This window comes from Heterocephalus glaber, unplaced genomic scaffold (genome assembly GCF_053883595.1).
Source record: "Heterocephalus glaber isolate CG9 unplaced genomic scaffold, H.glaber_assembly_v1.0 deba00000936, whole genome shotgun sequence".
NCBI lineage: Eukaryota > Metazoa > Chordata > Mammalia > Rodentia > Bathyergidae > Heterocephalus > Heterocephalus glaber.
This window is the reverse complement of record NW_028258172.1, coordinates 3498782-3559729: the sequence shown is the minus strand read 5'-3', so window position 1 is coordinate 3559729 and position 60948 is coordinate 3498782. Positions and strand designations below refer to the sequence as shown.

The 60948-nt window shown below is 39.4% G+C and overlaps 1 pseudogene across 1 annotated transcript; it reads left to right on the top strand.

Moving 5' to 3' along the window:
• The first annotated feature begins 15987 nt into the window (after positions 1 to 15987).
• On the top strand, positions 15988 to 56950 carry LOC147828799 (zinc finger protein neuro-d4 pseudogene; annotated as a pseudogene). The gene has a single exon (XR_015450115.1). The product of XR_015450115.1 is annotated as a zinc finger protein neuro-d4 pseudogene (transcript).
• Positions 56951 to 60948: the final 3998 nt, after the last annotated feature.

The following is a 60948-nucleotide window of genomic DNA, read 5'->3' as shown; positions in this document are numbered from 1 at the left end:
GAGTGGAAGCTTTCCTGACCCCCACAACTGTTGCATCCTATGTGCATCTAAAACCAGCACCCTGTGGATGATGCCAATGTCTGCTGCCAGCTGCAGCAGTAGTAGTCAGGCTTCCTTCTGGGCTATGGGGTCAACTGCCTATGAACCAAATCCCAAGAAACAACTTCCCTAGGCTGCTTCCATTCTGAAACATGGTGCTCTGGGATTCTCTTCTTGAAGAGGAATTCATTCACTTCTGCAATTTTGAGGCTGCAAAGTGTGGAGTCCTGCTGGTTCTTGTGATGTTCTCAGGCCATCTTTCTATTGTTCTCTTCTGAAATATTTGACTTTTTCTTGCTAGTCTTTTCAACAACTAATTTCTCAGGCCATAACTTTACTAGAGCTTCCTTTCTGGCAAAATACAAAATATTTTTTAATTAAATTCTTTTATTGGTACATTGTAGGTATACAACACAATTACATTTCTCATTGGGAATTGTACCTTTACATAATGCATCTTGGTTCTTATTTTTTTCCCCATTCCTAGCCCTCCCTTCACCCCCTCCACCCTTCCCTATTTACAAAGACTTTATTTCCATTTTTTCCATTTCTCATCATTTTTTCCTTTCCCTTCTTTCCTTTCCCCTGCCCCTCCCACTACCCCTACCCCTTTGGACCTTTTCTTTCTATTTTACATTATCTATTATTCATTCTAATAATTAGTACATTTTAGGTATACAGTATAATGACATTCATCATTGGAAATTTGCACCTTTACATAGTCTCTCTTGGTTCTTATTTTTCACCCTTACCCAGCCCTCCCTTCAACCCCTCCAGTCCTCCCTATTTATAAAGATTTTGTTCCTATTTCTCCATTTTCTCATATTAATCCCATTCCCTTCTATCCTTTCCCCTAGCCCTACAACTTCCTTCCCCTTTGCCCCTTTGCTTCCTATTTCCCATTACCTATTATACATTTAGTCCTTATTTACACTTTCAGTTTCTCACACCAGAGAAATTATTCGATATTTACACATCTGTGTCCTACTTATTTCAGTTAAGAGTATTGCCTCAATGTGCATCCACTTAGCTATAAATGTCTCTAATTTCTCATTTTTTATGGCTGAGTACTACTCCATTTTATTAAAAAACCACATTTTCTTTATCCAGTCTCCAGTTGATGGGCATTTGGGCTGTTTCCAAGTTTTAGCTATTACAAACTGCACTGCTATGAACATAGGTGCACATATATCACTGTGGTATGATTCTTTTAATTCTTTGGGGAAGATCCCAAGCAGTGGAATAGCGGGGTCAAAAGGGACTTCCAGTCCTAGTTCTTTGAGGTATCTCCATACTGATTTCCACAGTGGTTGCACCAGTCTACACTCCCACCAGCAGTGGAGCAGGGTTCCTCTTTCCCCACAGCCCTGCCAGCATTTGTTATTGGTTGATTTCATGATAACAGCCATTCTTTCTGGAGTGAAGTGGAATCTCAGCGTTGTTTTCATTTGCATCTCTTGAATGACCAGTGATGTTGAACATTTTTTCATGTTTATTTGCTATTTGTACTTCTTTGTGTGAGAAATGTCTGTTCATTTCAGATGCCCATTTTCGGATTGGGTCTTTAAATTTGGGCGGTCTGATTTTCTTAAGTTCTTTATAGATTCGAGATAGTAGACCTTTGTCTGAGGAAGAGCAGGTGAAGATTTTTTCCTACATTGTGGGTTATCTCTTCACACTGCTGGTGGTTTCTCTTGCTGTGCAGAAGCCTTTTAATAAGAAGAGATCCCACTTGTTGATTGTTTGTGCTAGTTCACAGGCAACTGAGGTTTTGTTCATAAAATCTTTTCCTACACCAATGTCTTCAAGGGTTCTACCTAACCTCTGTTCCAACTGGTTCAGAGTTTCTATTTTAATATTTAGATCTTTAATCCATTTTGATTTTAGTTTAGTGCATGGTGAGAGATACAGGTCTAGTTTTAATCTTATACAAAATATTTTAAATCATTCTGCCGGGCTTTTTGCTCATGACTCTCAACATAAATTTGGCTAAAAGCCCCCAACAATAGCCATGCCACTGCCCCAACATTAGACTGCCTTGAAATTTCTTCTGCCAGATTCGTCTACTGCCCTTAGTCTCAGTCCCAGGCAAAGTCTCTGGACATGAGAAAAATCCAGACAAACTTTCTGCCAAGCCATAACACACATTGTCTCGAGTCTAACAGCCAATACAGTCCTTCCCAGCAGAAACTTCCTGAGCAGGGTCTTTACCAGTAGCATTTCTATCACCATTCTGATCTTCTGAGCTCTGACCAGAATCTCCCATCAAGTACAGCTTAAGGCATTCCAGGGCTCTTCAGCTGGCATCTCCAAACCTTTCTAAACTCTTCCCATAAGCCAGTTCCAGAGGTTCCTGAAGCACATGATCAGGTACAATCACAACAACAACCCCACTTCTCTGGTACTGAATTCTGTTTAGTTACTTTTTCACATTGCTGTGTCAGAAAAAACCCTCAACAACCAAATTGAAAAGAGGAAGTGTTTATTTGGGCTGACAATTTGTAGAAGTTTCAGTCCATAGTTGTCTGGCTCCAAGGCAGGGTGGCATGGCAGAGGGGCATCACAGAGGAGAAACAGATCCAGGCAGGCAGAAGGCAGCAAAAGCATCCATGCAGCAAGTGACAAGCAACAACCTTCTTTTGGTCTTTTATATCTTATCGAAGTTAACCACCCTTAGGGTGGGTAACACTCATATCTTTAATCCTAGCATCACATCTTCAATCCCCACATCACACACCCTAGAACCAGCCACCTCTGAAAAGCCCCACCTATTACTGCATGAAGCTTTGAAGGGGATATCTAGATACAAGGCATAACAGCAGAACTCACCACTTCCTGTTTTGCACATACAAACATCTACATGGGCAACCAACCACAAGAAGGTGATCATGCTCATAGTTTTGGTTTCTATAATCCAGACTCTTACCCTTGGCTCCTGGGATGTCACTTGAACCTACTAGCACTTGTTGTGGGGGCCTCCCCAAAATATCCCCTCCTACAATCTCCAAGCTAGCCAAAAGACTTGAAATAACAACTGCTTGAAAGTCCTGGAGGCAATGCTGCCATACATACAATGGGAGGGATCTCTAGGCTTCCTTCTCAGAACAGCCAAGAAGTTTGGTGGCCCCCAAGACCTCATGAATTAAGCAAAGCCAATTAAAAGAAAATTAGCAAAAAATGAGGGGGGGATTATCAAGAGAGAAACATCATGGGAGAGGCATTGATACTTAACAAAAATTGAATTGTCTGTACTGGGATGCCACAGGGCAAGGGGGGACAGATGGGGTTGCTAAAGGAGCTTTTGAGAAAGATGCTCTCAGAAGATTCATCAATTCGCTACATTCAGTGAAATGAAGGGGAATGTTGGAGTCACAGAGGACTGGATTTCTGCCCCTGCTTTTGCCTGTCATTAATCACTTGAGCCTTGGACAACTCCCTTCTTGTGTGCAAGTCAGAATATTATGCTACCTCAGAGTGACACATAGAACTTTTTCAGTTACCTAAGTCCAGTACTCCTCACCCTGATTCTGACTCAGTTGGCCTGGGGTGGAGTTCCATTAGTTGTTTTTGTGTGCCCACATGACTCTGGTTCATTCAAACTGCTGGACAAAACGGGAGGGAGGGAGGAATCCTTTTGTTTTGCACTGACAGATGGCTGCCTTTGTTGTGGCTGCCTAGGGAGTCCTTTGTAGTACTGGAGGGGCATGCTTGTGGAGGAGTTTCTGTGGAATGCCAGATATAGTCCAGGCACTTGTGTAAGGCAAACAATGAAATGTAAGCATACACCAGGTAGCAAGTGGCATGCAGCTGCATTTATTGAGGATCTCAGAAAGTTGTGCTCAGGGCATGTCCATGCCGACAAAAGATATGGCACAGACAGGAAAAAGTATGTGAGGGTGACAGAAAAGTAAAAGAACTGCACACAAATTAGAGCACACTGTAGTGGTAGCAGTGCATAAACAAGGCTTTCGGAATTTAAAGGATATGTACCTCATCCCACATGCATCACTGTGAATCTCTAGGTGTGATTGACAGGAATGATTGACAGGATGCTGTGTTATCTCAGGAGCTCTGAACGCATATGTTTGTCTCAGCATTCACTCTTAATTGCATACATGACATGTAGTACACATTTATGAACTCATAATGAAGTCTGAATAGGGTGAAGGTGACTGACGGTCCAGCTAGGAGATCCAGCATGCATATGTTCTTGCCAAGAGTATCAGAGATCTCCTGGGTTTTATTTATTTTCTACTTCTCTTTGGATAATGGAAAAAGGAATGTCCATGGCCATAGGGTGCTGTTTAAAATTAAATGGATGAAACTGAGTGACTCCCTCAGCTCCATTGTTTCTAACTGTATTAGAGGGAACCTTCTAGGATCTTCCCTTTATTGATGGATATCTTGATGTACTGCAAGATACCACTCAGTCAGTTCCATGCTGTTCTGTGGTACCTTTGAGTGCCAAGGTTGTTCTTGGGGAAAGAGTTGTTTCTGTTTAGTGCAGATGCACAGCTAACAGATAAGGGAGCTTTGTGCAAGCCCTTGGGAGACTGCTGTGGGCAAGCTGCTAACTCTGTCCTACCCCATTCACAAGGTGGGCTCTGAACCCTTCTGAGTATGTCCATTTCTGTCTTCATAATTCCTAGGATTTAGTTCAGTAGCATGGTTTCTAAGAGCCTGACCCAGCCATAAAAGTAAGGGATCTGAGGACAGCACTTTCTAGTGTGCAAACTTCTTTCATCTCCATTATCTTTTTGAAGGCCTTAAGCAACAGGTAGACATAATGTTGTGGCAGGGTGGGATATATGCATCTCTCCTCATCTGAAAAACACAACTACAGGGATTGTAACTCTCAGCACCAGTAATGAATTAAAGAGGCAGAGTTTAAAACAAAGGAAGTGAAAGCCAGGTGCAGTTGCACACCCCTGTGGTCCCAGCACTCGGAAGGCTGAGACAGGAGGATACTACAAGTTTAAGGCCATTCTTGGGCCAAATAGCAAGATCCTGTCTCAAAAAAAAAAAAACAGAAAAGAAAAAATAAAGGAAGAGAGAAGATTCAACCTGGCTGAATAGAGGAAGAGTCACGTTGTAAAATACTCAGAGAAAATCAACTAAAAACAGGTAATTGGAAGAAGGGGAAGAATATACATACTGATGCCAAAATCAATCTGAAATAAGAGATTTGTAGATCAAACAAAACATAGGCATAGGAGTTTATAAAAAGGAAAAGTAGTCCCCCAGGGCTGCCAGTGGAGACATCTGCCTGCATGCAACAAACTTCCATTCAGGATTTTCCCAGAAAAATGATTATGTTGTTACTTTTCTCACTGCTGAGACAAAATTCTCAACACCCAAGGCTAAAGAGAAAATGGTTTATTTAATTCACAGTTCACAGAGGTTTCAGTTCATAAACAGCTGGCTCCAAGGCAGGGTAGATGGCAAACAGGCATCACAGAGGAGAAACAACATGGCATGCACAAGGTAGAAAAGGCAATAAGAGAAATTAACAGTGTCTTTCTTCCCCTTTTATCTTCTTCAGACTACTGGGATTACAGTGGTGCCAACCAGTTAGTGTACTGGTTTAGTAATCACACACCCTCAATCTCAGCATCACACACTCTAGATTTAGCCACTGCATGAGGCTTTGGGGGTACATCTAGACCCAAATCATAACAGTGATGGAACCCTAATAGCATGGCAGAGTCAAACCACACAACATAGACTTGGGGTATATGACCCCTTGCCTCTTTCCCCTCCTCCAAATAGAGGATGTTGCAGCCTAGCAGTATATTTCACTGGCACATACCAGGGATAAGTGACCAGGAAGCCACTCCCTCCCTGATAGTTCACCAGTTTGTTCTCAGACTATGAGATGATAACAGGCAAATTCTGACTGAATTGGGAGTCAATATTGGACCGGCTTATGGCATGAGTGAGGAACATGGAACCTACTGGGACATATTGAGAGTGAATGAGCCCACAGCCTTCCAGGGAAAAACACACCAGTGAAGCAGAGTGGTAAATGCTGTGCACTGCAGCATCTAATTAGAACCTGCAGAAACAGCAAGCAGAGGGACCACAGTGAACTGCAGCACAAAAGTATCCTCCCAACTCCAAGCAGCATGAGAGAGGAGAGACATGTCAGTGGAGTGGAACAGTAGTATGTTCAAGGGCTAGGACTTGGAGCAGCTGTGGGTTGTCTTTGTCTCAAGGCTCCCAGTATTGAAATCCCACACTTGGGTGAACAACTGCTGTGGAGGCATACAAGATAAGAAGACATGGGTGGACCACTGAAGGACAGCCAGAGTGTTACTGGCCAAAGATGTGGCCCCAGCCACCACAGCCAAAAGCCAAGATCAGCCTGCTAGTCTGTGGTGCTAAACTTTAATGCAACTTTACCCCAACTTGACTGCAGGTTTACTGAGGTTACCTAGCACAGATTTGGGCTCTGACTTAGACAGTACTGCAGGATTGTGAACATCAGAGGATAGCCACAGGCTTCTGGTCAGAGAAATTTCTTTTTTTTTTCTTCTGGTTTTTTAAGTTTTTATTCTGGTTGTTTGTATTGTTCTGTTCATTATAGTTTTCTCTCTTTACTTGATTGTCTTTTTTAATTTTTTCATGTGAGTGAATATTGTCTTTAGTTTTTCTGGTTTGCTTTGATCTTCTTTTGCTTTCTCCTTCACTCTTTCTCTCCTGGCTTCTCCAGTTTCCAAAAGCTTTAGTGATCTTCCTTTGTCCTTCATTCTTGCTTCTAATATATTTATTTTCATTTATTTCTATTTTCCCCCCTTATCCCTCTTAAATTTCTCCCTCTCAGGATAAAAATCACTCTACTAAGGTGAAATTTACTATATACAACTCCCAGGTTCTGTTGGGTTTTGTTATATAACTATAGATCTTACTCCTATAGAAAAATAGAAAATAAAGAGAATCAGAAGCAAGATGCAACCTCAGACATCCAGACCACCCAGGGCAAGTCCAAGGGTCACTGAAGTAGAAGAAATTAGAAGCAACCCACCTCAATTTCTTAAATGGTAGCAGCAGAAGTAAAAAAAAAAAAAAAGAAAAAACAGATAAACTGGTCTATAGATAAATCAAATCAGAAATAATTTCTGAGGCAAAGAAAGAGATGATAACAATAATGAGGGGCTTAGTTAGTGAATCTAGAGTAGATACAGAAAAAAATAGAGATTAGGAAAATGATGGAGACCATAAATGCCCAACATAGGAAACAAATGGAATCCATGAAACAGATTCAAACAAATATCCAGGAGATTAAAAATTCTATTGAAAGTATACATGCAACTTGCCACAAATTGCTGGGGATTTTGAAAGTAAAACTGTAGGATTTAATATTTGCCCTAATGGATTTTGGTCTTGCTTCAGTCCTATTCCTTTATATTCCCTGGTTTGTGACTTTTGGAATGGAAATGTTTATCTTGTGCCGTTGACTGTTGGAAGTGTTTCACTTTCTTTTCATTTGTACAGGGTTTGCAGCTGAATTTGCTGGAAATCACTGAGGAAACATTGGACTTGGACTTTTTGGCAATGCTGAAACTGTTAGGATTTGGCAGCTCTTGTAGATGGACTAAATGGCTTTTTGCCTGAAGGGATATGCATGAGTATTTGAAGGACCAGAGGTGGAATGTTATGGCTTGTGTTTAGATGTCCCTCCAAAGCCTCATGCTTGGTCAGTGGTGGCTGAATATAGAGTATGTGATTGATTCATGGTAGGGATAAGCCCAAGGGTACTAGGATCAAGGGTGTGAGTGCTACAGACCCTATGTAGTCTGCATAAAATAAAAGGGGCAGAAGGATGCTGTGAAGGTCCCCTGTTGCTTCTGCTGTCCTCCTCCACCATGAACTGTTGCCCCTCTGCCATTCTGCCTTGGAACCAGCCAGTTATGGACTGAAACTTCTATGAACTCTAAGGAAAAAAACTTTCTCCCCGTGAATCTGGGTGTTGGATATTTTGTCTGAGCAATGAGAAAAAAGTAATTAACACAAAGCTATAGAAAAAATCACATCAGAAATAATTTCTCAGGTAAAGAAAGAGATGATGATCATAATAAGGGACTTGGTTAGTGAATCTAGAGTAGACAAAGATAAAAAACATAGATTGGGAAAATTATAGAAACTATGAATGCCCAATATAGGAAACAAATGGAGTTCATGAAATAGATTCAATTAGATATTCAGGAGATTAAAAATTCTATTGAAATTATACATGGCAGAATGAACAAATGTAAGGACAGGATATCAGATGTGTAAGACAAGATTGTGGCTAATGATCACAAAAAGACAGATTTAGGAGGCTTGATCTTTTTAAAAAGCTTCTGCACAGCAAGAGAAACCACCAACAGCATGAAGAGACAACCCACAATGTGGGAAAAAATTTTACCAGCTGTGCCTCAAACAAAGGTCTACTATCCAGAATATATAAAGAACTTTTAAAAATCAGACCTCTTAGAGGGTTGCCATACCATCAGTAAGTGCCCACAGATCGTGGGGAGCAGCTGTGTGGACCAGAGCAGTGTGGCTGCAGGCAGATCCCAGCCCAGGCTCCACCCTGACTTCAGAGGCTCTGGCACACCTGCCCAAGCCAAAGGACTGCCCAGAAAAGAACTGCACAGGTACACAAGCTTCAGCCAGAGGCCCACCATACCATTGGCCAAAGCCAAGGGCCCACCTGGAAAAGAACTACACAGGAGCACAAGCAAGAATGAGAGGCTTACTCCAATACCATTGATAAGTGCATGGAGACCCTAGCCAGAAGCCTGAAAGGACAACAGGAACTGGGGTGCACAACCTGCAGGAAAAGGCCCTCCCAGACAACAGCTACATAGGGGCCCCAGTAGGAGGCATGCCTAGATACCATCCCAAGTGTGCACAGGCCCCAGCCAGAAGCATGCCCAGACAACAGGTCAGCTCAGGGATCCAGAAGGCCACCACTCTGAACTCAGGAATTGGTGTACTGGTGAGCAGCTGAGTAAAGGCTGCTCAGTGGCTTGCTGAGAATTGAAGACCACTGGGTGAGCAAAAAATCGCCTCAACAAAGGGACAGGCTCCATCTGTTGAAATGAGAAGACATGTAAATAAGTCTCAAAAACAGACTTCCAGATCACCTAAGATGACCCCAAAGGGGAAAGAGATGAAACAATCTGATACTCAACCACCTGGACTCCCTCAAATGGCAATGAAATAGGACCTGGAATAAATGAAATCAGAAATAATTTATCAGATAACAGCAGAGATTGTAACCATAGTACAAGACATGATTAATAAATCTAGAGCAGACACAGATTAAAAAAATAGAGAAGCTGAGGAACATGACAGAATCAAAACACAGGAAAAAAATGGAATCCATAAAACAGATGCAAACAGATTTCCAGGAGATTGAAAACTCCATTGAAAGTTTACAAAGCAGAATGAGCCAATGCAAAGACAGAATTTCAGATATAGAGCACAGGACTGCAATTAGTAACCAGGAAAAGAAATACTTCTTAAAAATAATAAGGGACCAAGAGAAATCAATCCAGAAGCTGCTAGACGATGCAAAGAAGAATAACATAAGACTGATCGGAGTCAGTGAAGAAACAGGAGAGAGTGCAGACAACATGAAAAACTGTTCACAGAAGTAATGGCAGAAAACTTCCCAACTAGGTGAAAAGAACTTGACATACAGATAAGTGAGGAATATAGGACTCCAACTGGCCATGATAAAAAAAAAATCTACAAATAGGCATAAAATAGTTAAGATTCGAGAAACTCAGCGGAAGAAAGAAATTCTAAAAGTAGTTAGAGAAAAGAAACAAATCATATACAAAGGAAAGTCCATCAGAATCACAGTAGACTTCTCAACACAAACCCACAAGGCAAGAAGAGTATGGAGTGATGTATTTCAAGCCCTGAAGGAAAACAACCTCCAACCAAGACTGATGTACCCTGCAAAACTATCTTTCAAAATTGATGGAGAAATAAGATACTTTCATGACAAAGAGCACCTGAGGAACTTCATGAATTAATATATATGCACCAAACACTAGTGTGCCCAACTATATAAAACACATACTAATGAACATGAAAAATCATATAAGCACCAATACAATAGCAATGGGGGACCTCAATACCCCATTGTCACAAATAGATACATCAACTAGACAAAAAATAAACAACAAAATATTAGAACTCAATCAAACTCTTGGACAAATGAACTTAACAGATGTTTACAGAGTGTTCCATGTCACAAAGTCAAAATACAATTCTTTTCAACTGCACATGGGTCAGTCTCCAAAATACACCACATACTTGCTCATAGAACATGTTTAAGTAAGTGCAAAGGAAATGAAGTTATCCCCTGTGTATTATCAGACTACAGTGTGATGAAATTGTAGATCAATAGCAAAAGAAACCCAAAGAATTTCATAAACACATGGAAATTGAATGACACACTTCTGAATAACCAATGGGTCACAGAGGAAATTAAAGAAAGAATCAAATAGTTTCTACAATTAAATGCCAATGCCAGTACTACATATTGGAATGTATGGGATTCAATGAAAGCAGTCTTATGAGGGAAATTCATACAAGTGAATACTCATATTAGAAAAACAGAGGAAGCTTAACTACACAACCTCATGCTGAACCTCAAGCATCTTGAAAAATAAGAGCAGCACAAACCCAAAGGTCATACAAGGGAGGAAATTACAAAGATCAGAGCAGAAATCAATGCAATGGAGACTAAGAGAATGATACAAAAAAAGAATGAAACCAAGACTTATTTCTTTGAAAGAATACACAAAATTGACATACTGTTAGCCAACCTTAACAAGAAAAAGGAAAGAAAAGGCCCAAATGCATGTAATTAGGAATGAAAAGGGTGAAATTACAACAGACCCAGCAGAAATCCAGAGGATCATCAATACTTACTTCAAGAACCTATACACCAATAAGATGGAGAATACAGAAGAAATGGCCATATTCCTAGATACCTGTGAATTAACAAAGCTGAACGAAGATGACCTAAAAATTCTAAATGACCCAATATCAATCAATGAAATTAAAAACATAATTAAAAACTTACCAGCTAAGAAAAGCCCAGGTACTGATGGCTTCACTGCTGAATTCTACAAGACATTTGGAGAGGAACTGCTGCCACTACTGTTTAAACTCTTCAATGAAATTGAAAGGGAAGCAATACTCCCAAATTTATTCCTGGAGCAAAGCATCACCTTGATCCCCAAAGCAAAGAAAGACCCAACCATAAAAGAGAACTATATGCCAACTCACTAATGAACATAGATGCAAAAATCCTTAATAAGACACTGGCAAATAGAATGCAGAAGAACATCAAGAAGATCATACACCCTGACCAAGTGGGATTCATTCCAGAGATTCAGGGATGGTTCACCATACACAAATCAATAAATGTAATACACTGTATTAATAGAGCCAAGGACAAAAACAATATGATCATCTCAATAGATTCAGAAAAAACATTTGACAAAATCCAACATGCATTTATGATAAAAACCTACCAAAAATTGGAATAGACAGGCTCTACCTCAATCTGATAAAAGGCATCTATGAAAAACCAACAGCCAATATTATACTAAATGGTCAAAAACTGAAATCCTTCACACTAAAATCAGGAACAAAAAAAAGATGTTCACAGTTACCACTCCTGTTCAATATAGTTTTGGAAACATTAGGCACGGCACTTAGAAAAGAGAAAGAAATAAAAGGAATAAAGATAGGAAATGAAGAAGTCAAATTGTCATTTTTTGCAGATGACATGATACTCTATATACAAGACTGGAAGCACTTCACCAAAACTCTTCTAGACTTAATAACCAAATTCAGTAAAGTACTGGATAAAAGGTCAACACACAAAAATCAATAGCTTTTCTGTACATGAAAAACAGACTCACTGAGAGAGAAATGGGACAATCAATTCCTTTCACAATAGCATCCAAAATATCAAAATACCTAGGAATCAACCTAATGAAAGAAATCAAAGACCTCTACTCTGAAAACTACAGCACTCTAAAAAAAGAGATTGAAGAGGATATCAGAAAATGGAAAGGCATCCCTGCTCCTGAGTAGGAAGAATCAACATAGTGAAACTGGCCATACTGCCCAAACTACTATAAAGAGTCAATGCAATCCCAATTGAAATCCCAGCAGCATACATCACATTCCTTGAGAAAACAATCCAAAAATTTATTTGGAACAAGAAGAGACCTAGAATAGCAAAAGCAATACTAGGCAACAGAGACATGGCAGGGGTATCACAATACCCAGCTTGAAACTATACTACGTAGATACTATGATAAAAACAGCATGGTACTGGCAAAGAAACAGACCTGAAGACCAGTGGGACAGATTAGAAGATGCAGAAATAACTCCAGACATACTCAGCCATCGCATCTTCAACAAAGGAGCCAAACACCCTCACTGGAGGAAAGATAGCCTCTTTAATAAATGGTGCTGGAAAAATTGGGTTTCAACTTCCCAAAGATTAAAACTAGACCTATATCTCTCACCATGCACTAAACTAAAATAGAAATGGATTAAAGATCTAAATATTAAAGCAGAAACACCAAACCAGCTGAAAGAGAGGTTAGGTAGAACTCTTGAAGACACTGGTGTAGGAAAAACTTTTATGAACAAAACCTCACTTGCTGGTGAAGTAGCACAAACAACAACTGGGATCTCTTCCTATTAAAAAGCCTCTGTACAGCAAGAGAAACCATCAACAGCATGAAGAGACAACCCATAATGTGGGAAAAAAATGTTTACCAGCTGTCCCTCAGACGAAGGTCTACTATCTAGAATCTATAAAGAACTTAAAAATATTAGACCTCCCAAATTTAAAGACCCAATCCAGAAATGGGCATCTGAAATGAACAGACATTTCTCACACAAAGAAGTAGAAATAGCAAATAAACATGAAAAAATGTTCAACATCACTGGTCATTCCAGAGATGCAAATGAAAACAACACTGAGATTCCACCTCACCCCAGAAAGAATGGCTGCTATCATGAAATCAACCAATAACAAATGCTGGTGGTGCTGTGGGGAAAGAGGAACCCTGGTCCACTGCTGGTGGCAGTGTAGACTGGTGCAAGCACTGTGGAAATCAGTATGGAGATACCTCAAAAAGTAGGATTAGAGGTCCCATTTGACCCAGCTGGGTATCTTTTCCAAGAATTAAAAGAATCATACCAAAGTGATATATGTGCACTATGTTCATAGTGGCACATTTTGTAATACCTAAAACATGGAAACAGCCAATTGCCCATCAAATGGAGACTTGAGAGAGAAAATGTGGATTTAAAAAAAATTCAATGAAGTACTACTCAGCCATAAAGAATGAGAAACTAGAGTCATTCATAGCTAAATAGATGCACATTGAGACAGTACTCTTAAGTGAAATAAATAGGACATACATGTGCAAATACCAAATAGTTTCACTGTTATGAGAAACTGAAAGTGTAAATGAATTTTAAAATGTAATATAGATCATGTGAAATAGGAAGAAAAGGTCCAAAGAGGAAGGGGAAGTGGGAGAGGTATGGGAAAGAAAGAAGGGAAAGCAAAACATATGAGAAATGGAAAAAATGGAAGCAAAGTCTTTGTAAATAGGGAGGGGTGGAGAGGTTGAAGGGAAATCAGGGCAATGGGGAAAAAATAAGAACCCAGATATATCATCGAAAGGTACAAATTCCCAATGATGAATGTCATTGTATTGTATGCCTAAAATTTACCAATAAACTTAATGAATAAAAAAATCAATGGAGAAATAAGATACTTCCATGACAGAGAACACATTAAGAAATTCCTGACCAACATACCATTACTGCAATATGTTCTATAGCATATTTTAGAGAGATAATAGAGACTACAATTCCATGAACACCAATAGAAAGAATTCACCAGGCAAGGCAAACCATTAAACAGAGTGGAAAGACAGGAAACCAACACCAGGAAAAAGTAAAGGTTAAGTCCATACCTATCAGTTGTAACCATCAATATAAATGGTCTCAATTCACCAATGAAAAGAACAAGATTGGCAGAATGAATAAGAAACAAGATCCAAAAATATGCTGCATACAAAAAATGCATTTAACTTAAAAAGAAATTCATGGACAGAAAGTCAAAGGGCGGAAAACAATACTTCACACAAGAGCACAGCAAAAAGCAGGAGTAACTATCCTACTTGCAGACAAAGTGAATTTCAAGCATGATAAAGAGAGAAAAGAAGGTCACTACATGCTTCTTAAAGGAACACTCCAAGAGGAAGATATAAGCATTATAAATATATATGCATCAAATACCAGCACACCATACTATAAAAAATAAACATAAAGAGACAGGAAAAATCAAATAAGCACTAATACAATTGTAGCTGGGGACCTCAATATTTCATTTTCATAAATAGACAAAAATCAACAAATAAATTTTAGAACTGAAACAAAGCAGTGAACAAATGTACTTAGTAGATGTCTAGAGAGTGTTCCACCCCACATCAAAATACATATTCTTCTCAGCTATGCATGGGATGTTCTCAAAAATAGACCACATACTAGTTCATGGAACATGTTTAAGTAAAAGCAAAGGAACTGAAATTATCCCATGCATATTATCTGACCATAGTGCAGTGAAATTGGAAATCAACAACAAAAGAAACTAGAAAAAATACATAAACATGTGGAAATTAAATAATACTCCTTAGCAACCACTGGGTCACATATTAAATGAAAGAAGAAATAAGAAAGTATACAATTAAATGATAATGTCACTACAACAAACTTCAATTTATGGGATGCAATGAAAGCATTACTATGAGGGAAACTTATAACAGTGAATTGCCATATGAGAAAAGCAGAGTGAGCTCAAATAAAAACCCTAATATTGAAATACAATCTTCTAAAAAATGAAGAGCAAAGGTCCCATGAGGGAGGACAATATAAACATCAGAGCAGAAATTAATACAATTGAGACTAGGAAAACAATACAAAGAGTCAATGAATCAAAGAATTGGTTCTTTAAAAGATTAAATAAAATTGACAAACCCTTAGCCAACCTTCTTTTCAAAAAAGAAAAGACTCAAATCCATGTAATTAAGAATCAAAAGGGTGATATCACAAGAGATCCTGCAAAAATCCAGAAGATTATCAATACTTACTTTGAGAACCTGTATTCAAATAAGGTGAAAAACAGAGAAAAACATAAACAGATTCCTAGGTACATATGAATTACCAAACATGAATCAAGAAGATATGAAAAATGCTAAATAACCCAATATCAGTCAATGAAATTGAAAATGTAATTAAAAACCTACCAACAAAGAAAACCCCAAGTCCTGATGGATTCACTGCTGAATTCTACAAAAAGCTTGGAAAAGATCTAATGCCACTACTCCTTAGTTTCTTTAATGAAATTGAAAAGGAATCAGTACTCCCAAAGTCATTCCTGGAAACAAGTATTATCCTGATACCAAAATCAAAGGAGAACCCAACCAAAAGGAAAACTACAGGCCAATCTCCCTAATGAACACAGATGCAAAAACCCTCAATTAAATACTAGTGCAAAGAATGAAGGAAGAAGATCATCAAGAAAATCATACACCCTGACCAAGTGGGATTCATCCCAGGGATGCAGGGATGGTTCAACATACACAAATCAATAAATGTAATCCACCATATCAACAGAACCAAAGAAAAACCCCACATGATCACCTCAACAGATGAAGAAAAAGCACTTGACAAAATCTAACAACCATTCATGATAAAAATCCTACAGAAAATTGGAATACATGGTCTTTATCTCAATCTGACAAAAGCCATCTATGAAAAACCAACATCATATTAATGGTCAAAAACTGAAAACTTTTGCTCTAAAATCAGGAATAAGACAAGGATATCCACTATCACCACTCCTATACAATATAGTTATGGAAATATTAGCCACAGCAATTAGAAAAGAGAAAGAAATAAAAGGAATAAGGATATGAAAGGAAGAATTAAATTGTAATTTGCAGATGACATGATATTTTACATAGGAAATCCCAAAAACTTCACCAAAAGACTTCTAGACTTAATAACCAAATTCAGGAGCATAGTAGCATACAGTCACATGCAAAAATCAATAGCATTCCTGTACACAGATAACAAATTCACTGAGAGAGAAATTAAGGAAACCATACTTTTCACAATAGCATCCAAAAAAATGAAATACTTAGGAATCAATCTAGCACAGGAAGTAAAAGATCTTCACATTGAAAACTACAGTACTCTGCAAAAGGTGATTGAAAAGAATATCAGAAAATGGAAAGATGTCTCTTATTCTTGGGTAGGAAGAACAAATAGGGTGAAAATTGCCATCCCTTCAAAATTAATATACAGATTTAATACAATCCTGTTCAAAATACCAACAGCATATGTCACAGAATTAGAGAAAACAATCCTAAAATTCATTTGAAACCAGAAGATACCTAGAATAGCAAAAACAATTCTACACAACAAAGACAAGGCCAGGAGCATCCAAATCCTTGACTTAAATTATAGTACAGAGCGACTGTGATAAAAAAAATAGTATGGTATTATGAAAAAAAGACCTGAGAATCAATAGAAGAGAATAGAAGATACGGCTCCAAACACACTCAGCCACCTTATCTTTGACAAAGGGACCAAACACCTTCACTGGAAGAAAGATAGCCTCTTTAATAAACAGTGGTGGAAAAACTGGCTTTCCACATGGTAAAGTCTAAAACTAAACTCATGTCTCTCATCATGCACTAAACTAAAATCAAAATGGGTCAAAGATCTAAATATTAAAACACAAACACTAAAGCTACTGCAAGATAGCTTTACAGTAGAACTCTTGTAGGCAAAGACTTTGTGAACAAAACCCCAATCACAGCAAATAGAAGAAAGAATCAACCAACTGGGGTCTGATCTTATTAAATAACTTTTGCATAGCAATAGAATCTATGAACAGTGTGAAGACACAACCCACAGAGCGGTAAAAAAAAATTTTACCAACTTTTCCTCAGACAAAGGACTAATATCTAAAAAATATAGAGAATTCAAAAAAATCTGACTCCCCAAATTTTAAGACCCAAACCAAAAAGGGACATCTGAAATGAATAGATATTTATCAGGTGAAGAAGTGCAAATGGCAAATAAATATATGAAAAAATGTTCAACATCACTGATCATTCAAGAGATGCAAATTAAAATAATACTTAGATTTTATCTCACTCCAGAAAGAATGGCTATTATCAAGAAATCAAGGAATAGCAGACCTGGAGGAGCTGTGGGAAAAAAGGAACCCTTTTCCACTGTTGGTGGGAGTAGTCTGCTGCAACCACTGTGGAAATCAGTATGGATATTCCTCAAAATCTAAAACTAGAGTTTCATTTGACCCAACTATTCTCCTTCTTGGTATCTTTCTGAAAGAATTAAAAGCATCATACCACAGTGATATATGCACAGCCATGTTTACAGCAGCAAAGTTTGTAGTAGCTCAATCTTGGAAACAGCCTAAATGCCCATCAACTGATGAATGGACAAAGATGTGGTGTTTTTTATAAAATGTAATACTAATCTACCATAAAGAAGGATAAACTTGAGGCATTTCTAGGTAAATAGATGCATTTGGAGACAATATTATTCAGTGAAATAAATTGCACACACGTTTAATTATTGCATTGTTTCTCTGGTGTGGCAAAACCGAAAGTGTAAATAAGGAGCAAAATGTATAATATATATTGGCAAATGGGAAGAAAATATTCAAATGAGAAGGGGAACAAGGGAGGGAGAGGAGAGAAAGAAAGAAAGGAAAAGAAAAAATAGAATAGAAGGAAAAATGGAAACAAAATTTTTTGTAAATAAGGAGAAGAAGAGGGATTGAAGGGAAGGGAGGGATTGGGGGAAAAAGAAAAATAAGGATATATTATGCACAGGCATAAATTTCCTGTGATGAATGTCATCATTATGTATATCTAAAATGTACCAATAAAATTAACAAAAATATCCAAGTTCACAAATGTTAATTCTGTGATCATTTATTATGTTATGTTAATTTGAATAAATTAAAAACTGCCTAAAAGATTTGTAAAGCAAATTTCTAGGTGTGTCTGTGAATGATTGACATATAGCCCAGCAAACCAAGGGAAAAAGCCTTACTCTGAATGTAGTTGGGACCATCCAACAGGTATATAGTCTGGATAGAATAAAAAAGGAAAGAATGAGGAAGTGTGACAATTTCTGTAGAGCTCTTGTCTTCACCATCACCTTTATACACTGAGCTCCAGTTTCTTAAGGAGTTTACTGCAGACTCACTCCAGCGACTGTGCAGTGTGATTCCAATCCTTTGATTTTGGGTTGGTGGTGCATCTTTGAATGCTTGAAACCTCCTGTTCTGCAACGTCCATCTTTTTGGGATATGCAGCTACTGCATCACCTGGGTCTTCACCATACAGATGGCCATTGTGGATTCTTCTACTTCTGATCCTACAGACACTCATTATGGACTCTTCTGCCTGATTCTTCATATGGCCACTATGGAATATCTTGCTTATGTTTCTGCAAACCTATTCCATAAAAACCCCTGCAATATATATAATATATATATATATATATATATATATATTCTTAATTCTGTTCCTCTTGAATATCCTAATAAAGATTTTTGTTACCAAGAGTGATGCCAAAGAAGGATAATTGTAAGCATAAATTTCTCTAGTCAGTTCACACAACTTCTGGCATTAGCTCTCCAATTTGATTGATGTAAATTTGCCGTGGTCTTTTTCTGATAACATAGACAGCATAGTTCCTAGTGTGAACTGTTTAAAGTAATATACATTATCTTCATTTATCACTCGTGAGATACCAGAAACTATTGACACTATATGCAGTACTTTTGACTATTTTTGGAATAGTGCAAAACATAATAATGGGTTCAAGGTAACATGAGTGAAAAGAAAGGGGGAGAGGAAGGACAAATAAGTAGAATAAAGATATGCCATGTACAGGAGCCTAATAACTTCTATGAATATAAACATTATATATTATAAGCATGAGATAAAATTAATGACATAAACAAGAATCCAAAAATGGGATTTAGAGGATCATTGAAGGAGGTGAGAGGGAAGAGGAAGGAGATTTTAAAAAGAACCAAGCCACATCATGTGCTGGTTGATTTAGAAAAAGGATGAAAACAGAGAACATAGCTCCTCTGGAAGAGTAGGGGACATCAGAAGTGAGTACTCTTGGATTTTTGTCCTAAGCTCTTTTTTATTTGGAAGTAATTTTCCCACTCCCTCCCATGTGAGCACCTGGAAGTTGTTGCCATCTGATTGGCTCTCTGGCCCTATTTGATCTTAACACCTTGATCCCCTCTGTCCACATTCTTTCTGGCCATTTGATTCATTCTTTCCTTTTTTTGAGGAATAAGTGTCTTCTTGTGTTAGTTTTGGTGATTTATATGTCTAGGAATCTGTCAATTTCTTTGAAATTTGCTAATTTTTTGCAATATAATTTTTCAAAGTAGTTTCTGTCTCCTGGATTTTGACAGTGTTGTGATTTCACTTTTTTTTTTGGTGCCAGGGATCAAACTCTGGTCCTTGGGCTTGCGAGGCAGACAGCAGAACCACTGAGCTAAATCCCAGGCCCACCTTTCCACCTTTCTCATTTCTAATTCCATTGATGTGAGTCTCTCCTTCTTCTCTCTTTCTTTTGGTGAGTTTGGCTAGAGGTCTACCTATTTTATTTACACTTTTGTATAAGCAGCTCTTCAATTTGTTGATTTTTTTTTAAAGATTTTTTAGTCTCAATGATTTCCACCCTCTGTGATTTCTCTCCTTAAGTTCGGATTGGGGTCAGTTTGTTAGTGTTTCTCAAGTATATTTAGATTTCTCATAAGGTTATTTCTTTGGGCTTGTTCTGTTTTCCTAATGTGTGCATTGATTGTGATGAATTTTCCTCTTAGGACTGTTTTCATAATGTCCCAGAGCTTTCATTGAGTGTACAGTTATTTAAATTAATTTCAATAAATATTTAAATTTCTTCTTTGATTTCTTTTATGACCCATTCATTGTTTAGGAGTATGTTGTTAATTCTCCAGGAGCTTTTGCCTCTTCTGAAATTTCTTCTGTCATTGATTTCTATTTTCATTGTACAGTGGTTTGATAGTATGCACTGGGTGATTTCAGTTATCTTATATTTGCTTAAGCAGGCTTGATGGACTAGTATGTGATCTATTTGGGGAAAAGTAACACGTGCTGCTGAAATGAATGTATATTCTGTTGCGGAGGGGTGAAATACTCTGTTTAAGTCCATACATTTAAGGGGGTAGTTCATCTCCAAAATTTGTTTATTGACTTTTTGTTTAGTTTATCTCTCTCTTTGGGAAAGTGGGGTATTAAAATCCCCTACTACACTCTGTTAGTGTTTATTTGATCTTTCAATTTCAGCAGTTTTTGTTGTATGAAGGGAGATGCTCCAGTTTTGGGTGCATATATGTTTATCAGTGTTATCTCTTCTTGTTGGATTGTTCCTTTAACTAGTATGTAGTGACTTTATCTCTCCTAATCAGCTTTAACTTGAAGTTTACCATATCTGATGTTAGAATTTCTACCCCTGCTTGTTTTCAGTGTCCTGGGGTATGAAATGTAATTTTCCATTCTTTTATTTTTAGTCTATGAATATCTTTTTTAATTAGATGACTATCTTGAATGAAATGGATTATTGGAATCTCTTTTTTGATTCAGTCTGCAAGGTTTTGTCTTTTGATTGGAGAGTTGAGGCCATTAACATTGAGAGATATTATTGAGATGTGTTGGTTATTTACTATCATTGCCTGCTTTATCTGTTGGTGGATACTTTTTCTTTTCTTGATGTTTTTTGTTGCTGTTTATCCATTAACTATGCAAGTTTCCTCTGTTTTTAGCTGTGTCCAATTCGTTGTTTCTTTCTTTTTGAAAATTAATTTTATTGGTTTTTCTGTTGAGAATATTCTTGAATATTTTCCCTACAGCTGGTTTAACACTCATATATCTTCTGATCTGGTCATTTTCATGGAAATATTTTATTTCCCCATCTATTTTGAAGGGTAGCTTTGCTGGCTAAGTTAATCTGGGTTGGAAGTTATTTGCTCTTAGGGCTTGATATACTTCACTCCAAGCTCTCCGGCCTTCAGGGTTTGTGCTGAGAAGTCTGCTGTGATTCTAATTGGTTTACCTTTATTAGTGTATTTGTGTTTTTCTCTGGCTGCCTTTAAATTTCTGTTTTTTGCTGAATATCTGTAAATTTAATGAGGCTATTCCTTGGTGGGCTTCTTTTGTCATCACAATTGTTTGGAGTTATATAAGCATCACTTACTTGTATTTTAAATTATTTTCTTATATTTTGGAAATTTTTTTCTATGATTTCTGTAACCATGTTAATGAATCCACCTGTGTTTCTTGTTTTGCCTCTAAGTCTTATTAGCCTTACATTAATTTTCTTATTATCATCTAGTAGCTGTTCATTAGTCTTCTCTTTTTTTTCTTATTTTCTCTTTGGCTTCTTTGAACACTTTATCATAATTTACTCTTTTGTCCTCAATATTAGACACTCTGTGTTCACATTGGTCATTTCTGGAACGTATGAATGCTATTATACTTTTTTATTTCAGATATTTCTGCTTGATACCTTTTTTTTTTTTGTACCGGGATTGAACTTGGGACCTTGTACTTGCAAGGCAGGCGGTGGAACCACTGAGCTAAATCCCTGGCCCTCTGCTTGACATCTTTTTGAGGATTCCATATCCTTGTTGAATCTGTCACTTAAATTTTGAACGATTTTGGTTAGCACATCCAATTTTTTTTACCTATTTTCTAATAACCATCATGGGCATATTGAGTGCAATTGCTGTGAACATTTGGTTCCTTTTCTCTTTGAATTTGTCTATTTTCTTCATCCCATCTAAGAATGTTTCATAGATTTCTACTACTTGGTATTTGTTTTCTTCTCTGTCTTTGGTCCCATGTTCTGCCTTGGGAGAGTTGGGAGAATTTGTAGATCTTCTATTTCTTTTTTTCCCCATTCTCCTACTTGTATCTGTGTTTATTTGTTCATTTTTTTTTTAATTATATATGGCTCCCTCTTTTTTCTCCTCTCCTTTCTTGGGGATAGTTTACTTCAAGTTGGGGACTAGAAACATGAGGAGAGTTTGTGGCTTATATTGAGATTTTTAGTAGGATGTTGCCTCCCTGTGAGTAGCTTTCAGGTTTGTATGTTCAGTGCTAGTACTTACTCCTTCTGTTATTTAAGTGATTTCCTCTCTGTCCCTATGTTTTGCCAGACAAAATGCTTCTATTTATTACAGCAGCCACAGATTCAACGTTATAATACTTTTATATGATAGCCCTTGCAATTATTCGTTCCCCCTTTGTCTCTTTTCTATGCACACTATGACTGTTTATTATTTGTGGTTTCTCTGCAATGTGGTAGGTAAGGTGGGGACAATAGGATGTGGTTGGATGAGTAATGTTAGACATGAAGGGGGAGGTCTGCAGGACAGAATAGTGGTAAAATGAAGAGGAAAGATTGATGTGGGTGGTCCTGATTTTAATGAAGTACTTTTAGTTGAGTTGAAGGTTTAGTATTGAGGGTTTTCAAAATATATTTTTTGGTTCCAAGAGCAAGATATGGGAGGAAGGGTGTCCATTTTGTGGTTAATGAAAGCTATGTGGTTATCAGAACTTATGTAGAGGGAGGGTAGTACAATAAGTAAGATGTAGAGGAGCCAAAGGCTTAGGATGGTTAAGGTTGATGAATTATACTAGCGAGGATAGGAATGACTGTGAAGGAACCAAGTATGGTCAATTTAAGAAATTGGGCAGAGGAGTTTACATATTTTGAAAAAGAATAAAGAAACATGTTAATAATAGTGTCTCAAGGGTTTGATGAAAAGAAACTAGATAAAGAGCTGAGGCAAAGGGGAGAACTTAGACACCTACTGAATCAGAGCCAATGGGCAAAGAAATCTGTAAGAGTAACAACCTAATAAACACATGAAATCATAAAAGAACATAACATAAATCCACATTACTAAATAAATAGTAAACATACAAAAACTTAAAGTCATAAGATGTCTGATGGGAACACAGATTAGATATTCCAATGAGATGTTGTGTATGTGATTCCCAAGTAGCTTTCTTGCCAGAGAGTCTGAGTACTCACACCCCAATAATACCTCTGATCCCTCCACTGCAATACTGAAGTGAGATTCAGGACCTCTTTCTGCCAGGTTGAAGGCATTCTTGCAGAGTATGATCAAGTCTGAGTTCTTAGGTTAGGAAGTCTTGCTGTCCCTCTCCCTGGGTGTGATGGTGGGTTAAGCAGACAAGTTCACTGGCACTCAGTTGTCCTCTGAGTCAGGATTATTCCTATGGACTCAATTAAATTACAACAGTAACAGGCTAGTCCATTGCAGTGTTATCAGGGTTATTTGAGAAATATCATACCATGAGACCCTGTTTTTGGTCTCGCATTAGCCTGCAGAAGAAATGCACCACTGTAGTGTGAGCATTATGACAACACAAGTCTTGACCCACTATTAATGTGCCCTAAATGTGATGGATGTGTCTTACATACTTGCGAAAAGCATCATTCAACAGTAACTTTAGAGAATCAGTTATCTAAACCCCAGGGGGCTGGGGGACTGGGTAATGCTAGCGGGGAGCAGAGAAGAGAAATAGAAAAAAAAGGAAAAAAATATTTTTTATTAATTTTATTGGCACATTTTAGGTATACAATAAAATGACATTCATCATTGGAAATTTGTACTTTACATAATCTATCTTGGTTCTTATTTTTCCCCCCATTCCCCTACCCTCTCTTCAACTCCTCCATCCCTCCCTATTTACAAAGACTTTGTTTCCATTTTTTCCTTTTCTCATATTAATTCCACTCCCTTTCTTTCCCCTACCCCACCCCTTCCCCTTTGCCCCTTTTCTTCCTGTTTCACATTATTTATTATACCTTTTTGTCCTTATTTACACTTTCAGTTTCTCACACCAGAGAAATTATTCAGTATTTACACATGTGTGTCCTATTTATTTCACTTCAGTATCGCCTCAATATGCATCCATTTAGCAGTAAATGTCTGAAGTTTCTCATTATTTATGGCTAAGTAGTACTCCATTTTATAAAAAAACCCCACATTTTCTTGATCCAGTCTCCAGTTGATGGGCAATTGGGCTGTTTCCAAGTTTTAGCTATTACAAACTGTGCTGCTATGAACATGGGTGCACATATATCACTTTGGTATGATTCTTTTAATTCCTTTGGAACGATATCAGGCAGGGGAATAGCTGGGTCAAATGAGACTTCCAATCCTAGTTCTTTGAGGTATCTCCATACTGATTTCCACAGTGGTTGCACCAGTCTACACTGCCACCAACAGTGGAGCAGCATCCCTTTCTCCCCACAGCCCCGCCAGCATTTGTTATTGGTTGTTCTCATGATAGCACCCATTCCTTCTTGGGTGAGGTGGAATCTCAGTGTTGTTTTCATTTGCATCTCTTGAATTAACAGTGATATTGAACTTTTTTTCACATGTTTATTTGCTATTTCTAGTTGTTTGTATAAGAAATGTCTGTTCATTTCAGATGCCCATTTTTGGATTGGGTCTTTAAATTTGGGAGGTCTGATTTTTTTAAGTTCTTTATAGATTCTAGATAGTAGACCTTTGTCTGAGGAACAGCAGGTGAAAATTTTTTCCCACATTGTGGGTTGTCTTTTCATGGTGTTGGTTTCTCTTGCTGTGGAGAAACTTTTTAGTAAGAAGAGATACCAGCTGTTGTTTGTGCTAGTTCATTGGCAACTGAGGTTTTGTTTATAAAATCTTTTCCTACGCCAATGTCTTCAAGAATTTTACCTATCCACTCCTCCAGTCAGTTTAGTGTTTCTGTTTTAACATTTAGATCTTTAATCCATTTCGATTTTAATTTACTGCATGGTGAGAGATATAACTCTAGTTTTAATCTTTGGCAAGTTGAAACCCAGTTGTTTCAGCACCATTTATTAAAGAGGCTATCTTTCCACCAGTGAGGGTATTTGGCTCCTTTGTTGAAGATGAGGTGGCTGAGTGTGTCTGGAGTTCTTTCTGCATCTTCTAATCTGTTCCACTGGTCCTCAAGTCTATTTATTTGCCAGTACCATGATGCTTTTAGCATAGTGGCTTTGTAGTATACGTTCAAGTTGGGGATTGTGATACCCCCTACCTTGTCTTTATTGCCTATTCTAGGTCTCTTCTTGCTCCAAATGAATTTTTGGATTGTTTTCTCAAGGTCCATGAAGTATGCTGTTGGAATTTCAATTGGGATTGCATTGAATCTATATAGCAGTTTTGGAAATATGGCCAATTTCACTATATTGGTTCTTCCTACCCAGGAGCACGGGATGTCTTTCCATTTTCTGATATCATCTTGGATCTCTGTTTTCAGAGTGCTATAGTTTTCACAATAGAGGTCTTTGATTTCTTTTGTTAGGTTGATTCCTAGGTATTTCAATTTTTTGGATGCTATTATGAAAGGAATTTTTCACTCCATTTCTCTCTCAGTGAGTCTATTGTTTGTGTATAGGAAAGGTATTGATTTTTGTGTGTTGACCTTGTATCCAGCTACTTAATTAAATTTGATTATTAAGTGTAGAAGACTTTTGGTGGCATTCTTGGGATCCTCTATATAGAGTATCATGTCATCTGCAAATAATGACAATTTGATTTCTTCATTTCCTATCTTTATTCCTTTTATTTCTTTCTCTTGTCTAATTGCTGTAGCTAATGTTTCCAAAACTATATTGAACAGGAGTGGTGATAGTGGACATCCTTTTCTTGTTCTTGATTTTAGTGTGATGGATTTCAGTTTCCGACCATTTAGTATAATATTGGCTGTTGGTTTTTCATATTTTTCAGATAGCTTTTATCAGATTGAGGTAGAGACTGTCTCTTCCATTTTTGGTAGGTTTTTATCATGAATGTGTGTTGGGTTTTGTCAAATGCTTTTTCTGCATCTATTGAGATTATCATATGGTTTTTGTCCTTGGCTCTAATAATAGTGTATTTAAGTCCTGTGCTTTGTGGTATGGGAAAGTAGAAATAGGAGGGAGGCAAAGAGTCTTATTGGTTTTCAGGGTATGCTATTATATATTTTGATACGGGTAGCAGGGAAAACTGTGTATAAAATTGGTAGTGATTAATGGGGGTGGGGAAAGATGCTAGGATATAAATATTAGAGAAAAGGTTTAGGGAAAACATTTGAAAAGGTGAAGAGCAGAGACAAGTAAAATTGACAATGAATAAAGTACAGAAGAAAGAAGTCAGATGAAGAGATGTATGTAAAAGTAGTAGGAGACATAAATGAACTGGGGAGAATTCTCTTACCCGCTATAAACTATATTGAGAAACAAAGAGAAAAGTAAAAGACCAAGCATAGATACACAGATACTCTCATAAAAGAAAATAGTGGAAAATAATGGGATAAAAGTGTGGGGGAAATTTGTAGAAGGAGGAAAACAGCTAAGAGTAAAAAAGAAGGCAATAAAAAATTTTAAAGTAAAATAAAAATTAAAAATGAAAAAATGCAATCTATTAAATGATAGTGAAAAACTTCAATTGTTTTGTACATGTAGCTCCTTTCCTTAGGCTTGTAAAAGGAGCAGAGTTCCAGGTAGGGCATGTCTTTGTTCACACTGAAAGTCTCTCCAGTGGCAGTCTGCTCCAAGAACAGTTCTAGGTATAGAGGTTTTCTAATAGTGAGAACAAGTGCCAATGTGAACTTCCAGTCTTGTATGGTTCAGGCTAAAGCTGGTTTTGGCTGCAGGAGCTGAGTCTCTGAACACCGAGGCCCTGCCTCTGAGTGAGATTCTCCCCAGTCTGCTCTCCAACTGCTGGCTGTGTCCCAGGACTGTCCTTCCCTTCAACCACTCTGGGAGCTTGGCAGTGTGAAGGGACCAAGAGGCTGTTCTGCAACCAAGGTTCAAACACCCAGCCCCTTCCTACAATGGCATCCCTGCCAGCTTCTTCTCTGTGCAGCTGGGTCCTCAGGCACATACCAGAGGCATTCACTCACTGTTGACTGTGGGGCAGAGACTCTGCTGTGCCCAGAGTATTTGGAACATCCCATGTAAAGCACAGTTGTCTAGGGACTGGTGTTAGCTGTCAGAGACTGCCAGGTCTAAGATTGGAGTAGGGCAGTAAGAGCTCAGTGTCGGCTCAAGAGAGCCTGGGGTGCTGAGTACAGGCTCAAACTGGACCAGTGTTAGCTCTGTGTGCCAGGTGACTGTCTCAGTTTCCTTGGTAAAAACTTCAAGCTCCCAGCAATGACTCAAGTGTCCTCAGGGTCCAATATTGAGACTCCCAAAATGGGCAGCAGTTGCTTATTTATCCACTAAGAGTCTAAGGATGAACAGACAGGCCAGGGGAGGGAGAGCAGCTCTCTGTTCACTTACCCCTGATGTGTGCCAGCCAAAAATGCTGCTGGGCCGCAATGTCCTCTATTTGGAGGGGGGAACAATGAGGCAAGGGGCTGTATACTCCAAGTCTACCCTGTGTGAACTGACTGCCATGCTATTTGGATCCTGCTAGCTGTTTGAGAACTTCTCAAAATAATGGTTCCTCTTTTAGTTGGGCTGAGCTCCTGTGAGGAGCTCTGTCAGACTTCTTTGCCTCTTTTAACTCCTGTGCATATATTTTGTTTGATCTGCAAGTCTCTTCTTTCAAATTGATTTTTTGCACCAGAATGTGTGTCTCTTCCCTTCTTCCAATTACCTGTTTTTAGTTGATTTTCTCAAGTCTCTCTGATGTGACTCTTCCTCTATTCAGCCATGTTGAAAATCCTCAATATTTTACATTGTAGAAGAAAAGTCCTCCTCACATGCCACATCGTGGGGTCTGAGGTTCTCCCAGGGACCTGCCCCTGCAGCCTGAGGCAGTAGAAATCCAAATCAACGTGGTCTAAAATGGTAGGATGTCTGGCAATGTGCTTAAGATCTGGACTTTGGCACCAAGAAGCAGAGCCCTCCTTAGTTTCTCTCTCTTTCGTCTTTCTAATTCCTTGAACTGCAGAGTATACCTGTAGAAACAAAAGCTGCTTTTAGTATTATTCCCCATTAATTTTTAATAAAGCCTATCTTTTCCCTGCCTAGAAGCCACCTTTCCCTACAAGATCAGGTGATTTATACCCACTTTATACATGAGGAAATAGATGCTTTACATTTCTTCTGCAATTCTTACCTTAGCCCTATGAAATTGGTATTGTTATCCCTATTTTGAGATAAGTAAACTGAGTCTCAGGTTAAGACTTATGCCAAAATTCACACTAAGTCACTGGACTCCAATTCTTGTTCTTTTCCCCATTCTACTTTACTCAAGGTATTTGTCAGCCAAAAAGGTTGAATCTCAGCAATGCCTCCAGCAGTCAACCCAAGGTCAGAGCATCCCCAAGTAAAAAGAGACCTATAGCTGCTCCCTTCTCCCACTGGGGCCCAACTCAGCCTCTCAACTCCAAGCCTGTGTCAGCATAACAAGGACTGAAGCACTTGTGAGTCCGGAGTGGGACTCTCTTTCCCCACTCTCACCCCAAGCTTGGGTTTCTGGGAAGGGTACCCAGCCAGAGAAGGGGCAGTCCTTCTCCCATTTACACTCTCTAATAAACAGCCTGGGAAAGATGATGAAAAACAGAATAAGAGAATAGGCATGACCACTTAGTGCCTGAAGATTGAGCCTCCTGCCACTCAAATCTTCACTTATCAATTGGAGCACTGCCTCATAAACACTTAGCTAATTGTAAATCACTTAATAGCCACAGTGGGAAGCAATGTCTCTCTGGAAGAATAATTGCTCTCTGATGGGCTCTTGAAGGTTGTTCACCTCTGCACTTAGTTATGGTCTTGCTTTCCCACTTCCTCCAGATGCTTGTGATCCTCCCCGTCCAGGGGGTACTTCATATGTTTTTTTCAACAGGAAGTGAATGATGTGCTTATGTAACCAGCTCCCTCTAGCTCTTGGGTTCTTGTTTGGGGGCCACAAAGATTGAAGTCAACAAAACAGCAAAAAGCAATCAGTGGGAAATGGCCAAATGCATGTTTATTAGAAAGAATAAAAGAAAAGAACTCCCTGCTTGTTGAGGAGAGGTCAAAAATTATAGATATTTAAATTCATTGGCCTTTTTTATATAGTTTTGGGGACTGATGCATGTGACAAAAGGTAAGGATACCCTTTCTTGCAGACAGGCCTTTGATATCCAGAAAGCAATCTGTTTTGTTTCCTATTCCTGAATCTTCATTTCCTCCAAGGTCTCTCCCATTTGGTTAAGGATCTTCTTTTTGTCCCTTACATTCCCTTAGGCCCTGAGATACTATTTGGGCCCTCTGGTATGTTAACTCACTTAGGCCCTCAGTTTTAGTTTATTTTAAATTAACTATTCAGGACCTGTGCCCTATTTGCCTGCCTATTCCTATCTTTTGGCTTCACTTAAAAGTAATGTTATCTCTTTCAAGGAGCTGAAAATGGAATGGACATCCATCACTGTCCACAAATTCAGATGTTGATGGGCAAAAAATAGTCATTGTGTGTGTGTTCCTTAAAGTAACTGAATTCTGCTGGTTGTAGTGGCACATGCCTGTAATACCCATTACTCCAGGACAACTTAATAAATACCTGTTTCAAAATAATAAACAAACAAACAAAAAAGTTTGGGATGTAATTCAGTAGTGGAGTTCATGCCTAGCATACATGAGGCTGTGAGGCCTTGAGTTCAGTGCACAGCACCATTAAAATATTAACTGATTCTAACTTCAGACTACCATCCTAAGAGGGTGGGAAATTCCATGTTAGTTATTACTAGGTGATTCCACCTACTCAAGTGTTTCACTGGAATCTAGGAGGAGTTTGTGTTCCCAGAAATTAGAGCAAAGACAACTAATCTCCAGTCTATTCTAGTCACCACTGACACTCTTATTTTTCAAGGTAGCAGTGGAGGAGTGGGACCTAAGAGCCCAGCAGGCTTAGGTTTCGCTTCCCATTTTTTTATTCCTTAAGTTTATTGGTACATTTTAGGTATACAATATGATGACATTCATCATTGGGAATCTGTACCTTTACATGATATATCTTGGTTCTTATTTTTCCCCATTCTCCTTGCCCTCCCTTCAACCTCTCCACCCCTCCCTATTGACAAAAACTTTGTTTCAGTTTTTCCCTTTTCTCATATTTATTCCTTTCCCTTCTTTCCTTTTCCCTTCCCCTCCCACTTCCCCTTCCCCTTTGGACCTTTTCTTCCTATTTCACGTTATCTATTATACATTTTGATCCTTATCTGCCTCCCATTTTGAACTTCAGGGCTATCTCCTCTCCTGTCTTGAGGCACTGCTAAGAATTCCTACATCCCCAGGCTCAGGATTTGTCCCTTCCAAGTGGGAGTCACTCATTCTTTCCTCTGGGCTCTCCAAAATCTCTTCCTTCTCTTTGCCTTCAGGACAGTATATCCTCAGTGGGAATTTTAAATTTTTACAAAAGATGGATTGAGGAGTTTCTTCCTGCTTCTGCATTTCTGTTTCTGCATTTCTGTTTCTTGAGGTCTAATCAGTTGAAATCCAAGATCTGGAGGGAGGGAGGAGCTGTTAGAACTATTAAATAACAGTGTACCCTGGATAAGAGTCTTCTTGGAGAGAAGTGTCTTTATTTGTCTATTTTAATCCCAGCTTTTGATCTTTTGTTCTTATGTTTTCTTGTACATTTCTAGGCATATTCAGATGCTTGATTAACTGCTTTAATTTGCTCTTTTATCTGACTCTATCATTAGGCTTCTCTAACTGCCTACTCGTAATACAGTGTCTAAACTAAGCTACTACACTATAGTGTGTTGTGGCCTCATTGAAGTATAAGCCCCAGAGCAGAACACAATCTCTCAGGGACTCCCTTACAGAAGCAGAGGTACATGGAGCCATTACTTTCTTTGATGCTCTCCAACATTTTTTAAACACCATATTCTTTTAGGGAAAACAGTAAGTTAAACATTCATCACTACAAAACAGATAATTCTCTTTATTTTAGTATGCTAATTATGAACACTTTGGACACCTTCACTGAGGCCCTTTGTCATTTTTCCTGAAAACCTTTAAGATACTAAGTGATACTATTAATTTTAGAGTCAGACAGACCTGGATCCTATTTCTGAATCTACAACCTACTGGCTATATTTGAACTTGGATAAGTGAGACTTTCGTAGGGACAGAGGGTCATAGGCAAGGAAAAGGATGAAATAGCATCTCATTAAGCTTTATTAAAGAAATTAATAGGACCTCTTACTAAAGGCAGCCTTTTGCCTCTGCCGGTAAGACTCCAGCAATTAAAATGACATAGGTAAAGAGAGAGAGAGAGAGTAACCAGACCCAGTAAGGTGCCAGATAGCACAATTAACATACGAATTCAGTGAGGAGAGTCAACAGGCAAAATAGGAATGTAGCCAGAGACTAGAAAGGTCAGGGTAACCAGCTCCCACCTCACCCAATAAAATGCAAAGGAGACAAGGAGCAGCCTCCTAAGGACTCTTATTTAATATATAAAATACACATGTGTCCTTTATTTAATCAATAGCTCTGTTATCTTTTTATAAGGCTTTCCCCCACACTTATCCATTACAAAGGGACAGGAAGAAATCAAATGGCCAGGAAGAATGTAGATAGAGGTGCTCAGGATAGGATCAAAAACACCCAGAGAGCCAGTCAGAAGGCAAGAACTTCTAAGTGCCCATGTGTGGGTGGGAGAAATCACTAGAAATCACTGAAAGAATACATTTAGGCTTGTTTCATAACTTTCTGGCCCCAGACTCTCATTACCTTGCCTAAAAGAATGAACTTGGATTTGATTTTCTGGTGCTAAATGAAAAGGATCCAGGCAGAATGACAAATGGTTCTTTCCCTGGTGGGGTGACCCACCTGAAGGTTGTACCAAGACCTGCTGAGGTGGTTGCCAAGGGAATAAAAAAAAAAAAAAAAGAAGCTCAGGACATTATCCATGAGTATTCACCTCTGATGCCCCCTACCCTCTCAAGGTAGCTGTCTATCTTCTTTCTTTTCCATCTTTTTTTAATAAACCATTTTTTTAATTTAAAATTCTGCCTCATTAATTCATTATTGAAGCTGAGAGTTTACGATCCTGGCGGTTATGTGTTCCAGATGAGGAGTGGTACACATATCCCACCATGCCACAACACCTCTAAACTTCAGCATCTTCACTTGAAAAATAGAAGAAATAATCTGCACCTTGTTGTGTGGGTTAACAGTAATGTGTAAAAAGCTTCTTTGTCTAGTGCCTGTCTCATGCAGACTCTTTTAAGATGGTGGTCAGTTTTAGTTGCCATTAGTTTCCTGTCTTTGGCACCTAGGCAGCCTCATTCTGGATCTTTGCTAAGTGTAGATTTTGTAGCAGGAGAGAATCTGGTTAACATGGTCACTTCTGTGCAGTCTTCACCAGATGGGGAAGTGAGTGTGGACTCCTCATGCTTTTTCCATTGAGCTCTATAGGTGTCTGTTAGTTCTGGACCTCAAGGTCACAGGATGACCCGCCAATTAGGTTTATGTACTCAGGTTTGTTTGCTCACCACTGACCAAATCAGAGGAGGTTATTTATTTTGGTAAAAAGAATAGATTTATTCAAAACTAGCTCTAAGGAGATGGGCAACAGGATTTGCCTCAAATCACCATCTGATTAACATCAAACTAACAAGTTTGTTGGGGTCTTTTATACCACGGAACAGTGGGGTAGGGAATACAATGAGACAATGGACACATTCAGGCTTGTTTCATATCTTTCTGGGCCCAGACTCCCATTACCTTCCCTAAAAGAATGAAGTTGGATTTGATTTCCTGGTGCCAGTATCCACAAAATCTGTCAGTTCAACTGGACTCGGAAAAGGTGGGATGGCTATTTACGTCCTAGTCCCGAGGAAGTTTGGAAAAGGCACTTCTCTCTAAAAAAATCTAACTCTGAAAATTTCATTTTGTGAAGCCAGTTACACCTTCCTTCTGGCTTTAGTCCAGCCCTCAATTTTGAGGTTCATGAGGTGACACATCATCTGGCTGGCTATCTGATGGTGGACTGAAACATAGACTCCAATAAAGATGTCTGAAATATATGCAAGGGGAAGTCAGATGCTTGAGCCTGAAAAAGTATCATTAAATATTGTGGGTCAAATACAAAAGAAAGGAGATATATAACAGCTACACCTTCTAAAGAGTCCTTTTGCTTTTAGGCAATCATACATTAGAACCCTTGTTTATAACCTCTGCAGTTCTACTTATTTTTGTGAGGTTGGCACCCAGTTGACACTTTGATGCTCACAACTTTTTCCCCTTGTTTGAATGCATTTTCTTCTCTTCTAAAGACATTGCAAATTAAGCATCTGTGGCTAGTCCCTTGATGTCAAGGAAGGTTTCCCTGGTGATAGTCAGATCATGTTCAATGTTAGAAAAGGTGTGACAGATGATTTTAGTCAGGGTTATAAAACCTCTGCCAAATTTGAGCAATATCAGAGATTTAGAAAGTACAGCTCTTAGGCTGAGTTTATCTAGAGTCCATTTTCAAGTCTAATCCTATTTTGTAGTCAGCACCCTAAAACATTAGAACTTTTCTTTGTTTTGTTTTTCGAGAGGGTCCTACTATGTAGTTCAGGCTGGCCTTGAACTCACTATGTAGTCCAGGTTGGCCTCAAACTTGTGGAGATCCTCCTGCTTCAGCCTCCTAAGTACTGGGATTACAGGAATGTGCCACCATGCCTGACCAGACATTAGAATGTTTACAAGCAATAGTTACAATGCTTATAAGCAGACATAAAACAAGCCAAAAAGAACAAAGCAAATTCATTCTGTACAGTAGACTGGAACTACAGAATGTAGTGACTAAGTTAATTAAAGGAAGCCAATATTTCTATGAAACAAGCTGAGTTTTGCCAGGAAAACATATCAGCACATATTTAGAGTCCTCTCTTTGTAAACCAATTTGAATTACCATTTGAGTAAAAGCACACAATTAACTAATGCTAAGACCAAGTTTTTAGTAACATCTTTAGGTACACCTGGTACAGTTAGAATCAATGGAGCTGAGGAAGTCATGCCCTTCCACCCATTTAACTTTAAACAGCACCCTATGGCCATTCCTCCTTCCATTGTCCTAACAGAGATTTAAAAATATCACATAAAAATAACTCAGGAGGGAGCAGTGCAGGCAGCTCTGTGGAGCAGGCCATGGCTACCGCCATTCTGAACCTACTAAAGTCCCTAGGCAAAGACTTCTACCTCAAGGCCATGGAGCACTGCCACAGCTACAACGCACACCTGTGCTCTGAGCGCAGCCTATGCCTGCCTTTCCTGGACTAGCAGACCAGCATGGCCCAGAAAAACTGCTACATCTGGGTGGAGAAGACCCACCGTGGGCCAGGTCTGGCCTGGGACAAATCTACACTTACCATACTCGCTGTTGGAGGAAGAAATGGAGACTCAACATTCTAGAGGATTCCAGACTCAGGCCCTGCGAGTATAAGATCGACTGTGAGGCACCCCTGAAGAAGGAGGGCGGCCTCCCAGAAGAGCCTGTCCTCGAGGCTCTGCTGTGTGCTGAGACAGAGAAGAAGGTCGAGCTGAAGAAGGAGGAGACCATTATGGGCCATCACAAATAGCAGCTGCTGAAGTTCCTACATGATCTTGAGGTAGAAGACTTGGAGGATGACATCCCCAGGAGGAAGAACAGGACCAAAAGAAAGGCATATGGCACCGGGGGCCTCCGGAAATACCAGGACATCATTTCCCTGGAGGACCAAGACAAGCCCTATGTCTGTGATATCTATGGGAAATGGTGTAAGAATCGGTCCGGGCTCAGGTACCACTACACCCACACCCACCTGGCTAAGGAGGAGGGGGAGGAGCATGCCGAGTGCCACACCCTTCCCTTCCACCAGACAAACAACCATAAACAGTTTTACAAAGAAATGACCTGGGTCCCTGAGGCACAAAGGAAACACAGCCAAGAAGGCACCTGATAGCACTGGCATTCCCAACGGCTACTGTGACTTCTGCCTGGGTGGCTCAAAGAAGAGCGGGTGTTCTGAGGACCTCATCTCCTGTGCAGACTGTGGGCGATCAGGACACCCTTTGTGTTTATAGTTCACGGTGAACATGATGGTGGCTGTGAGGACCTACCTACCGCTGGCAGTGCATTGAGTGCAAATCCTGCAGCCTGTGTAGCACCTCCAAGAACAACGGCCAGCTGCTGTCCTGTGATGACTATGATCGGATTGGATTGGGGTTACCACATGTACTGCCTGAGTCCCCCTATGGCAGAGCCCCCGGAAGGGAGCTGGAGTTATCACCTCTGTTTTTGGCACCTAAAAGAAAAGGCCTCTGCCTACATCACCCTCACCTAGGCCTGGCTCTGGTTCTCCTGGACTCCAGGGCTCGGAAAGCTTCTCCCGTCCGTGTCCTAGCCTCCCATGAGAGGGAGAGGTGAAGCCCAGAGGGCTCCTCTGCAAGTGGAGCATTGGCCCTGAGCATTGGTGGGCCCAGCAGGCCCCTCTCCTTCCCTTCCCCCTTCCCCATCCCTTGGCAAATGGGCACCAGGAGCTTCTGCTCCCCTAAAAGCCATACCCCCCTCTCGGCGGGCACAGGGGGGTAGTGGATGCCATCTAGGGGCATGGACAGAGTCTTTTAAAAGTTAAAAAAAAAGAAATTAATATATACAAAGTGTTCTGTGAGGACTGGCTGGTGGAGGGGGCACTGCCAAGCATCCACTGGGCACCCGTTTGTGCCAGCTTCCTGCCTGGCACTCCACCCCACTTCTGGCATTGCAGCTGTCCCACCTCTCCACTTGAGGTGAGCACCATCCCCCAGTGACGAGGGCTGGTGGGCATGGTGTCCACCCTGCCCTCTCCTAGTGACCATCATGGATACTGCATGATGTGAACCATGGTTTTGAACTCTGTTCCTGCCCCTCCCCGACAGCCCCACCCTGCACCCACCCAGTGCCTGCCATGTGGCTGCCATGGTGGTGGGTGGCTGTGGGGCCAGGTGGGTGCCCACTGGGCACCCACTGGAATGAGAAGCACAGACTCTGCAACTGACTCGTTTTCCCTCCTCCCCAGCCGCTCTTTCCCTCCTGGCCAGGCCGGGCTGCCTTCTGCCACCCTCACTGGCCATTCTGGAGGTAGCGAGGGGCACAGTTGTTTCTTGTGCTTGTGAGTGTTTGTTGCTCAGATTTTAAAAAAGGAAAATTGAGACTGCAAGTGGGAGAGGAGGTGGGTTTGGGGGATTCTCCCCCCAAATCCAAGAGTGCTCCCCCCCTTGTGACTAAGTCTCCTTGCCTGCCTCTGCTGTGAATTAACTTGTTCTGTGTATTAAACTGAGCCTGACCCATCAACAAAAAAAGTAACTCAGGAGGTCTCTGATGTCATGTCCACATGCATATTGGATTGCCTAGCCCGACCTTCAGTCACCTTCACCCTACTTAGTTACTTTTCTCCTTGCTAAAATGAAATACCTGACACCCAAAATTAAAGGAGGAAATATTTATTTTAGTTCACAGTTGTAGAGGTTTCAGTCCATAGTCAGCTGGCTCCAAGGCAGGGGGGGCATGGCAGACAGGCATGACAGAGGAGAAACAGTCTATGCAACAGGCAGCAATCAGCAGGCAGCCAGCCTTCCTTTCCCTCTTTCGCTTTATATTCCACCCAGGTTACTAGCCTATTGGTTGGTGCCACCCATACTCAGGGTGGACCTTCCCATTATCCACACCCAGAATTATGCTAAAGCAATCAACAAACTAAATTACTTATCACATTCTCTTAATCTATATTCACACACCCTAAATGCAGCCACCTCCAAAAAGCCCCACCTATGAGCACATGAGGCTTTGGAGGAATGTCTAGATAAAAGCCATAACACTACTAAAACCTCATTAATGGTTCATAAGTATGTATTACCAATCATATATGTAAGTAAAATCAGAGTGAATTATGGAACGAGCATGCACGTTGAGAGCTCCTGAAGTAACAGCATCCTATCAATCATGCATGTAAATCATACCTAGAGACTCACAGTGGGAGGTAGCTGGGCTGAGGTACATATCCTTTAATTTCTAAAAGCCTGATTTACTGGGGGCTGCTGCTGCTGCTGTGTGACCTGTGTACAATAATTTGCTTTCCTGCCACCTTGGCATCACTTTTCTGTCTGTGCCATATCTTTTGTTGGCATAGACTTGTCCTGGGCACAAATTCCTGCGATTCTCAATAAATGTAGCTGCTTTCCACTTGCTGTTTGGTGCAATTTATTGCTTATTGTATACAAGAGCCTGGATTATACCTGCAAATCGCACAGTAACTTTTTTGACAATTTCCAACCAGCAGATATTAACGGACAACTGGGAGATATTGACAGACACTGGCAACTAAGCAGCCACTAGCCACCAGCCAAAAGAAGCCAGTTAGGAAAGGAAAGTAAATCCCTTTTTAGGAAAAAACTTCTTTCTCTTGTCTTCTTTTTACAAGTGTCTTAGTGAATGATTGTTGGACATATGGGACAGATACCAAGGGTGAGTGGCTGATCTGGTCACCATTTAGAGATGAGTAGATTGTGGGACAAAAGGCTTTGGGCCTTTGCAGGGAGCATGAAGGCTCTTGTTGATTGGTTGGGGTTGTATTTTCTTGATGGTTCTCACAGTGTGCAGATGTGATGTCAGTGGCTGTGACTCTACACACCTTTTGGGGGACTGAACCTGAGCTGAGCCAAATGGAGGCAGCCAGTGGGAGAGTTTCACTGATTTGGCATAGTCACCCACAACCGGGAACCAGGGGAACCAGGAAACATTGACCTAGTCCACCTGAAATTGTTGCTTTTTTTGTGGAGTGCAGTTGACAGCATGCCCTGCATGATGTAGACCTGGGCAGCACTTACTTAGCCCCAGTGACCTTTATGGGGCCCCGTGAGTCATAGGCTAACACTGGGTGAGTGCTCTGTATGGGTAATTTTCATTCTCTCTTTCTCAGAGGAATTCTAGATCTCTTTTTGTGCCTCCCCCCAGGCTTTTGTCTGTTGGAGTATTCAAATTAATTGTGTGTTTGTTTGAGGTTGTTTGGTGCTGCACAACTCAGGGAAACACAGTTGGGAAGTATAATGCATTCCCACGTTTGAGAAAAAGAACAGCAATGTATGCCCATTTTAAAGTTCATTCCTGCCTCTTCTAGTTTCTACCATGCCACTTTTGCCAGTGTCTATAGCAGCTGAAAGAGCCAGCTCTAGTGACTCTTATGAGTCTTAAAGCCCATCTATAGCTATCTCCTCCTCCATTACTTCTCTAATAATAGTTCTTTCTTTCCTTTTCACTTAGTTTTGCTTTCATTGTGATGTGTCCTCAAGTTTGTGCACCTATCTAAAAGGGTGTTTGACCTGCATTTGCCGATTGAATTTTCACTGACTTTTATTTGAGGTTTGTCACCAGACATTCATGCTTTGTGGCTTGATCTAGTGAAATTAGTTTTTTTTCTGAAGTGATGTTTCATTCCCTGTTCTTGGACTGCCAGATTTCGGGATATAATCTGTGGAAGTGCCCAGTGCATGGTATATTAATGGAGCAGAAAGATGTTTCTGTCCTGTATTCTCCAGGAAAGTAGAAAGAAACACATTCTGCTTTTGTGGAGAGTGTAAGGATGTAGGGATAGATATTGTGGATGAATAAAAACTGGAATCTCCATTGTGGACCTAGGGGGAAAGGATAGAGTGTAATTAGAATGATCACTCAGTAGAAGACAGCACAGAGCCAAGGGTTGACATCCACATCTTTGGGGAATTGTTAAGGTTCTGGGGTTCTGTTGACTGATGCAATTGCTGCCCTTCCATAGACAAGATATAAGGTGGTTTATAATTGGCTAAGAGGCATCCAGCCAATATGGTATTTAGTTCTGGATTTTTTTGTCTGGATCTCATAGTGGAGATTCTAAGGTATAATAGGGAATGTGGTGCATGCCCAAAAGAGCTGAAAATGTTCAGCAGCCAGGTAGTTCAGCTTTATTGGGGAACATTTTGTTAAAAGTTGAAATTGGTTATGGATAGTTTACAGAATACTCTGTCAGATTCACATGTGGGGACTAACTCAGGAAAGGTTCTATAAGGCTCCAGTGACCTAATGCCAAGCAATTCAGCCTTACCAAGTCACAACCCTTAGGCTAAAAGCTCAAGAACTATCAGGAGATACCCTGTCAGGTCCCCACTAATGGGGTGGGGCTTACTCAGGAACAGCCCTGTAGGGACCCTCAACATAATTTTAACTCCTATCTAAAGATGGAAACAATCTAATCTATTCCTTCTGAGTCCCTGATTTGATCTATTCCTTCTGGTGTCTTCTCACCCACTAGGAAAAGTGCCACCCCAAAGTCCTCCAGAAAGATCATCTTAAATTCCTGTGTAATAAAAAGTGGCCTATGTATCCACTTGGGGAAAATGAGATGTGGTCACCCCCCTCAGAAGCATGAAATACAATGCCATATTTCAATTATATTTTATTGTAAGAAATAAAAAAATGGCCAGAGGTATCTACCAGAGGCTTGATCTGTACCCTAGAGGTAATCATCCTTCTTGTCAGCTCCTCTCCACAGGCTACCTCCTTGTCAACTTGCTCAGTAAATAAGTTCAGCAGATAAATGCCCTCTCCCGAGTCCATCTCATACCATGTCTTGGTCTTCCTGAATTCAGGGAACTCAACATCTAAGCCAGTCACTGCATATCACTTTGAGAAGTGGCAGGCACCTTTGGTATCATTTGGATGCTAGTCCCTCTCTCAGCAATATGGATATTCAGCAATACTACAAGGAAAAACTGGGTAGATTACCTGAGGATCCTGAAAAGTTTATTGATGGTTTCCTTACACAAATAATGGCTTTTGATCTTACCTGCTGAGATGTCCAGTTCATCCTAATTTCTTGCTACACAGCAGTAGAAAACAAAATGATTATAAAGGCTGCAAAACTGGCTAATGATGAAGCTTTCACAGCTTCACCCTCTGATTGATAATCAGCCAACTGCTGTGTTATTTGGAGCCTAAGAAAAGTCCAGGTGGGATTACAACACGGGGTGGAGAGCCAAGTGAAAGTTATAAAACAAGGCCATTTTAGCAGGTATGCAACAAGGGATGCCCAAACTTGTGAACTACAGTAATCTTGGGTCTATTAGTCAAGGCTTTAATGAGAAACCAGTTGCTTTTCAGCTCCAGCTTGAAAAGATACTCTGTAAATACACTAATTTAATCTCTGAGTCTAGAAAAGGTCAGATTATCCTAAATCAGTATTTTATTAGTCACTCAGATACAGATATTAGGAAAAAGCTCTAAAAGCGCTAACTGGGCCCACAAATAAAAATAACTCAATTGGTCAATGTACTCATTCTGTCTTTAATAGTTGTGATAAAGTAGAGGACAAATGAGAGCTGAATAAGCAAAAGAGGCAGGTGAAAGCCATGCTCCCCCATTTGATGAGGCTTAGGACAAAGTCTGCAGCACTAAGGGAAACTGAGGTAATCCAAACAGTGATGGATGCAAGTTGGAGTGCTTCCCATCTAAGAAATCAAGGCACTGGGTAAAAGGATGCCCTCAAAAATTGCCTGACACTTGGGCCTGTCAAAACATGGAAGAAGACTGCTGGGATTGGAACAGGGGCACATTGCTCCCAGAAAGGAATGCAGTCATCTATCACCATGGTGGCCAGGGAGGGAGGCCTGGACATCAAATGATAGTTCCTGAGGCCGCCTTCAAGGCTCCAGCACAAATATTCACATCAACTTACAAGAGACCCAGGTGTCTAGAAGTAGTGGACAAATTATATCTCTCTGTGATACTGGAGTGACTTATTCAATTTTAGTTTATTAGGGTGAGCTTTTATTATGTTTGAAAGTTATTTTAGGACTTGAAGGAGTCTACTGGACAGCTCTCTGAACTGCCATTTGGAAGATTTCCTTTTCCAATCAATCTTTATGGTTGATATAAGAGTGTCCCATGCTGGTAAGTGGAAGAAATATATTCTTCCTTCTCAGGGAAACTCTGAAATTCAAACCTCTGGCAACCTGGGTCCTAGTTGCTGGGACTCAGACAGCCTGACCCCATGAGACCTGATGTCTCTGCCAGGAGTTGATTCCCAAGCATGTTATGATGGCATCACAGGGAAACCTATCCAGGCCACTCCAGTGGTCAATTCAGCTAAAGAAACCTAATCTAACCTATATACTCACAGAAAACAGGATTACATTAAGAAAGAAGCCTGACAGAGTTTAAAGCTCACTTCTGACAAGTTATTGGCTATAAGGTTAGTGGTGCCATGCCAGTCCCCATGCAATACATCATTTTTACCAGTAGTCAAGCTATAAAAAGAATATCACCTAGTGCAAGATCTTAGAGCCATGCATGAGGCAGTGGTACCTATTCACACATTAGTAGCAGACCCATACATGCTTTTCACTTAGATCCCAGGAGACATTAAATGGTTCTCCATCTTTGATCTCAAAGATGTCTTCTTTGCTATCACTGTGGATTCTAACTAAATATTTGTTTGCCTTTGAGTGTAAAGATTCCCAAACAGGTCTCTAAGCTGCGACCAGCCAGGAGAGACAAGCACCTTAAATCTCCGCGGCCCTTCTGGGCCACGCCCACGGCACGGTGAGATGCACTTACCTGCTCCTGCGCCTCCAACGCCCAGTCCTACCCCACCCCCACCCACCCCCGCGCGCCTTCTACATTCTGGCTTTTCTGCTACCTGATCCCACACTACAGAGGCACAGGAGATTATAAAGACCCTTGTCCTGAGCACCACAAGATAGAGCAGAAGTTAGTAACAGAAAGAGGGCTTCTCAGGCTCCTCGATGAAAACTGAAGCTCAGCAGAAAAGTAAAGAGAATCTCTACAATAAAGGCCCATCAGAACACTGTATTTGATGTGCTGCTGGCTTGCTGAGACTCATTGACTCATATATGCACAGGGATTCCTACATTGCCTACTGTGACAGCAGAGACATACCCTGAAGGAGGCTCGTAATTTCTATTGCTATTTGCAAAAAAGAAAATAAAATTTTTTTCTCTCATTTTTAATTCTTAATTTCTACTTTTTTTCTACCCTTCAAAGTTTTACTTTTCTTTCTTTTCTTTCTTTTATCTTTTCTTTTTCTCTCTCGCTCTCACTCATTCTCTCACTATCCCACATTGCTCATCTCCCCATTTGTTCCTTTCTGCACTGAATTCGGATTTCTCCTTTATTGTTTTTTTTCTTCTCTTTTTCCTTCTCTTGATTATCATTAGGGTTATAGGAAAGTAAATTCAGTATCTAGCCTCCCTGTTGCTGTTAGATGATTCTATTCACATCTTTGTTCTTTCATTCTGCCTTTTTCTCTTGCCTTTAACAATTTCTTAGAGTTTGTGTGATCTTTCTGTGTCTTCTGGCCTCACTGTTAATCTTACCTGTTCTTTCTACCTGTCCCTCACTCCCCACACCCCGAACAGGAAAGATACTATATTGAAGAGTTTATTCATTATAAACTTATGTTGGGTTGGTCCTCAGTTTTAATTTAACTCACATAGTTAAAAGTGATAGATTAATAACTACCACAAATTGTCATTTTCTAAGCTGTGCTTGATGCGATGGTATTGCTGACTATGTTATTTGGGCTAACATGTTGTGATTGATCTAATTAGTTTTCCTTCCTGGTATAAGAAAAATAAAATAGCTTCAGAGTCATTAGAGTCTCAAAACCCAAACACAAGCTATGTCTGGAAGACACCTCTGAAAAGCAATCATTCCACAAGGGTTTCAAACACGAGCAACAAAGATACCTACATTAAGCAATTTTGAAATATCAACCCAGGAATTAAACCAAGGACAGTAACAAAAACAAAAATGAAAAGACACTAAAGCAAGTCACAAAAGCAGGCCTTCATGACACAAAAAGGAAATTCTGCGGGAAATGGGGTGGAAAAGTCCACCTCATTGATAACCAACCACTTGGACACCCTGAACTGAGGGCACAGGAAGTAACAAAGCAGATGCATGAGGCTCTAGAAAATTTCAAAACAGAAATAATCGGGCCAGGGATTTAGCTCAGTAGTTTCGCCGCCTGCTGCGCAAGAAAGCAAGGACCTGAGTTCCATCCCCGGTACCAAAAAAAACAAAAAAACAAAAAAAAACAGAAATAATCTCCCAGATAAATACAGACATGGTGAGCAGAGTGAAAGACATGATTAGAAGCTCTAGAGCAGAAACAGATAAGAAAATAGATGAGATCAGAAACATGCTGGAAGCCATGAATGCCAAGCATAAGAAAGAAATGGAAAACATGACCACCCAACATAAGAAAGAAATGGAATCCATGAAACAGATTCAAACAGATATTCAGGAGATTAAAAACTCCATTGAAAGCATGCAGAACAGAATAAGAGAATCTGAAGACAGAATATCAGATATAGAAGACAGTATTGTGGTTAAGGACCATGAAAACAGAGATTTCTTAAAGATAGTAAGGGACCATGAGAAATCAATCCAACAACTGCTAGATGATGCAAAGAAGAATAACATAAGACTCATAGGAGTCAACGAAAAAACAGGAGAAACTACAATTGAATAAAAAACTTTTCACAGAATAGTAGAAAACTTCCCAGACAGAGGTAGAGAATTGGACATACAGATAAGTGAAGCATATAGAACGCCATCCAGCCATGACCAAAAATATCTACACCTAGACATATAATAGTCAAGATCCCGGAAACCCAATAGAAGAACAAAATTCTACAGGCAGTTAGAGAAAAGAAACAAATCACCTACAAAGGAAAGCCATTAAGAATCATGGCAGATTTCAAAACACAAACCCTCCAATCAAGTAGAGCTTGGAGTGAAGTATTTCAAGCCCTAAAAGAAAATAACTTCCAACCTAGACTGTTGTATCTGGCAAAATTATCTTTCAAAATCAATGGGGAAATTAGATACTTCCATGAAAAAGAACACCTGAGAAATTTCGTGAACACCAAACCAGCACTGCAAACAATTTTTACGCAATATCCTAGAAAAAAAAATGAAGGTCACAACTCCATGAGGCCCACCAGAGAAAAGACACCATGCAAGGTAAGACACTAAAGTGAAAGGAGGGAAAATAAGAAATAAAAGAGCCAACAAGAGTAAAACAACATGACAAGGATGAGTCAATATCTGTCAATTATAAATATCAATGTTACTGGCCTCAATTCACCAATGAAAAGAAACAGACTGACAGAATGAATTAAGAAGCAAAACCCAGCAATATGCTGTATAAAAGAAACAAACCCAACTGAAAAGGAAATCCATAGACTGAAAGTAAAAGGAAGGAAAACAGTTCTCCATGTGACAGGAACCTAGAAAAAAGCAGGCACAGCAATCTTATTTGCAGACAAAGTAGATTTCAAACCAAAACTAATTAAGAGAGACAAAGATGGTCACTACATCCTTGTGAAGGGAACAATCCAAGAGGAAGAGATGACAATCCTAAATATATATGCACCAAATACCAATGCCCCCAACTATACAAAACAAATATTAATGGACATGAAAAACCAAATAAGCACTAATACAATTGCAGTGGGGGACCTCAACACCCCTCTATCACAAATAGACAGATCAAATAGAAATAAAATTAACAATGAAATTCTAGAACTGAACGAAGCTATTGAACAAATGGACTTAATAGATGTTTACAGAGTGTACCACCCCACAAAATCAGAATACACATTCTTTTCAGCTGCACATGGGTCATTCTCAAAAATAGATCACATGCTAGTTCATAGGATATATCTAAGTAAATGTAAAAGAATCGAAGTTATCCCCTGTATATTATCAGACCATAGTGCAATACAATTGGAGATCAATAACATAAGAAACCGCAAAACTCCCACAAACACATGGAAATTGAACAACACCCTCCTGAGCAAACAATGGGTGACAGAGTAAATTAAATAAGAAATTAGACAGTTTCTACAAGTAAATGATAATGCAAGTACAACATACAGGAACCTGTGGGACACAATGAAAGCAGTTCTACACAGGGAAATACATAGCAATGAATGCCCATATTAGGACAACAGAGAGAACTCAGTTAAATAACCTAATGCAGAACATCAAGCTCCTAGAAAAAGAAGAGCATAACAAACCCAAAGCTTGTACAAGGAAGGAAATTATAAAGATCTGAGCAGAAATCAATGCAATGGAAACTAAGAGAATGATACAAAAAAATCAATGAATCAAAGAGTTGGTTTTTTGAAAAAATAAATAAAATCAATAAACCTTTAGCCAACCTTATCAAAAAAAGGAAAGAAAAGGCTCAAATCAATGCAATGAAGAATGGAAAAGGTGAAGCCACAACAAATCCAGCAGAAATCCAGAGGATCATCAGTACCTACTTGAGAAGCTGTACTCTAATAAAATGGAAAACACAGAAGAAATGGACAGATTCCTAGATGCATACAAATCGATAAAAATTAAATGAAGAAGATATAGAAATTCTAAACACCCCAATAAAAATGAGTGAAATTGAAAATGTAATAAAAAACTTACCAAGAAAGAAAACCCCAGGTCCTGATGGCTTCACTGCTGAATTCTACAAGTCATTTAAAGAAGAACTATCTCCATTACTCTTTAAACTCCTCAAGGAAATTGAAAGGGAAGCAAGGCTTCCAAATTCATTCCTGGAAGCAAGTGTTACTTTGATTTCAAAATCAGGAAAAGACCCAACCCAAAAAGAGAACTACAGACCAATCTCCTAATGAACATAGATGCAAAAATCCTTAGCAAGATACTGGCAAACACAATACAGAGGGTCATCAAGAAGATCGTACATCCTGCCCAAGTCGGATTTATCCCAGGGATGCAAGGATGGTTCAACATCCGTAAATCAATAAATGTAATACACTATATTAACAGAGTCAAGGAAAAAACCACATGATCATCTCAATAGATGCAGAAAAAGCATTTGACAAAATCCAACACCTGTTCATGATAAAAATGCTACCGAAAATTGGAGTAGAAGGCCTTTATCTCAACCTGATTAATGCTGTCTATGAAAAACCAACAGACAACATCATACTAAATGGTCAAAAACTTAAAACTTTCACGCTAAAATCAGCAACAAGACAAGCATCCCCACTATCACCACTCCTGTTCAATATCATTCTGGAAAGAGTAGCCATAGCAATTAGAAAAGAGAAAGAAATAAAAGGAATAAAGATAGGAAAGGAAGAAGTGAAACTGTCATTATTTGCTGATGATATGATGCTTTACATAGAAGACCCAAAAGCTCAGTCAAAAGTCTTCTAGACCTAATAGACAGGTTCAGTAGAGTAGCTGGATACAAAGTCAACACTCAAAAAACAATAGCCTTCTTATGCACAAATAGCAGACCCATTGAGAGAGAAATTCGGGAAATAACTCCTTTTACAATAGCATCTAAAAAAATGAAATATCTAGGAATCAACCTAACAAAGGAAGCAAAAGACCTCTACACTGAAAACTACAGCACTCTGAAGAAGGAGACTGAAGAGGATATAAGAAAAAAAATCCCTTGTTCCTGGGTAGAAAGAACCAATATAGTGAAAATGGCCATACTTCCAAAACTACTATATAGATTCAATGCAATGCAACTGAAATTCCAATAATATACTTCACAGAACTAGAGAAAACAATCCAAAAATTCATTTGGAAGCAGAATAAACCTAGAATAGCAAAAGCAATTCTAGGCAACAGAGACATGGCTGGGGGTATCACAATCCCCAACTTGAAGCTATACTACAAAGCTACTGTGATAAAAACAGCACGGTCCTGGCAAAGAAGCAGACCCAAAGATCAGTGGAATAGATTAGAAGATACAGAAGCAACTCCAGATGTACTCACCCACCTCATCTTTGACAAAGGAGCCAACCACCCTCATTGGAGGAAAGATAGACTATTTAATCAATGGTGTTAGAAAAGCTGGATTTCAACCTGTCAGAGATTAAAACTAGACCCATACCTATCACCATGCACTAAACCAAGATTGAAGTGGATTAAAGATCTAAATATTAAGTCAGAAACACTAAACTTGCTGGAAGATAAGTTAGGTACAACTCTTGATGACATTGGCATAGGAAAAGACTTTATGAACAAATCTTCAGTAGCATGGGAGCTAGCACAAAGAATCAACAACTGGGATCTCATCATATTAAAAAGCTTCTGCACTGCAAGAGAAACTACCAACAGAGCTAAGAGACAACCTACAATGTGGGAAGAAATATTTGGCAGCTGTAGCGCAAAGGTCTACTATTGAGAATATATAAAGAGCTAAAAAAAATCAGACCCCCCAAATTCAAAGGCCCAATTCAAAAATGGGCATCTGAAATGAATACACATTTCTCAGACAAAGAAGTAAAACCAGCAAATAAATATATGAAAAAATGTTCAACATCACTGGTCATTTGAGAGATACAGATGAAAACAACACTGAGATTCCACCTCACCCCACAAAGAATGGCTGCTATCAAGAAATCAACCAATAACAAATGCTGGCGGGGGTGTGGAGAGAGAGGAACCCTTCTCCATTGTTGGTGGGAATGTAGATTGGTGCAACCACTGTGGAAATCAGTATGGAGATACCTCAAAGAACTAGGACTACAGGTCCCATTTGACCCAGCTATTCCCCTACTGGGAATCTTCCCCAAAGAATTAAAAGAATCATACCACAGTGATATATGTGCACCTATGTTTATAGTGGCACAGTTTGTAATTGCTAAAGCTTGGAAACAGCCCAAATGCCCATCGACTGGAAACTGGATAAAGAAGATGTGTTTTTTTTATAAAATGGAGTACCAGTCAGCCACAAAGAATGAGAAACTAGACACAGTTATAGCTAAATGGATGCATATTGAGGCCATACTCTTAAGTGAAATAAATAGGACACACATGTGTAAATACTGAATAGTTTCTCTAGTGTGAGAAATTGAAAGTGTAAATAAGGATGAAAATAATTAAAATGAATAATTGATAATTTGAAATAAGAAAAGGTCCAAGGGTTTGGGGATGGTGGGAGGGGAAGGGGAAAGTGAAGAAGGGAAAGGAAAAACTATGAAAAGAAAAATGGAACCAAACTCTGTGTAAATAGGGAAGAGTGGAGGGAGGGGGAGAAAGGTGCAAAGGTAATGGGAGAAAAAATAAGAACTAAGATACATTATGTTCTGGTACAAACACCCAATGATAAATATAAATGTATTTTATACCTAAAATGTACCAATAAATATATATGTAAGTAAAAAAATAAAAATAAAAAAAAGTTTCCCAAACATGACTTCACGAATAGTGTACTTGGACTATCCTGCCTGAGGGTTTTAGAGTTAGCCCCTACTTGTTTACACAGACTTTAGCACAAGACTTGTGAGATTTAAATTTCAAAATAGAAGTCCTTATTTATACACCCCCTAAGGAGTTATCAGATAAAAACATCATTAAGACTCAATTTTTTAGAAAAAGGTGGTTACAAGTTGTTCCTCAAAGAGGCCCATATTTCTCAACAAAAGATGATGTATTTGGGATATGATCTCCAGGACAAAGACAGTTGTTCCCAAGAATGAACATAATTTGCCACTTTGGTTGCCCAGAGTCTAAACAGCACCTGAGGGATTTCTTGGGAAACGCAGGATTCTGATGAATATGGATATCTCATTTTGGAGTAATAGCCAAACCCCCTAGATGGGGAAACCTAAGGGCCAAAAATGGAACCCTTAAAAGGGACAGTAGTAAATCAAGAGGATCTTAAAAATCTTAAAATGGGCCCTGATGCAGACCCCAGCATTAGGAATCCTAGACCAGCTAACCTTTATTCTCTCTTCATGGCAGAGAAACAGATAGTAGCTATGGGAGTACAATTGACCAGTTGCCTACTTTTCTAAGTGACTAGATGGGCTAACATTAGGCTGGCTTAGCTGCCAGTGAGCAATAAGCCATTATGGCCCTCTTAGTCCAGGAAACTTCTAAGATAACCATGGGAGCAAATCTCTTAGTTCTAACCCCACCTCAGGTTAAGGCTCTGTTAGAACTCAAGGAATATTTGTGGATGCGTGGAGAAAGGCTCACTAAATATAAAGCAATTCTTATTGAAAACCCAGATGTTTTTCTTCAGTCTTGCACCAATTTATACCAAGCCACCTTTCTAAAAATTAATGAACAGATAAAATATAATTGTGAAAAAAACATCCCCCAGAATTATCCTAGCCACACTGATCTGAGGAACCAACTGTTGACAGAGATGGCTAACACATGGTTCACTGATGGCAGTGGTTTCATAAAGAATGGTGTTAGGAATTCAGGTTATGATGTAGTCACCCAAACCAGGTCATTGAAGCCAGAGGACTTCCCCTTGGGACTTCAGCTCAAATGGCAGAACATGTTTTCCTTACTTGTGCTCTACAACTTGTCCAGGGCAAGAAGGCCAACATATATACTGACTATAAGTGTGCTTTTCTGCTCCTAAATGCAATACAGCCATCTGGAAAGAAAGAGGACTTTTGACTAGTCACCAATCTCCAATAAATCATGGACCAGAGATCCTTAGCCTCCTCAAGAAAGTAGAGCTCTCAAGTGAGGTAGCAAGTTTTCCATTGCTGGGGATATAAAGTTTCCTTGGACCCTGTCTTCCAGGGCAATTCCTAGGCAGATTCCACTGCCAAACAGGCTGGTCTCTAATATAATTTTGGCCCATCAATACCTCTGACCATGGTTCCATTCCAGGATATTGACTCAGAGCCAGGACTTTCCACAGAAGAACTTTAAACCATTGATAATGAAGGAGGAGTTCAAAAGGGCCCCAAGCTGTTCTTGTCACAGTGAGTACAGTGGAAATTAAGTCTCTGCATGATGCTTTCCACTGAGGGTGAGAAACAACCACAACTCTGGCATGTAAGCACTTTATAGGGCTTGGAGACCATAAAATTTTATCTCAGGTGTGTAAGACATATTCTGTCTATGCCCTCTATAATTCACAGACTCATCCATATGTTGAGTAAATTGGTACAAAGATGTGTGTCCTCTCCTGAAAAAACATTGCCAAATAGACTTCACCCACATGCCTACATGTAAGGAGTACACACACCCCTGGTGCTTATTGACACCTTTACTGGGTGAATAGAGGCTTTCCCTACAAGGTCAGAATGGGCCTTGGAGGTGGTAAAAGTCCTCCTCAAAGAAGTGATCCCTAGGTTTGAACTACCTAGATCTATCCAGAGCAATAATGGGCCCTCTTTCACATCCCAAATTACCCAGGGATTTGCCAAAGCACTTGGAATCAAGTACCATCTCCACATTGCGTGGAGACACCAGTCATCAGGAGAAATTGAGAGAGCCAATGAAATTCTCAAGCAAACCTTAGCCAAGCTGTGTCAAAAAGAAAATAAAGACACCTCAAGTAGTTAGATCTCCTTCCAATTTCCTTAATGAGGCTTTGGGTGGCCTCCAAATTCAAACTTCATCTCAGCACATTTGAGATGTTTATAGAGACCCTTTTTGGCATTTGACTTACTTCCAGACACTGAAACTTCCCAGATTTTTCAACATGTGATCCATCTGGGAACTTTCCAACAGGGAGAAAAATGGAATTGAGATTCTTCCACTCCCAGGGACTAAAAATAATTGCCTACCTAACATCTTCCCTGCTGATCAGGTTGTAATCAAGATCTGGAAAGCATGTGGACCCCAGTACCAGCTCACAGTCAAATGGAGCAGCCCTTACTCAACCCTTCTAACCACTCCTGCCATGAAGGCACAGAGACTAGACAATTGGATTCACCTCTTTAGGGTAAAATCCAAGCCACCTGAAACACAAGAAAATGAAGAGATGGGACTACAAACCTCATACAGTGAACCAGTGGAAGACCTCAATCTTCCTTCAGAAAAGAAAATACTAACCAATCTTGTTGAGTCAGATAAGTAAAACATTGTGTTCCAAGTTAATTGCGTGGCTAATCTTGCTACTCTCTTCTTTACTACACTTGAGGTTGCTGCCCAAAGTTATAACATGACTTATTTGTGTGTGTGTGTGTTTCTTTTGGGATCCTCCTAGATGATTCCTAAACTGCCACTAATAGAGATAATAAGCAGTGATTATTCACATAAAACCTGAAGACTAATTGCTTCTTTCTCTTAAAATCAACAGGTATCTAAGAACTTGACAGGTAGCCTAGATATACTTGCCTAGTATATTGACATCCTTCAAAGTCAAATAGACTCACTAGCAGTGTTGGCCATACACCATCTTAGGGGATTAGGTTTCCTAACCACTGAAGCACAGGGTCTATGTTTGTCTATAAAAGAAGAATGTAGTTCTTATGTCAATTGGTCTAAAATAGTGACAGATACAGGAAAGAAAGTAGTAAACTGTGATTCAAAAATCCACAAAGGGACATCTAAGTCATGAATGCCCTAGTGAAATATCTGGAATTAGAGATTTTGGCCACTGTTTGGTTACATGGGCCTTATTAATTCTTCTTATAACTTTGATATTTAGATCATATATACTGAATCTATTAGTTGAATTTGATGGCCATTAAACTACTGGTGATGGGCCTAGCTCAAGATCAGAATCTGCCTCCACATCCACAGTTCATCAAGAGATCCTAAGAGAAAAAACTCAGGTTACTTGAACTCATAGATCAATGAGTGAAGGCTCCTTAGTCTCTGCCTAGATAGGGCCAATGTCACTATACTCAGCTGGAAGTAGCTACAGAAGATGGAACTTCCTCCTTCAGCACCCCGTAAAGATTTTCAAGGATCTGCACTCTTGAGGAGGAAATAGTATATTTAGAAACAATAGCACTGAGAAAATCACTCCCTTCCATTCACTTGATTTTAAACAGCACCCTAGGGCCATTCCTTTTTCCATTCTCCTAAGAAAGATACAAAATCACACAACAGTAACTCAGATCTCTGATGCTCTAGGTGAGAGCACATGTTTCAATCACTTTCACCCTACTCAAATCTCATTAAGGGTTCATAAATATGTACTACATGTCATGCATGTAATTAGAATCAGAGTGCATTCTGGTACAAGGATCCATGTAGAGAACTTCTGAGATGACACAGCATCCTGTCAATCATTCATGTCAATCATTCAGTGGGAAGCACCTGGGCTTGAGGCAGGAGATTAAGACATGACAGGCTGGCTGAGAAAGTAGGTGTGACCGGCTAATTGCAAAGTTTCAGGACATATCTGCAGAAATGTTGGCAAAGCCCTGCATGTTGACTTTTATGAGAACATGAACAGTATTGTTGGGAAGGACAGCCTAGACTTTATATAAGCGTGAGGAGTGGCTCTCCATACTGTGTTCTTTCAAAGTAGTCCACTCATGCTGTGGAATGTACTCCTTTTCCTACTTTTCCTTGGTTCAAATTCACTCCACAGAACTTGCCTTTTTTCCTACCTTTAAAGAATGTAAAATCTTGCTACCATTTGTACTTGTCTTGACAATTCTTTGTTCAGGACAGGAGAAATTTAGAAACTGCCTCTATGATGAGACTTCAGCACCCCAAAACCAGTAACATATTTGACAGTCAAATATAGCTGGCTTACCAGCCATCAGGTAATTCCCTTTGGTGCACTTTTCTCTCCCTCTCTCTCTCTCTCTCTCTCTCTCTCTCAAATCTACAGTTGATGAGGTTTTCTAGTGTGTCCCACCATTTTGGTGGGGGATAAGAGAAGCACATGGCCTCTGTATTTTTCCCAACTGCTATGAGGCCCATAGGTCCACCTCAAGTATATCTCCCCTTTTCCTTTCTTCTTTTTCCTGTTTTCAGTCCCTCCTTGTGGGTATGAGTTAGTGAAGAGGAGCCACGGAAGCTGTTATTATCTTAGCTACAGAACAGATCCTTCAGGTTCCATGTGTGTGACTTAGAGTGTCGTATGACTTTTTGTCTTTGTGTTTCTGTTCTCCATGATGCTTTGCTCAGCTTCCTCACTATTTTGGAAAAAAATAGTTCTTAGTAACTTCTTCTCTTGCTTGAATAGCTACTTACCCCAGTTTACCCCTTTTGTGGTCACAGTCTCATCTGCACTTTTCTTCTAGATAGCCTTTTATCTCTGGGTATAATTAGTAAGTTGCTTTCTCAGGGGTTTGTTTCATCCAAGTCCACCTTTCCACCATGATTGGCAGCCATTTTGATTCATCATGTGAGTTAGGCATATGAGTCACCAATTTTGGTTTGAAACATGGGTTGGGCATTTTGGTTCATCTTGTGACTTAGCCACATGGATTCAGCCATATTTGTTGGCAATTTTATTTGGTCACATGAGTCATCACATGGTTCTGCTATGTTTGTTTTCCATTTTCCTTTTTTTAAAACTGGCCTTATGGTCCCCAGGAAATCTCATCCTTATAGGGATCATATGGGTCTCCTTCCCTTTTCTGTTTTGAATTAGGTTAGATCCCCTCCATCCTTCTTCTAACATAAATTCAGGTAATTTAGAAACAATACTGATGAACTGAGCAGAAAAAAGGAACAACCAGTAAAGTTCAACTCAAGTGGCTGTGAGTATGCAAAAGTAAAGCCACACTTGTTCTTATAACTCTTTAAGATTTATTTTTAATTTTTTAAAGAGGTTTTTTTAATTTCTACTGCCTTAAACAAGGTACTAAAAACTATGCTTGTCCCAATTTGCAATGCTTTTGTAAGACCGTGGGCCTTACCAAATGCTCCGAGGAGCTGACTGCAACGAAGAACATCTGGGAGGGAACACACCGGACAAGTTGGAAAGTAAAACAGGCCTTTATTAGTCTGGCCAGACGGCACTCCCAAAGCAAAGTAGCTTAGAGAGGCAACTGGCTCAGAGCCTGGGGCTGTTTTTATAGGGGGTTGGGGGGGAGGTTAACATGTAGATTTAAGAGAAAAGAAACAAGGGTTAGTGGTCGACTGTCACGTACTGATGGTCGACACACACACACACACTAATGGTCACGACTGTCACGTACTGATGGTTGGCAGACACATTGATGGACTGTTCTGCAGATAGTGGGTCTGGGAACGTCTGTTCTCTGGATAAACAAGGAGCTGAGTAATTTACTTTTAAAACTCCATGTCTGTTACAAATTTTATCTAGCTTCCCAGAACTAACAAGCTTCTTAATCATTAACTCACATTTAATTGCAGTTGGGGCTACAAGAATTCTAAGATTACAAGGTTTTGCAGTCCCACACTTTAAGTACACCCAAATTGTCCAAGAGAAAACACATCCAATCAAGGCCTGTAAGAAAACTGGACACTGGGCAAGTGATTGCACCAAGCTACTGCCTGGGCCCTGCTATGAGTGTCAGTAGGCTGATATGCCTGACTCATGGCACTGGAGAATTGACTGCCCCAACTCCCAGAAAGGGGCTAGGCCAGGTAAAACCCTCACCTCCAACTCTAATGAAGACTGAAGAGGCCTGGGGCAATTTGCAATATGCTGTCTACAAACATCTCTGTTTCCTGTGAGAAACACTGGGTGACCCTGGATGTTTTAGATAAGCAATTTCAGTTGCCTTGGCTTATGTTTTAACTTCTTTCTCCAGAAAACACTCCTCTAGATCTAAAGCTATAATCAAGTTTTATGCATGCCCTAGTCAGAGCTTTTGAAATTGAATATTTTCATTAAACCAAATGAATTGATCTTTAAACAAATTTTCATGTCACCAAAAGCAAACTATCCTGGTGTCTTAGTTATTTTCTCATTGCTTAGACAAAATATCCACCACTCACAAGCTAAGAGAGGAAAAGTTTATTTAACTTACAATTTATAGAGGTTTCAGTCCATAGTCAGCTGGTTTCAAAGTAGGGTGGCAAGGCAGAGGGGCATCACAGAGGAGATACAACAGTACATGGAATGGAAGGCAGGAGGCAGCAAAAGCAGGAAATAGTGGCAGCAGCTGCAGTGGGAGCAAAAGCACAAGAAGGCTGCCTTTTTTCTATCCCTTTTTTGTTCCATCCAAGGTTAAAGCTTATTGAATAGTGTCACCTACACCCAGGGCAGGGCACCCTTAATCTCAGCATTACACCCTTAATCTCAGCATAACAATTTTAATACCAGCATTAAACCCTTAATCCACATTTACACACCCTAATCCAGCCACCTTTGAAATTCACCACCTATGACTTCATGAGGATTTGTCCATCCAGATACAAGCAATGTATCTAGATACTAGCAATGTATCTATTACCTGGATAATAAAGATGCCCATAAGTGAATCCACTTGTAAGACTATAAAGGGCACTTTACTAATCATGGGGATTTAAAAATTTTAATTTATTAAATTTGTTGGTACATTTTAGATATACATAATGATGACATTGATCATAGAGAATTTGTACCTATACATGATATATCTTGATTCTTCTTTTTCCCCATTCCCTTACCCTCCCTTCAACCCCTTTTCATTCACAAAAGCTTGATTTCCATTTTTTCCTTCTTTTCTCATTTCTTTCTTTTTCCATTCCTTCCTTTCCACCCCCTCACTAGTTCTCCTTCCCATTTGAACATTTTCTATTTAACAATAGGTATCCTACATTTGGATCCTCATTTACACTTTCAGTTTCTCACAACAGAGAAACAATGCAATATTTACACATGTGTTTCCAAATTTTTCACTGAATAGTATGGTTGCAAAGTGCATCAGTTTACATAGAAATATCTCAAGATTATTCTACTTTATGATTCAGTGGTACTCCATTGTTTAAAAAAAAATTTTCATTTTTAATTCATTGCTTGATGGGTGTTTGGGCTGTTTCCAAGATTTAGCTACTACAAACTGTACAGCTATAAACATAGGTATGTATATATCATTGTGGTATGATGTTTTTAATTCTTTTGGGAAGATACTCAGCAGGGAAATAGCTGGGTCAAATGGGACCTGTAATCCTAGTTTTGTGAGGAATCTCCATACTGATTTCCACAGTGGTTGCACCAGTCTGCACTCCCACCAACAACGGAGAAGTGTTCCTTTCACCACAGCTTTACCAGAATTTGATATTGATTGATTTCTTGATAATAACTATTCTTTCTGGAGTGAGATGAAATCCTAGTGTTGTTTAAATTTGCATCTCTTGAATGAGCAGTTATATCGAACATTTTTTCATGTATTTATTTGTCAATTCTACTCCTTCATCTGAGAAGTCTCTATTCATTTCAGATGCCCATTTTTGATTGGGTCTTTAAATTTTGGAGGTATAATTTTTAAAGTTGGAGGCCCTACCGAGGTCGTGAGTTGCATGGAACACGCCGAATCAGCCTGCTGCAGACAGGCAGGTCTGCAGATGCCCTACTGAGATCGCGAGTCACACAGAACATGCCGAATCAGTCCATGCCCTGGCAGCAATCCACTGGACACCCCCCACACACTCCTCTGGCCTCTTCTCTGTACAGCCACCAGGTTCCACACTACAAAGATGCAGAGGACACCGGACCACCAGACCACTGTACTGGGTAAGTTGGAGTCATCTTCACCTCAAATCAGGACCAGAACTATCTTCAGGGGAAGGGCAGCTGGAACCTGCAATACAACTCTGCAGAGTTCAACCCTACAGGAGGACAGAGAGCTCAACTTGGGACTTGCAGCCAGAAATCTGCCTGAATCTCATGGGTCTGTGACTAGCTTGCTGAGACTCATTGACTTATATCGGCACGCTGCTACCCACGTTGTCTACTGTGACAGCAGAGACATACCCTGAAAGAGGCCCTTCATCTTCATTGTTAGTTTTAATTCCCAAAATTAGTATTATTAGTTTTTTTCTCTTTTCTTCTCCTTTGCTCCTCTCATCTTTAATTTTTTTCCTACTCTTTGCAAATATTTGTTTTTCTCTCCTTTTTTCTCTTTTCTTTTCTTCTTTCTCTTCTCTTTCCTTTCTCTCTCTCTTACACTCACTCTTTTACTCTCCTACATTGTTCATCTTCCCTTTTGGTCCCTGTTTTGATCCTCATTCAGAGTTCTTTATTTTACTATTATTCTCTTTCCTTCTCACCTGTGTCCTCTGGACACACTGCTTACCTTCCTCTATCCTTCTTCCCATCTGTCCCTCCCTCCCCAACCCCTTTCAACTCCCCACCACAAAGGGCGAAGTTGTTATATTGAAGAGTTTATTCATTATATGATGGGTTGGTCCTCGATCTTGATTTAATTCACACAGCTAAAGGTGATAGATTAATAACTACAACAAAATGTCATTTTCAAAGATGTATTTGATGCAATGGTTTTGATGATTGTATCACTTGGGTTAAGGTGTTGTTATTGACCTAGTCAATGAACCTTCCTAGTATAAGGAAAAAGAGATAGCCTTAGAGTCATTAGAGACTCAAAACATAAAGACCAGCTATATCTGGAAGACACCTCTGAGAAGCAATCATTCCATAAGGGTTCTAATTACAAGCAACAAAGATACCTACAATAAGCAATTTCAAACTATCAACCCATGAGTTAAACCAAGCACAGTATGAAGAACAAAAATGAGAAGACATTTAAGCAGGGCACAAACTCAGACTTCCACCCCACCAAGGGTAAATCCTGGGGGGAATGAGATGGACAAGTCCCATAACCAACCACCTGGATACCTTAAACTGATAGCACAGGAAGTAACAAAACAGATGAATGAGGCTCTAGAAAAATTCAGAGCAGAAATAATCTCCCAGATACCTACAGAGATGGTGAGCAGAGTGAAAGACATGATTAGAGGATCTAGAACCGAAACAGATAAAAAAATAGATGAGCTCAGAAACATGCTGGAAGCCATGAATACCCAGCATAAGAAAGAAATGGAAACCATGATTGCCCAACATAAGAAAGAAATAGAATCCATGAAACAGAGTCAAACAGATATTCAGGAGATCAAAAACTCCATTGAAAGTAACCACAGCAGATTAAGGGAATCTGAAGATAGACTATCACATATACAAGACAGGATCGCAGATAAAGATCATGAAAACAGAGATTTCTTAAAAACAGTAAGGCACCAGGAGAAATCAATCCAACAACTGCTAGACGATGAAAAGAAGAATAACATAAGACTGATAGGAGTCCATGAAAAAACAGGAGAAAGCACAATTGACATAAAAAACTGTTCACAGAAGTAATAGTGGAAAACTTCCCAGACAGAGGTAGAGAATTGGACATACAGATAAGTGAGGCATATAGAACTCCAACTAACCATGATCAAAAAAAATCTACAGCTAGACATATAATAGTCAAGATCCCAGAAACACAACAGAAAAACAAAATCCTACAAGCAGTTAGAGAAAAGAAACAAATCACCTACAAAGGAAAACCCATCAGAATCACAGCAGACTTCTCAACACAAACCCTCAAATCAAAGAGAGCCTGGAGTGAAGCATTTCAAGCTCTAAAAGAAAATAACTTCCAACCTAGACTGTTGTATCCTGCAAAATTATCTTTCAAACTCGATGGGGAAATTAGATACTTCCATGACAAAGAACACCTGAAAAATTTCATGAACACCAAACCAGCACTACAAGCAATTCTAAACAATATCCTAGAAAAAAGCAATGAAGGCCACAACTCCATGAGGCCCAACAGAGGGAAGCCACCAGGCAAGGTAAGACACTAAAGAGAAACGGGAAAAAATAAGAAATAAAAGAGCCAACAAAAGTAAAACATCATGACAAGGATAAATCAATATCTATCAATTATAACCCTCAATGTTAATGGCCTCAATTCACCCATCAAAAGAAATAGACTGGCAGAATGGATTAAAAAGGAAAATCTAACAATATGCTGTATACAAGAAACACACCTAAGTCAAAAATAAACTCATAGACTGAAAGGAAAAGGATGAAAAACAGTCCGCCATGCCACAGGAAGCCAGAAGAAAGCAGGGGTAGCAATCTTATTTGCAGACAATGTAGATTTCAAACCAAAACTAATTAAGAGAGACAAAGAGGGTCACTACATCCTTGTGAAGGGAACAATCCAAGAGGAAGAGATGGCAATCCTAAATACATATGCACCAAATACGAATGCTCCCAACTATACAAAACAAATATTAATAGACATGAAAAACCAAATAAACACTAACACAATTGTAGTGGGGGACCTCAGTACTCCACTATGACAACTAGACAGATCATCTAGACAAAAAGTTAACAAGGAAATTCTAGAACTGAACCAAGCTATTGAACAAATGGACTTAATAGATGTCTACAGAGTGTTCCTCCCCACAAAATCAGAATACACATTCTTTTCAGCTGCACCTGAGTCATTCTCCAGAATAGACCACATGCTAGCTCATAGGAAATGTCTAAGTAAATGTAAAAGAATTGAAGTTAACCCCTGTATATTATCAGACCATAGTGAAATAAAATTGGAGATTAACAAAATAAGAAAGTACAAAACCCCAACAAACACATGAAAACTGAAAGACACTCTCTTGAACAACCAATGGGTCACAGAGGAATTAAAGAAGAAATTAAAAAGTTTCTAAAAGTAAATGAAAATTCCAGTACAACATACAGGAATCTATGGGACACAATGAAAGCAGTTCTCTGTGGGAAATTCATAGCAGTGAATGCCCATATTAGGAAAACAGAGAAAACTCAGATAAATAACCTAATGTAGAACCTCAAGCTCCTAGAAAAAGAAGAGCATAACAAATCCAAAGCTGGTACAAGAGAGGAAATTATAAAGATCAGGGCAGAAATCAATGCAATGGAGACTAAGAGAACAATACAAAAAAATCAGTGAATCAAAGAGTTGGTTTTTTGAAAGAATAAAAAATTGATAAATCTTTAGCCAACCTTATCAAAAAAGGAAAGAAAAGTCACAAATACATGCAATTAAGAATGAAAAAGGTGAAGTCACAACAGATCCAACACAAATCCAGAGGATCATCAATACCTACTTCGAGAACCTCTACTCCAATAAAATGGAAAGTGCAGAAGAAATGGGCAGATTCCTAGATACATAGAAATTGCCAAAGTTAAATGAAGAAGATATAGAAAATCTAAGCACCCCAATTACAATGAGTGAAATTGAAAAAGTAATAAAATATTTACCAACAAAGAAAATCCCAGGTCCTGATGGCTTCACTGCTGAATTTTACAACACATTCAAAGAAGAACTAACGCTATTACTCTTTAAACTCATCAAGAAAATTGAATGGGAAACAGTACTTCCAAATTCATTCTGGGAAGCAAGTGTTACTTGATTTCCAAACCAAGGAAAGACCCAACCCAAAAAGAGAACTACAGGCCAATCTCCCTAATGAACATAGATGCAAAAATCCTCAACAAGATACTGGCAAATAGAATGCAGAGGGTCATCAAGAAGATCATACACCCTGACAAAGTAAGATTTATCCCAGGGATGCAAGGATGGTTCAACATTCATAAATCAATAAATGTAACACACCATATTAACAGAGTCAAAGACAAAAACCATATGATCATCTCAATTGATGCAGAAAAAGCATTCAACAAAATCCAACACCCATTCATGATAAAAACCCTGCAGAAAATTGGGATAGAAGGTCTTTATCTTAACCTGGTTAATGATATCTATGAAAAACCAACAGCCAACATCATATTAAATCATCAAAAACTGAAAACTTTTACACTAAAATCAGGAACAAGACAAGGATGCCCACTATCACCACTCCTGTTCAATATCGTTCTGGAAAGATTAGCCATAGCAATTAGAAAAGAGAAAGAAATAAAAGGAATAAAGATACGAAAAGAAGAAGTTAAACTTTCATTATTTGCTGACAATATGATACTTTACATAGAAGACCCAAAAAACTCTGCCAGAAGACTTTTAGAC